Source organism: Notechis scutatus, chromosome Z (genome assembly GCF_049901735.1).
Source record: "Notechis scutatus isolate UNSWTSFEM ecotype Mainland chromosome Z, rNotScu1.2, whole genome shotgun sequence".
NCBI classification, from domain to species: domain Eukaryota; kingdom Metazoa; phylum Chordata; class Lepidosauria; order Squamata; family Elapidae; genus Notechis; species Notechis scutatus.
Genome location: NC_142025.1, coordinates 32,355,787 through 32,419,664, shown reverse-complemented (window position 1 = coordinate 32,419,664; position 63,878 = coordinate 32,355,787). Strand labels below are relative to the sequence as shown.

Genomic DNA, 63,878 nt, shown 5'->3' with positions numbered 1-63,878 from the left:
ACTGGTTTCATCTCTGATGGCTTCCAGAAATGTAAAGGTTAGACTCTCCCCTAGGCCTTATGAGAATGACTGTTTGTCATCTTCATTCAGACTTTGTTTATTTATTTATTTTTATTGTGTGACTTCTTTTGAATGTTAGTATTTGCTCTAAGGCATCTTGAAGATTCAGAGTTTGATCCATGTTCTTTACCATCACCACTATCACTAATAACAGTCAATTTGGCCAGTGAAATTTCATATCACATAGTTTCATTCACCTCTTTTTAATTTGTAGAAAAATGATAATGTTCTTCTTCTCTGATTTGCAGTCTAGATCTATGTAACTTCACAGAGATTTTGAGAGAGAGTAGATGTGGGTGAAGAATTTAAATAAAGGTTCTCTGGTGGCTGGCTTGCAAATAGGATCTCTTGACTCTCGCCCACTATTGAAAGAGACGGGAGCAATATGTGGAAATCACTTTTTCAATTTTTTTTGTCTTTTACAATTTACAGAAGTAATGATAGGATTATCCCAAGAGCATACCTCTGCATCTAGGGTTGGAAACCTGGATGAAGTTTTTCCCTGCTCTTAATCTAGACTGCTTTTCCGCACCTGCCAAATGAGAGTATCATGAAGATTTTGCATATAATATTTTTGTCAAAATCAATAATATAAAAGTTTTTGAATAAGAGCTATTAGAGAGGGGGAGGGGAGGGAGGAAGAGAATGCAAGGAAATGAGGCTGTCTGCCTGCCAATCGCAGCTATTAAATTCAAGGGCATTTTGCATTGATTTCTATCAGACATTGATGGGCAAATTGAAGTACTAGCACAAACATAATGCAGAGTCTCTTGGTTTGGGAGTTGTATAATGAGATTAGTCTGGAAGATTAACTTGAAAAGAGCCCCCTATTTGGGGAGAAAGTTCTTCAATATATTTCTGGTTCCTTTTTTTAAAATTAAGGTTTATCAAAGCAATGTTGTTTTTGCAACAATTATAAAGTAATATATCCATATCAATAGGTGTCAGTGCACTGTCCTTTTCTTATCAATGAAGGCAAAGAACACATAGAACACATGGATACTGGAGATTAATATCTCCAATTTCAATAGAATATAACTAGCCCTATGGAAAGCAAAGATACTAACTTCAAGACTCAGATGATTCACAGGTATCTATTTTTCAGGCTAAGCAGTTTACCAGCCACTTGCCCCCCAAAAACGCACTTTACTCTCTACAGCGCTGAAAGCTTGTAAAACTGGATTAAATAGCCAAACAAGGTGCTAATTCTATACAAGTGCTAAGTGAAGAAGGAAGGTTTTAGCCTGTTATTTTTAAAACATTTCTTTATTAATTTAAAGAATAAATAAGTACACTTAATTTACAAATCTACAATAGACAACTTGGAAAAAATAATAGCTCAGTATTTCCTGTTTTCATCTTTTTGGGGTTAGTATTTAACCATTAATGCAACTGATTTATTTTTCATCCACAAAGCAGATACAGCCAAAGTAACATTTTAAGCCACTTTCGTTCCTTTTCTGCCAATCCCCATATTTTTTTTTCTGTTTACACAGTACTATCATTTAAAAAGAAAAAAATGACATGCCATTTTATTTCGACTAATTAGTATTCTTGAAAATTCTCCGTTCTGGATTATAGAGTGAATAGGAAAACCTCGCTTTAATAGAAATCAAGAAAGAAGTAATAGGCTTAGAGACGCTGCTTAAAATTAGATGCGTTCGTGGATAAAGAAGAGGGGGAGAATTCTGTAGAGTAGGCACATCTTTATAGCTATACCGTTATAGTTTGGGATCTATAAATATTACTGTGATAACACAGCTAAGGAGGGGAAAATAGCAGCCTAGAGGAAAATTTGATCTTCCGGATTATTTTCGAGTCCAATTAGACGTTTCTGTTTTTTCTTTCCACCCATACCAAATTGATTCTGCTGAGCCCCAAAGGATAGCTAGTTACAAGAAGAAACGTGAGAAACCGATTTCGTTCCGTTAAATGAATGACTGTAAGGCGTCAGATAGTCGAGCGGTCTGCCTGTGTGAAAAACTTTATGCATGCACTCTTTAGAGGCAACGCGCCGATTAAGCGTTTAAGTATTACTTTGGGTGTCCCCCCGCTCCAGTTTCCTCACGCCGCTTTTTTTATTCCGCTTTCTCTAACACCCAATGCAATTTTCTTCTTTTCCCCTTACGAATATTTTCCAGCGCAAGAAGCGCGATGTGTTCTATTTTTTTTATATATTTTTTTTATGAATTGCCACTGCTTTGCCGAAATGTTCGTGTCGATTCAGGCAGTTTTCCACCATGGAAACAAGCCCGAAAGTAGTCAGACTTTGGTTAAATTAAATCCGGGCGTTAAAGATTTGGGCAAAGAGAGACTAAAGGCGGAGCTCTATTACCAACAGAGCTGTACGCGTCTCAGCTCCCAATTCCCTCACCTCTCTCGCTTTCCCACCCAAGCAAACGGAACAGCTGGGCTGAATTAAAAAAGCGTGGGATGGATCTCGCAAGCAACTTGGAAGCCCCGATTCCAATAGGCAGACCAACCTTCGTCGGCGGAGCCCAAGCTTTCCCATCGAAGTCCTGTATTTGAGATCAGGGAAAATAGGACTTGGGACAAATTCGGGTGCACATCAGCCCTAGACTAAGAAAAAATGAGATTTAAACCGAGGAAAACAGCTGCGGAGTATTAGACCACCGGAATGCTGGGCGGACTGGAGGGAGACAAGGGGAAAATTACAGAGGTGTTGTTGATTTAGTTGTACGACATATCCAAAACCCAGGTGTGTTTACCCATGTTTAGTCATGCATATATTCTTTACTTTTCTAAAATACATGCAGATTCTTTGGTTATGTTATTGTTGCGTGTATTTTTTTTTAAAGGAGCTATTATTATATAGATGAGTATTTATGTAAACAAAATCACCGCCCCCAAATATATATTTGGTTACTAACATAAATATTGGAAACCACCTGCGTGAGGCACCTTAGATCTGCCTCTGATTTTTTAAGTTTAGAAACCAGGGAATGCTCTTCTCAAATAAGCATGCAAAGAAACATATTTATCTGTTATTTGTTTATCATGCAGATAGGTGTTAGTTGTCTGGAGACTTTAAACATTACTAGACCATTAGAATAAACATAGCAATTAGATAATATCAAAAAATGCAAAGCACCAAGCTAAAATCTGATTATTTCTAGAAACTAATGTGCTATAATAAAAGTTAGTCCACCCTAAAACGTGATCCACCACTTGAAGGAGGCTAATAAATTCTCATTAAGAATGCATTTATGCAGTGATTAGCTGACCTCTGACCTCTGAAGAGTTGTTGCAATTAGCCACAACGTGCAGCACCTTCAAATGTTCGGTTTTTGTGGAATCCCACGGTCCCTTCCTCTAAGCTTCCGATCTCAAATTCACTGGTGCTTGCATATACATACACACTTGTCCTAAACTCAGTCAAGCCAATGCACTTTAAACACTAAAACATGAAAAACGAAGTATTTCATATTCACAAGGTTGCAGATACTGATAAAAATGTTAAATAAAAATGCTTTAAGGCAACTTCTTGCTAACATTAACAGGACTTTCTCTTCCCAAGCAAATAGTGTGCATTACAGTACTTATATTTTTAAAAAGATTTTGATGTAAAGAAAGGGTGCATATTTTTCTCCCTTATTTTGAAAACTGTCATGTATTTTGACTAACACTTAAGCCAAAGGAAGAATAAAGAGGAAAAAAGACAAAGAAAGTAGCAAGAAAGATGTTAGTTGAAGGGTTTTTTTGGTTGGTTTTAAAATAAAGGTACAGTAAAACTATTATCTTAATGAACAAGAGGTTGAAGGAAAAAAAACCCTTTGGAGGCACACCCCTGTATCTTTGTATGTATAAATAATTGTTGCCTTTAGCAGTGAGTGAGATAAACCGCTGGGACTCATTCTAAAGTGACCCATCACTGAATTCATTTCTGCTTGAACTTTCGGTGAACCTGAGATTAAACGGAGTGATCAGCAAAGCAGTTTGTTGTTTGCTGCTTTTTCAACAACCCTTTTCAGTAAATATTGATTGCTTTCAATCTGATTGCCCAGAGAAAAACATCTTTGTACAGCGTCTGAAACCAAATCTTAAGGATGACAATCAAAAATAAGCTTCAGGTTTTTATTTTAAGTATTCACCTTACCCAAAAGAAACCAAACCTAATTAATCCCAGTTGGATGAACAAAGACAATTTTTAAAGAATTACTGTTTTTTACTTATTTTTTGGCATGCCATAGAAAGGGTGGATCTACCCCCAAATTTTATCACCAATGAAGAAAAGAAATGTTAATCAATTTTATTTATTTATTTATTTGATTTATATTACTGCCTCTTCTCCCATGGCAATTTATGAGTATTGATCAATTAATAGTTGGGACTAGTCCATTAATTTACTATATTACATGAATTCAGTTATGTGGATTTGGGTAAGCAGCAATAGATACTGAAAGGACCATTGACAAAAATTACACAAGTTCTGTTTCAGGCAAAAACACCTCCTACTTTGGTCTAAAGGAAATTATTATCATTATTGTCCAGTGGATCAATTTTCTCCACAGTCATATTAATGATTAGTCAATTAAATTCCTACACATTTCCTTGGGAATAATATCTACCTGGTGTGTGTGTATGTGTGAGAGAGAGGGGGAGAGGGAGGGGGAGAGAGAGAGATATGTCAGATAGTCAATTTGATTGATGGACCTTTTGATCAAAATCTCTAGAACAAACTTTGAAGAAATCTGTGCCACCTCTTTGTGAAGGAAATTTCTTCTTCTTCTGCAGTTAATTGGCTTTCAGTCAGATACATTATAAGTTATTTGTTTCAGATTTATCACTTATTTTCTAAAAAATTATAGATCAGAGATTACTGAGAAATAAATGCCTTCAGGTATACCTAGGAATGAGTTATTTATTCTTTAAAGAAGGCTTCATATAAAGGTGGTGTTTTTTTCCAATAAGTATTCTTGCTATTAGCATCCTTCTATGAACCCCTCCTTCTTCCCACCCTGGCACCTCTGGAACTGCTAAAAGGAGTTTTAAGTCAGATGATACCAACCCCTTGATCTTCTCTTCCTTTTCTCCAGGTACTTCAAGAAAGGACTGGAAAGAATCAGATGGTCCCTGAATTTTGCTAGCCCCAGCCTCGAAAGATCTAAGTCACCCTCCCCACAGGCATGTAGATGCCACTTGAAAGCTTTTGGCCAATGCCATTTGTTTAGCTTTGAAGCCTTATCCTAATCAACAAAAGGAGAAAGTGGAAGGCAGGCAAGGGGGGCAAGAGGAGCTGGGGGGTGGGGGGGAGAAGGGGGAGAGAGAGAAGAGCCAAAGGTGAAAGGAACCTGGGTCTTTTGCCTGCTTTGAAGTTGCCCAAAGTGGTAGAAGCCCTGGAGAAAAGGGGGTTCAGCAATCCAGGGTTTTCCCCTTGCCCTGGCAATAGGCCTCAAGTGGCTGCAGATCAAGGCTTATTGATGCTGATTTGTGGCAGAAAGGCAACCATTGGTGTTTGGGCCAGCCAAAAATCTTTGGGATTTCCAACCTCTCCTGCTTTATCTCTGGGGCAGGAGTCGTAAAGGCCTCTTGAAGAAGCTTTTACAATTAAGTTCTAGTGAACCCGCATTCCTTCCATTATGATCACCCCACACATTTATGCTACTGGTGATAGAAATCACAAAGAAAGGAAGGAAGTCCTTACAGTCGGCTCTACGGGTTTTTAATAAAAGGCCTGGTTTCCCCCCAGCAAGTACTTGACATCTCCCCAACCAGTTTTTCCAATCTCCGATGGAGGAATTTAGTGGGGGGTTACAGGACCCCCTGACATGACACTCCAGGAAGAGTTTTGCTCTGGAAGAGGAGCCAGCTCTTCAGCAGGCTGTTTCTTGCCTGCTCTCAGCTTGCCTTCCAAAGTTTGTGCCTGGAAGATTGTTCTGGCAATTTAGAAGGAAGGAGGGGGAAAGCTGTCTTCTTGGGGTCCTCCGAGGCGAGGAAATATAAGTCTCTTTGCTAGTGGCTTGGGATGCGAGGCAAGACCAGCTGAAGACAGCTTCGGCTTTTGAAGAGGACTTAGTTTACACATAGGTCAATATGCAGTTTGGGGTGAAAAGGTTAGCACTTGACCCAGGAAGCTCCCACCAACAGTGTTTCCAAAAGATCTGGGATTTGGTTCATTGCCCTTCTTTTCCCTAGTAAAAGATCAACAAGTTATCTCTTAGGGTCTCCGCTGATCTTGCTGGATTTAATCTTGGGGGCCTGGAAGCCCAAGATGGCAAGAATTTGGCTTGCACCAAACTTGGGAGATTGGTTAGGCTTCTCTTCATAAGAAAGAACCAAAGCAAATAAGAGCCTACTATAGGAGTATATTTATTACAGAGATTTCTAGGACCCGTAAAATCCTGCTCTGGATTCCATTCTCTCTCTCTCCCACACACACAAACAGAATCTCAGAAGCTTGAATGATTGTACAGAAAATATCAGAAGTACTCAATCACAAAAGACAACTGATAAAACTCAGTGTTAACTTAGTACACCAAAACTTTGTGCCTTCATGCAAAGTTCTGTACACAAATCACATGAACTATACATTCAGTTTGGGCCAATTACCACATTCAGAAGTTCAGCTGAAAAACCTAAGGAAGGATAAATGGGAAATCGGGAGTAGGCCTGGTATCTCCATTTTCTGCATAAGTTTTGGGTCAAAATAATTCCATAGAGATTTTGGGAAACAAAATAGTGGGCAAACCTTAATAAGCAATGTTTCTTTTTTAAAAATCTAGTGCAATTTCAACATTCTTATCTAACTATTTTGAAGGAAGAATACTAGTTTCTTCTTATTATTATTTTTGAGGTATCTGATTGAGTTGAACACATCTTTGATCAGGACAACTTCACTTTTGCTATAAAATCGAATCAAGTTTTGAGAACGTAACCACCCTGTTTTGAATTTATAATCAATCTAAACATTTCTATAAAATCTGTAAAAAGATAAATCTCTTGAACAAAATATTTACAACGAACAACTCATACACACGAAAAAAAAAACAGGTACATTAAATTAAAGCATGAACATTTTAGAAGTCATGTAAACACTTTCAATAGTGCATCTCTTTTTGGAACTGCGAACCTCTTTGTCTCTGCCATGGAGGGAAGCCTACATAAATGTTCTTTGGCAACTTCATTCTGGTCTATCAATATTTATCATTGTGGTAATCACTTTTTTACTTTTCTCACAAATGGTCTAGAGATGGGAGACACCTAAATAAATTCTTGTACTTAGCACACTGAGGAGGAAAAAGCCTGATGCTGAATTAAAGACACTCTCAGTCTTGAAATAAAACTGTGATCCTGAATCTTTGGGGCCTATTCCAACCAAAATTATCTTTTTAGCTAAATCTGAGTGATATTATGCTACAAAGTCGCTTTCTATTATTTCTCCACGCCCTAATTCAGTAGTCTTGGATTATTATACCCCTCAATTTGGAAGAAGAAAACCAGTGAGATTTGCTTCCAACAAGTTTCAGTATGGGATGGCAGTTGTTTGAGGGATGGCAGTAAGAAAAGATTTGATCTGGAACCCAATATGGTAAGAGAAGGATGGGGTAGGGGGTCCCCTTCAGTCTTTACAAAAGTAGGGCTGGACACTATCAACTAACTACTCTAGGGCTGAATATAGGGGGCCAGGGAGTGTGGCAACTGTGGAGCTCAATTTGAGGTAGTCAGAGTATCTGAGGTAGAAGAAGTAGGAGAAGGAGTACATGGGGATGAACTGGACTTTTCAGACGAGTCCTCTGCCTTCTCTTCACTTCCGGTTGGAGTGGCTGGAGAGATGGGCAGCAAGCCCTCTTTCTCCCTCTTCTTCTGCTTCATCCTGCGGTTCTGGAACCAGATCTTGACTTGGGTTTCATTGAGTTGCAAAGAGGCTGCTATCTCCACCCTACGTGCTCTGGTAAGATATTTATTGAAGTGGAATTCTTTCTCCAGTTCTGTCAACTGTTTGGTGGTGAAATTGGTGCGAACTGTGTTGGGTTGACCCACATAGCCATACTCTCCAGCTTTTCCTGAAGAAGAAGAAGAAGAAGAAGAAGAAAAAAGCAACAGCAGCCATAAATCACCCAATCGTATCTTGCTGCATATAAGCATGGGTTCAAGGCCTTAATTGATAGATAGCATTTTATCAAGGCATGACTCCAGTGGTGGCTAGTGCTTTCTGAGCCACTTCTATGCATGGCTACTTCAAAGCATGGTTACTTCAGTAGGAACTAACTTCATCAGGCTTGGCTTCTGCATATCACCCTGCCAACTACCTTGCCTGATAAGAGCCATTTAGACAGGCCAGGCAAACCAGGTTGATTCAAAACCAATGCCGGGGCCACATTCCTTTAGCAGAGATGCTCGCATTTAACAATTTAACTTGGTGTGGTGGCAGACTCTAATGTCCACTCTAACCTGTTGCCTTTGGGACCCAAGTACTCATTTTTCCTAGTGATACCTAGGAAAGCCAGGCCGTTCTGCAAAAAAGGAGCTTTTCAAAGTCTCGAGTGCCTTAACCACCTAGCAAATGAAGACTAACCTGTTTTAGGAGGGTTTCTCTTCACTTTCATCCAGTCGAAAGTCTGGGCTGGTGGAGAAACTTCAGAAGAAGGAGAAGCGCAGCTTTCTGGATGGACGGAGTGGAGAGGAGACAAAGAGTGGGTGAAATTAGTGAGGGTTAAATTCTGCTGCTCCTCTCCAAAAGAGGGATGAATGTACTGAGTAGAACTGGTTGTGCCCCCACCATAACTCTGGGGATGCTGGACCATGGAGGAAGAGACATTTCCCGAGTAGAGAGTAGGAGCGCACGGGGAGTAGCCCCCGCTGATTTCCGCCTCTTGACTGAGTGGATAATGGCCATAGCCTCCTGCAGTGAAGTTTTGCGTGCCGTAGCCGGACCCGCAGCTGGGGTGCGAGAATGACATCCCCAAATTGGGGTGGTGTTGGTAGGCGGTACCAGCCTGGTGGTGGGGATGGGGGCTTATCTGAACTCCCCTGCCAACCAGAAAGCGATCGTCCCCGTTGCAGCTGTTGGCGCTGACGGCACACGACTGAAAAGTGGTTGTAATCCCATGGTCTGGGTGGTGGTGGTGGTGGTGGCGGTGATAGGCACGGGAGGCGCAAGTGGTGGGCTCGCCGTTGAGGATGGGCGGATAATCGAGGAAGGAATTCATCCTTGCCGTGTCCATCTATCACCGATTGACCGGCTCTTCGAAGTACTGGGTGACCGTGCCAACTTTCTCACTTCCTCCATGGGGGCCAGAAGAAAAATGATATGAATGTACAGTGAGGCGTTGACCACGTGAGGGCGGCAGCCAATCATTGCTGCGGCTGCCAAAGTTGCCCTGTTCCTTCCTGGTGATGGATCACCCTGGCTATGGCATTTAAATTCTGAGCGCCCCTTCATCAAGGTGACGCGCAGACACCGCCGCCGCCGCCGCTGCCTCCCTCCCTCTCACTCTCTTCTCAGCCAGCGTGTTGGGCTTGGAGAGCTGGGCCGGCGAGCCAGTGTGCGCCCAAGCGCTCAACCTGGAGCAGCCGCCGCGGGAACAACAGCAGTAAGAACAGAAAGCACTGAGCGGCCGCCGGAGGGGGCTGCCCCAGCGTGGATGGAAGGACACAGAGCCTGCAGGTAAGCAAAGGCGCTCGCCATCAAATCGGTTGCCGCTTCTTTGGCACCTTCTCCCAGGTGTAGAGCACCCGGGCTGGGGGAAGCCTAAAGGCCCGACTTTACAGGGATAAGGCGATCATCCGGGCAAGGGGGCAACCAGGACACGTCCCTCTTCGCTCGGGACGGTCCGAACCTGGGCGACCCAGCAAGAGTTAATGGCGCTTAGTCCAACCTCCCTCGGCTATTTGCATGGAAATAAGGCGCAACGCCATTGTTGTTGCCGCGGACGCGGGCTCTGAATTCCCAAGAAGGGCGGTGACTGTGGGAAGGAGGTGGCTGAATTAAAATCAAGGCTCTGGGCTTAGGCTGCGGGCTTCTGCTGATGCTTGACGCCGTTTGGTGCGGAAAGGAAACGCTTACAAAGGCTGCCATTGGCAGCGGTCTTCGCTTCTGCCCAGCTCAGCAGCTGAAGAAGCAGAGCGCCTGTGCAAACACTCGGCCTCCTCCCCCCCCCCTCATCTCTTTCCCGGTTTTCGACCCTACCTCCCTCTGCCAATCACGCGCAGTCTCGCCTGCCTCTTCCTTTCCTTCTTTCCCCCTCCCCATTGGCTGTACACCCGGTTTGAAAACACCAAACAGAGCAGGATGTTCTGTGAAATACCAGCGCTGAATGACCACGTCCCGTGATTAAAAGGAAAGGGACCGAGGAAAAGGGCTGAGAGGCGACAACGGCAGTCTGGGATTCATTTTCACCTAAGTTGATGTATATCTTTCGTCGTGGCAGAAGACGAGGGAAAGCAAAAAGTCCGCGCTCAAAATGATGGCCCTCTACTTCTGTTTTCCACCCAACCGCACAAGTTTCTTCTTGGAAGAGTGCCATTAAAGTCACCCATTTTTTTCCTGAGTTTAGAACTGGGTCGAAGAGCTTAGCTATTTACTAAATGCTTTGATAATACTTTCTTCTTTTTCTATCTTCCTTTTTTCCCCCACCCCTTTTTTTCCTTTCTTTTTCTTTCTGTTTTTTTAAGAAGGAAGTCCTTAAAAAACTTTATATTACACAAAAAGGTGATTTAGAAAAGAAAATTAAGTGATAAAACAAGCATGGAAAGGCCCTGGGAACGTTTGCTTCAAAGAGGCCTGCTGAAAGCATTAAGGTTTGTGCCAATTCTAAACAGTTGACTAGTTAGTTATTACTTCACTCACATACCAGATTTCGTTCTAGTCATTATCTAATTAGATTGCTATTTTCTTTCCTAAAAAACTACATCTCTAGGTTAGCTCTTCTGGTAACCTAGAGTAACCTAGGTAACCTAATGTTCTTATTTTGATAACTATGAAAGTTAGGACCTAGGAGAAGTTGATCAAAATGTGAAGCTTATTAGCTATGAAGACACGCTTAATATTTTTAGAAGGAGGTCTCTGGCATTTTTGTAAACAGCTAAATTCTACAGCCTATTTTTTTTTTAAACGCCTCTTTGGTTGGAAGTTTATTGTCTACACTTAGTTCTGTTTCTTTTAGGAACAGAATAAAGAAAATATCACTTGCCACTTTAGAGTTTAGCAAACCATTTTCATAATTCACATTCACAGATCCATCATCAAAAATAGGAAGCATATTCAGTGGATTCAGATAGAGCTGTTAACCAGATCAGTGAAGTTAGCATACAACGTTGCTTACATTGTAGGGTAGCTGAAAGGAAAGGACATAGATATACCGAGATTTTATGTTTCTTGCTAGAAAAACAGAACCTTTGTTTGTTGACTTTGAAAATAAAAATAATGTTTACTGTTTTCTGTTAGACCAAATAACTATTGGAACAGTTTTATTCTTTGCCCGATTTCTATCTATCCATCTGTTCTCTTCAGACATTCTCTCTCTCCCTCCCTCTCCCCGCCCCCACTCCCTCCCTCCTTTCCTTTCCTTTGCTTACTGCTGCTTCCTTCAATCCTCTGCCGTCTATTTCTCCCCCATTGTTCCAAAGAACTTTCCCCCTTTGTCAGGGTCTCTTCCCCCCCGAAAGCTTTGCATTCTGTGGCCAACACAACTGCCCCCGCCCCCACCCCGCTTGCTTGCCAGAGTGCAGAAGGGGGAGAATTTATAGTGGGGCGAGAAAGAGAAAGGAAACCGGCTTGTCTCTTGCAGCCATCAAGGTTTCTAACTTGACTCTCGAACGCGCGAGTTCCCTCCAAAACTTTCACCTCTCGGGACTTTTCCAAGACCCGATCCCTCGCCGCTTCGCCCCTACAGCCCCCTTTGTGGCGAGCCTGTCCTCGGTAATCTGAACCGAGCAACGCCGTTTGTTGCGTTTATCGGATAGTTTAAGGCACTCAAGAATTCCCCCGAAAACCTTCACATTCCGGAATCATTGTTTAGGATTTCTTTCCGCCCCCTCGCCCCCCTTTTTGTGTGAGAACTATATGTCTCAGCATAGTTCTGGTCTCAAGGGAAAATCTGCTTAGGGTCTGGAGGCAACTGATTTGTGTCGAAAGCTTCTTTGTCAGTAGCATAGGAGGCTCCCCAAACTAACAGACCTGCTGGTTTGCCTATAAACTAAAACGCCTATAAACGAAAACGTGCTTCTTTAAAGAAAATGAAAGAGCGACCTTCGATCTTCGTGCTAGGCGAAGAAGGAAGGGGGGAATGGGAAAAGAAAGGGGATTCCCTGCCGCACCTGAAGCTTAGCCAAACAGTTGTTTTAACAGAGCAATAAAAAATGAATTATGACTAGCCTCTTCCAAGCTTAATGGTTTTAGACGGGGATCCCCTACTCCAGCAAATACGTAAGAGGATTTTTATTTGTGCATGTGTTCCTGCAATTGATCTCTTTGATGACATTCTCATTCACAAAAAGCGTTTGATTTATGAGTTTAGGAAGAATTACATCCAGTCCTTCCAGCTATTACCCACGCGGTTTTGCGCCACCCCACATAGATGGGTTGCAAAGCAGGAAAGCAATCTGCCACCAAAATAAATGCAGCCTGAGCAGAAGTGCTAGCAAACTGGAAGCCTGAAAAGCCTGAATCATTTTCTCTCTCTCTCTCTCTCTCCATATACTAGTGTACCTACATAAACATACATACGCATTCTTACCAAGGGAAAGGGAGGAAAAAAAGGACAGTTTTTACACACACACACACACACACACACACACACACCAAGAAAAACAAACCCCATCTGTTAACAAAGGCTGCTATCTTGTAGGACACAAAATAACGCATATCAACCTGTATGAATGAGTTAAATTAACCTGCAGTAGAGGATGGACACACACACACACCACCACCACCACTTTCAATTAACAGCTCTTTTAGATCGGCCTCTTCAATTTTTATGTGCTTTTGGCAGGACAGGATAGCTAAAAGATCTTCTGAAATGTACACTTGTTAACCTAGTTCAAACTGAGCTGTGCTGAGAATGCCCGTTTCTCCAACTTCAGCCTGAGCTTTTGTCCTTTGAACCCAATTTCGAACCCATAGTTTATATGCCTTGAACAGTTAATAACTAGATTTTACCAAATGGCTTTTCTGATTTCCTCTCTCTTTTAGATTTCTTTTCTTGGGACCTTTGGAACACTGGGACGGAAATCCATCAGAAGCCTACCTTTCTTGGTTCTCCACACCAACATTTCTTTCCAAGACATGATTCGCAAAAAGAATAAACACAGTGACTAATATAAATATATACATTTTATCTGTCTACATAACTAATCCTCCTAAGGAGCCCCTGCTTTTTTCTTTTGCAGAATATTTTTCTTTCATATATATATGCGTGCAAGAGACAAACTCAGTGTTTTTAATAGCTTTTAATAGCACTAAAGCAGTATTTTCGTGTATTTTAATTCTAATATATGGTATGTATTAAACGGAGGAAATGCTTATTTTTAATAAGGATCAAAGATCTTCTCTAAGTTATGGGAAGAATTGTAACAATGCCATTTTGGGAGATGGGGGAGAAAGGGAGGGAAAAGATTTCAGTAGCTTTCTTCCAATAAATGTTTTTCTCAAGAAAAAAAAAAAGAATAGAGGTCTGTAACCAAATTTCTTGGCTTTATTTCAGACCAAAGGAGGGGGGGGGGCAACTCCTTGTGCTATACATGAAGAGAGAGAAAGAGATAAAAAGGTGCTTGTAGTAAACAAGAATTTATTCTACCAAAAATACTTATGACAACGCACCCTAATGTAATACAAAAATAAAAAGAAAGTGAAGATACAAATTTGATATGATCACTTTCTTACAGGCCATATATATTGCTTTAATAGAAGGACCTAGATTGTGACTAGGTTGAACTAAAATGCCATTGGGAAATGGCAAAGTAGTTCTCCAACATCACAGACAAAGAAAAAGAAATCAGATCAAAGGAGGAAGGGAAAATAAAAATTAAGGAGAGGAGGGAGAAAAAAAAAAGAAGGTATAACCCTTGGTGCATGAAGGTCTGTGCTTTCTCAGTAATTCAGGTGCTGCAAGTCAATTGTGGTGAGCGTATCTGAGAAAAAGTCAAAGCTGTCGGCTGAAATATCTACAGGGCTGTCGAGGGATCCTGGCAAACTGGGGGAGACAGCAGCAGAAAGCTGTAGGCAGGAATCTGCAGAGAAAACGCTGAAGTCCTGCAAAGAAGGGACTTCTAGGGCCTCCGGACTGCCATTGTTCAGGGCAGCTGCACAGTTCTGGCCCATTGTTGAGAGGCAATTGGGAACAGTGGGTGACTGGTGCTGAAAATGTTTGAGATTTTTCTCATTGCTGGTTAAAGGCGAAACTGGAAAAGTTTGGGACTCTCCATTGTGGAGGCTTGGAGGCGCCTGCGGCTGAGCCAGGGCATTCTGCTGAAAAGGGCAGCTTTCCCTGTCCAAAAGGGCACCCGAGATATTGTTGAGGGCTTGCTCAAAAAGAGACTTCTCCTCTTCTTCTTCCTCTTCCTCCTCTTCCTCCTCCTCTTCGGCTTTTTCGGGGTCCTCCAAGCCTTTACATTTCCCTTCGCTGTTCTGGTTCTCCTTGCATTGGGTCTGCCTCTTGTGCTTCATCCGCCTGTTTTGAAACCACACTTTGACTTGCCTCTCCGTCAGATCTAGGAGAGCTGCTATCTCCACTCTCCTGGGTCGACAGAGGTACTTGTTGAAATGAAATTCCTTCTCCAGCTCCAAAAGCTGTGTGTTAGTATACGCAGTTCTGAGCCTCCTAGAGCCCCCATTTCCATTTTCTGAGATCTCCAGAGATTCTGTTGACGGAAAAAAAATAGCCACAGTTAGAAGGATGCATGCCATGGAAGGGGTGAGAGGTGGAAAATTTGCCCCAGCTGGTCCTTTTGAGGACACTCGAGTCTGGAAAGAACAGAGTGGTGCTGGTGGTGGGGAATCTCTGCCTCTCGCTCTCCTTCTCTCCAGAGCGTAAAAACATCTCAACTGCAACAAAATGGCCGCCCGCGAATGCAATAAAGCCATTGTGTTGCCCCCTTGCACGCCCGCTCTCCGGGACCCCTTTTTCCCTCAGCTGGAGGAGCTCCATCTCCCAAACCTTCCCCTAGCCGAGCAAACTTTGATATTAGTCATACCACAAATTATAATTAATGCATCAGCTGCTTAGCTGAGCAAGAGTAATCTATCACTCTTCATTACTGTCAAGGATCCCACTCTAGGACAGCGAGACAAGAGGAGGTCACCTCCAACTCAAATAAATCATCCCACGCTAAACAAGTTAGGGGGAAAGAAACTTTGCTTGGGGTGGGGGCGAAGGAGGGATGGTGTCTCTGGTGCTTTTGCCTGTGGATCCCATCGCCAGCTTCCTTCCTCAGGGTTCAGCGCCTGAGTTAGGAAGGCAACGCTCCAACAGAGAAGGCGAAGGCAGTGGGGAGGGTGGGGGAGAACAAACAAATCGTGGGGAAGCCTTGGGAAGCGGAATGGTGCAGCAAAGTCTTTCAACTGACCTTTGTGGCTCAGGCAAGCTGGTCCAGGGGCGGAGGCCGAAGCAGGCGGCGGCAGGGCGGTTTTCTTGGACGCCTTTTTCTCTTTCATCCAGGGGTACTCCGGAGGCTGGAGGGCGCCGGGTGGCACTGGGCTGCCGCTGTTGCCATTGGGGCTGTGCTTGGGGCGGCTGCCGCTGCTGTGGCGAGGGTGGCTGCCCGGTTTCAGGCTGGGGATGGTCTGCTCAAAAGGAGGAGGAATCAGTGTCGAGTGTGAAAGCGCCGAGTTCTTGATTGATGAACTTTGAAATGTATCACCGACAGGGGGAAAAGATGTCAGGCACTCAGCGAGCGATGGCTGACTATTGATAAAGCCAATCTCTCGCTCAAATTCGAAATTCATGGCCTTCAACTCGCAGCCCCCTTGGAGAAAAAGTTCCCTCTTATTTAGCGCTTCTGGGAGGGGAGGGGGAGCAAGGCCCAGTAAGGGGAAGGGGGGGGACCGAGAGAGAAAGAGAAGAAGAGAAAGAAAGAAATAGGGGAGACAAGAAAGAAGGGAGGGAAAAAAAATCATAGAAGATCGCTCGTGGGGTGTTTTTTTTCTAATTCACTGATTACAGCCGTATGGGGACCGTGCTACTATTAAACTATTGAATTCATGGAGACAAGGTTGAAATTGGACCGAATTGGCTGTCACATGATTGCCTCTGCCCAATGACAATTTGGGCTTTAATCAAAAGAAGCCACTGTCTGTTTGATTGATCCAAAAAAGTCGAGAAGGAACGCCTCATTGGGGCCGGAGCGGCATTATTTACACTTTTTTTTTTTTTTAGGAGGAGGCTTATCTCCTCCGCTGCTCGCCCGCTCCCCTTTTGCCTCCTAATCTGAAATGATATCTGGGGTGAGTGACTGTGCTTGTGTGAAAGAGAGTGTGTGCCTGCGTCTCTTGCGGTCGCCGCTTGGCCGTTCGTTCTTGCCGCCGCCGCCGCTGCTCCTGTAGCCGCCGCGGCTCTGCTCGCCCTGTAGGGCTTCTGCCCCGCTTGTTCCCGTCCTGCGCCCTCCCCTCTCATTGTTTGGAACTGTCAGGCAAGCGCTTCGCACCTCGCAAATCATTTAAGCACCTCCAATCTGACGCCTTGAGTCATTAACAAAGTAATCCATTAATCTTCAAAGTTTTGACATTGCCGGCTCCTCATCTCAACCGCATCTGAAAGTTGCACCCGGCCTGGGTTGCCAAGCGTTGAGCCCTACTTTAGATTTGCATTTTATTTGTATTTCTCCCCTTCACCACCAGTCCTAAAGAAAGAAATAATTGCTTCCTAAAATTAAAACAAGCACCAGAACAAAGTGGGGTTTCCCACCCCCTCCTCAAGACCTGGCATCTCTCTGCATTTCTCCGAGGGTGGGCGGGGGTGGGTGGGTGGGTGCTCCACTTTTCTGAACGGTACAGTACCGAGAACAATTGGCGGCAGATTTTGGCATGTATCCATTGTAAAGAAGGAATTTTCTCCAGGAACTTCGCTTCCATAGGCAGAACAACAGAAGTCCAGCGGTGTCATGTACATATCTTGAGTTGGCTGGACAGAATTGGATAGTACAATCCTAAGCATTTCCACCAAACACCCAAATCATAGAAGTACCTTTCACAGAAATGCAGTCGGTTACAAATCAGAGTATTAACAAAAACGATATTGGATTCAGCTGGCTCTGACTCACTGTTTCCCCTTAATCACAACAAAAATGGGCCAGATAAGTCTTAATTTAGAAGAAATACACCAACATTCAATATCAGTTTTAAAAATTATTATCAATCATGTAGGAAAAAAACTATAAAACGGATCCCCTTTCCAAATAAGATTGTTCGACCTACACCATTTTTTTTGCTGGCTTTTCTTTCGATTTGGTCATTCAACAACGCTGGAGACTTCTGAAGACGTGGACACAACAGTACTTCTTCAATCGCCTCAAATAAAAATGAAAGGAGGGGGCGAAACATTGGAAGGAATCAGGGGGATTCAGTAACAAGGAACAGAAAAGGGCATTTCCTCTCCTCCACAGCAAAATATGCTATAGGGAAGAGAAGAGAAGAATGGTGGTATTCCTGTGCATTTCGAGGACTCCCTAAATGTAGCCCACTTTGAGATTCTGATTTAGTGCTGGGAATTGTTCAAGAGGGTTCAAATGATAAACTCGTTGCTTCATCTTCTGATGAAGCACATCTGAGCGAAAGGAAAAGGAACAGCAGGCCTCTTTCGTTTTTGAGTGAATCACTCCCCCTTCCAATATGGAAGGAAAGGTGGTGGGGGAGGGGTGATATATTGTAATAATCTTAACGCAAAAATTCAGATGGAAATTATTTAAGAATAGAGGGGGAGGAAAGAGGGTGCCTTACAAAGATATACGTTGTTGGAAGGTGGGTGGTTTTTTGGTTTTTTTTTTTAATTTCTTGCTTTACTTCAAACAAAGCTCTGCTGAAATCTAGGCGTGATCAATCTTCTCTCGGCCAAAATGCCTTGACAGCTTCTGGCCCTTAAGAACACATTTCGAGCTTCATGCTCTTTCCTAGATGAAATGTGACTGAGCAAAAAAGAAGAAAGGTTGTTTCCAGGGTGGGAGAGAGAAACTCTAGTAAATAAGCAAAAGAGATGCTGCTGCTTTGTTTTCCCAAATGGACCTCACCTTACTCTACCCTCTCAATGAATAATAGAAAGTTCAGCTTTTTAACTTGCCTGGAAGACAGCCACAGGCCTAAGGATTTTATTTCATTATTTATTTATGGAATATTGATGATAACAGCAAGACGTTGCTGGGGTGCATGGGTGTGTGTGTGTGTGTGCCTGCTTGCGCTTGTGTGTGCACCCCAGCTTCTGAATGTTATATCCCACAAGGAGGTAAGGCGAGCAAGGGAGGCGGCTGGGGCAATTTGGTTCACTGAGGCTTTGTGAGTTAAATTGGTGTGGGAAGGATATTGGGAAGATTTTTTGCTTTTGTTTTTTTGTGTAGGCTGGATTGTGGGTTCTTTTTCTTTTCCAGTGGACAATCTAATAGAAAAACTACCTGGAACAAAGAGCTTTTCTTCTTGGTTGGCTTTTTTAAAGTAGCATTTTTTTTTCTTTTCTTATTTCTGTATTTTCTGTAAGTATGCACATTTTCGTGCAGATAAACTGTATGCAGGACGAAGGGAAAGAATAAATACATGTCTTTTAAATCAAATTGGAATGTGGAGATGGAGGTGGTTACCCACTTCCTTTGTCTTATATACCTTCCTAAGGGTCAGTTTTTCTGTCCTCATACCAGTTTTCTCCCTCTTTTTCTCTTGCTCTCACCCTTTCGATGCCATAAATTCATGTAATGCATTTTTCTTCAATTAATTTTGAAGAGAGGGGAAGAAAAATAACGCCCACAATCCCATTCTACTTCATCTTTTTCCAAAAGATAGAAGTTTTAAAATGATTCCTCCACTCCAAAAATTATCTTTTAAATAGTTTTGCTTTTTCAATAGATTTTGTGATTTCCTATTCAGTCTGGAGCCACACAGCTGTTAAGTATAGAGGAAAATGGTTCAGCGAAGATAAAATAAAATACTGTAAGTATGGAATGCAAAATTAGAACGAGGAATTTAGTAGATTGCACAATCACACGGCCCCTGGAAGATTTTCAGATACGGAGGGGAGGAAAGAAGAAAAATACCAGAGAGATTTTATTTATCGGAAAAAAATAAAGACTGATATTTTAGAAAGGGAAACCAATATGATGGCAAATTTATTGAAATTAAACAACATAACCAAATCATACGGTGGCATATCCTCCATATACATATACATATACATACTGAGTGAGGTCTTCCTAAACAAATCCAAGACAGGAGACAAATCTCATGTTTTCTCTGTTTAGAAATAAAGGGGGGATGGATTCTCCATGTTTGTTAGCACAGATGTGTTTGAGGGACAGGAAAAGATCCGGTTGGGCTGCATGAAACACTTGTTTAGAAATTGTGTGTGTGCGTGTGTATTTATGAATGGAAGGGGTTCTATACATTCACCTATATATTATATAATTTTGTTCTATTCTCCCCCCTCCCTCAAGAAAGAATGAGAAAGATTGGGATGTGAAAGGAAATTAGATTAACAAGATGTGCGGAATGATAATAATTCCGCAATTGCTGTAGCCAGAGAGAAGTTGGTTAGTTGGTGGGGGAAATAGGAATAGCTCTTTTCAAAGCTGCCCACGTCGCCTGGCGAACAGATTTATTGTTGCGGAATCCGTTTCTTCATTACTGGGATGAAAAATTGTATCTGCGTGTAAACAAATGTGCTTTGAATCCATGCCATAGCAAATATGAGCCCACACACTCGTTTTAAGTCCACAGACTCTTATTCAGTTTCGTTCTCTTTAGGAAAACAACACGCTTGCCCATCGCCGTTTCTCGATTGTCCATTTTGTCCCGTGGGGCAAAGTGTGCGGGTAAAACAACCTCCGATCGCTTCCCCTCGCGCGGAGGCGAGAAAGGACTGAGAGCTTCTCCAGCCAACAGGAGAGAACAGCCTGCAGCCGGGCAGCCTGCGGCCTCCAGAGAAATGTTACAGCACCTGAGCTTCTTCGACCGAGGAAGAGGCTCCTCCAGAAACAGCCTTTGTTTCTCCCTCAGCTCGCTAGTCTTGGATCCGAGTCCACCACTTTGAAGAGACGAGGACAAGACGAGAAACTGAGACCACCTAGGACACACACACACACACACAAACACACACACACATCTGCAAAGAGAGATGCCGACAATCAGCCACGGTCACAAACCGGGATCTTTTCCAGTTTGGAGCAGTTTAGCGCCCTGAGTATGCGGCTCTTCTTTGGGGAGGTCGCCAGGCAAGCGCTGACTCAGGAAAATTACTCGCTGAATGTGTCTCTAAGTCTGGAGTCAAACGCGAACGACGGGAACGTTTGTTCGACCAGCCTTGGGGGTGCTGGAAGAGGCTTTGTTCGATTTTAAGGCAACAGACCAGCGCCCGTACCTTCTGGAAATACTTAAATTTTGGAAGCTTTAAAAGTCCAGTCAGAAGAAAGGGTTGTTTTTTTTAAAAAAAAGGTTGGCTTTGCATTTAAAACTTAGGGGGCTCAATCGTTCCCGACGTTCTTTTCCTCGTTCCTTTTGTCTTTGGATTCAGACTGGAGGATGGCAATCAAATGATCTATCATAAATTTCTATTATTCAGAATAAAAGCTGTTATTTAGTAAGTTAGTTTTAAGAATATAAGTGTATCCTTTTGAAAACAAAATTATGATTCTTTGTTGTCAAATCCCGGTTTACCCGTTTTCTACTTAGATTATTTATAGATATTCATTACTTTCCTACTTTGATGTGTTGTTTTCCAGATTTTATTGCATTATTTTTTAAATAAAATAAAATAAAATAATTCTGGTTCCTTTTTCAAATGATACTTTCTTTCTATGCCATTAAACATACAGCCAGTCAATATTTCCTGAATATTCAGGGTAAAGAAGTTTATTTTTAATATCTTCATATATATAAATATGAACAGATGGGGATAAATAAAAAATTTAAACACTTAGATTATTCAGAAAAATATAAATAAATCTGAAAGTTCACCAGCATACACACGATTAAAGACGTACACGTATTAATCATTTTGCTCAGGAGCCCCTATTCAAGCGCCCTTTTTTCTTGTTATCTAAAAGAAGTGCAATTAAAATAAAAAATGTTTCCCAGATGGGACTGATTCTGTACGAACAAATTCACATTTAAGAACTGTCTGTATAGAAAATTTGTTCATAATACCCTGTTTTGATAAAAGAGTCAAAGTTAAAGAGTATAAAGCCTATGTATACTCTCAAAGCAAGATCACAAGGCAAGAGTTCAAGAAGATAAATATCCACTATTGAAACTAGAGAGCAATTCAAGCAACAAATATTGCTACGTCACATAAACTTGAAAACGCATTTTACCAAAAGGAAAAACACATCAGAATAAAAACCAGAAGCAAATAAAACTGTTTGTATTGGATAGGGGATGGGAAAGAGAATTTAAAAGTTGGGGGGGTCCCCCTCCATTTCTTAAAAAAAAGAAAAGAAAAACCTGGGAAGCTTTTAAGACTCATTATATAACCAATGATATATTACAGATGGGTCAGTTTGGGTGCTTCCTGAATTCTTCCCTGAGAAGGATGGTGAGAAGTAAGATCTGTGTATGTTGGGTGTGGATCACAAGGTCCATGGTGATGGTTGTTGGCCATTGCCCCACTATAGTCCATATTGGCAGAGGGTGGGTGAGGGAGATGAGTTAGACCAAAGATAGATGGTCCCGAATTTCCCATGGTATCCACATAATTGCCCCCAACATAGACGGGGCTTCCCTGTATATGTGGATTGCCATAACCATTGCCTTGAAGAGGGTGAGGTTCGTATTCTGGTGTCACTGCTGCAGTTCCGGTGTACCTCTTTTGAGGAGGAGGGCAGTTATTGATAGGAGTCGGATATGATGTAGTGATGCTGTAGGTATTCAGATGAGTCTTGCTGAAAGATGGTGGTGACTGGGGCTCATATGGAACACTGTTGACGAGGGAATGCATAGAATTCAGGAAACCTCCAGCAGTTGGAGGGACAGGACTTCTGCTGGGGGATTGTCCTCCAGAAGAGGTCATCATGCCTTTGCCCTTCTGATCCTTTTTGTATTTCATCCTGCGATTCTGAAACCATATTTTGATTTGTCTTTCAGTGAGATTTAGGAGGTTAGCCATCTCTACCCTTCTTGGCCTGCAAAGGTATCTATTGAAGTGGAACTCCTTTTCCAGTTCTACCAGCTGGGCACTGGTGTAAGCTGTGCGAGCTCTTTTAGAAGAAGCTTGCCCTGGGGGGCTTTTATCACCAGCACAACTCTCACCTATACAAATCATACAAAGAACAAAATAAGTAGGATGATACCTAGCACACTATGACCAGAAATAATAATAAACTACTTACTTGCTAAATTTGCAAGTACACTGTGAGATCTGTTAGAATGGCTCACTCTGCCCAAACTAATAGCAAATGTATTTAAAATGGAAGGAAGACTGATCAAAGGCCATTTCTGCCTGAGTCAAAGTGGTGTTCTTCCATTCAACCATCCTGTGTTGAATCAATCATGATGAATGGTTGGGTCCCTCATCCTGAAACTAGCAAGCTTTCATAAGAGTGCTGAGGCAACATTACCGATTCCTTCCAAACCTAGCACCCTCCAACTATATTTGACTTCTTAGTCTCTTATCCCCAGAATAGCTATGCAGAGTGAAGATTATAAGAATTGAAAACCACCAGGCTAAGTAATATTCTAGTCTTTCCCATCCCATTTTAATTCTCTGATCTAGTAATAATTGCCTGAGGCAACCATTTCTAGAAAAGAAACAATGCAGTCTTCAAAAACTGCTAGAAATAACAGCTCCTCAGAAATGTAATTTTTACAAGAAAGGTAAACAAGGCAACTAATGGTTGTCAGACTGCTCTTCTTCAGCGCCAAACCACAGAAATTCCTTGTTACTTGAGTTGGATTATTGTCAACAATATGGATGTCTTACATCAGTAAAATCAAAATATAATCCTGATAGCAAACATCCATTCTCCCTTCACTTCCTTCTCAGGGTAACTTTGGACAGACCTGAAGCAAAATATTACTTGGTTTAAAGCCAGCTTCAGCCCATTGAAAAGAATAGAATGAAATAAGAGATACAAAGCCAAATCTGTGATTGAGTTTAAAGGGATATATTGTTTGATGCCTCAGAAGAGGCTTTGCATTGCAAAATCCAATTATCTTAAGCAATGTAGTGGTATTATGGGAAATGTAGTCCAAACCAACTAGAGGACACTTCCTTCCCTACTCTTAAAGTGTAAAAATAGTCTGCCTTGATAACAATTTTGAAATACATGTAAGGGTAGACTGTTTATTATTTATTTACTTAATTGTCCTGTGTCTACAGGGAGAGAGAGAGAAAAATACGTTTTCAAAAATGCCCTTCTCTTTTCTTCACATTAGTGAAGAAACCACTGCTGAAGCTACTTTGATTCTTAGAGGATAGTCTTTTGGAAGTATGTAAGTTGTTCTTTCAAGTTTTATATGCTTAAGCTTAATTTATGTATTTAAGCTTCTGGCTACTGAACTTAATGATGAGATAAGGCTGTAGTTTAAAGCATATCTATCTGAAAAGTTTAGTAGCTGTTATTTCCAAATACAAGCATTTAGCATCTACTCTTAGTATTCTGATTGACAAGATATATAGATTCTGGTTTGGTAAACTAAGATATACATATATATATATATATAGAAGAGAGAGAGAGAGAGAGAGAGAGAGAGAGAGAAATATAGAACATAGAGCACTGAATATGTTAAATAATAAAGCCTGCCTATGATTATTTTACTCTATGATAGCATTAGAAATGCATTGAGGAAAACATTTGCAAAAATGTTTAGAATCTACTTTCTCGGTCCAAGATAAATTGCAGAAGTAAATGATAAGTAGAAGCCAAATGCCTGGGGAAAAGGACGCTAATACTTTTCTCATCGATTTGGGTTTACTTATGCAATAACACTGTAGATAAACACTGTAATCCACCCATAATGTATTTATGGACCTGCCTTCAGAGTGCTAAAGAAACCTAAGCTTTGTTCCCATTCCTATAAGGCTGCCAGTCTGTGAGCTAAAATCAAAGGAGGTTATGAATATCAAACAAAGCATTGATCTTGACTGAAGATCATGATGAGCTATTTTATTCTCATTACGCTTCAGCAGGAATAGGTCGCTGGCTTATTGCTGGAATAGAATCAAGCAAAAAAAAAAAGTGCTAACATTGGTGGAAGACATGCCAGGGGCTTGTACATATCTGGCTCTAGTTTAATAGCTGCCAAGGGGGGGTGGGGTGGGGGGAGGGAGAGGCTGCAGTATGGAATGTTGAAGATGATTCTAACAGGCATCCAAGCTTGAAAAGAGAGAAGCAAAGGGAACTTCACATTCTTTTTCAGAGTTGAACAGAGGTCACCATCAAGCAAACTGAAGCCTCTCTCATCACCCGACTCTCTGGAGATGGGCTTGTGTGTGTATGCACAAATGAAATAAAATAATGCTTGTGATTTTCAAGAGATTTGTACAGGTTCAATTTCCCAGCAAAAATAGTGGGTACGTTTCATCTCTCTTTTCTGACACCACGAAATACTTGGCAGGCAGGGCTCCCAAGAAGTTTAGCAGGACTTTGGAGGGTGGTGGATCAGCTGCTTGGGCTAGTAAGTACTGAACCCTCCTGCTTTCTCCAGTTAACCCTCCCCTATTCCATTACCTGAACTGGAGCTGCTGTTTTTCTGCTTGGTGTTTTGCCGAGATTCTTTCATCCAGGGAAAGATTTGTTTGGACATGGTAGGTGAATTCAGGATGGAGCTCTTTGTGGCATTGGCAGGGGTGCTGTTGGCAGTAGCATTTTGAGGTGGTGACACGGAGGGGAGGAGGAGGAGGAGGGGGCAGTAGTGGTGCCTGCTGGGTCGGAGGAGGCTGTTGCTCGGACTGTTCTGATAGGATTGGGGGCTGGAGAGACTGGCTGGGGATGGTCCTCATACAACTCTCGCTGATTTCATTGGCCTTGTGATGGGACACAGTGCTGTTGGCGCTGGCGGGGGACTGCAAAGAACATGCAGGTCGATGGTACTCGGTTTCCACCAGCGCTGAAGCAGAAGGCGGAGAATATTGCTGCTGACTAGCATTGTAAGCGAAACCATTTGCTCCTTGGTAGGGATAGCCTCCATAGATCGCAGAGCTGTCGTAGTAGGTCGCTTTTTGCATTTCGTTGTTTCCCAATATTTATTTCATAAACTGACAGGGTCTTGACACCCTTAAAGAATAACATTGGCACCACTCTGTCACATGACGTCTCTCCTCCAATGGGCTCTCCTTGTAGACCTAGGGTGTAGGGAAAGCACAGGAGAGTGGAGAAATAGTACAAATCCATCTTACTTTCAATAGCTAAGTGACATGAAAGCCATAACAGAAAAAGTGGTCAGCAATATTTAGTAGCATGACTTGGCCTGAAGGCGAAGAGAATTTCGGTAAGAGGAGGGGGAGGGAGAAATAGAAAGAGATATGCAGAGATTTACTGGCAGCCCAGATTGTGTGGTTTACAGATCCAAGAGAAAGTAGAATTGGGTGATTTCTAATCACGCACACACTCACATCCACATGCAGGCTAAGAATTGTTTTATCTTTTTTCCCATAAAAAGGGCTCTGATCGATCACTGCAATAAATGGCCTCCAGATAAGAAAGAGGTTGGAACAGATTGTTTTCCATAACTGATTTAAGACTATGAAGCGCTTCAAAGCACCACTTACGATTTCCTTTTGCTTTCCTTTCGAGCAATATCATATTGTTTCCCTTATTTATCGAAAGAAAAAGAAAATCTTGCTGTACTTTACTTAAAGGGTTGGATACAATGCCTTTTAAAGAAAAATCAATACATGCATCTTCAAGGCTCACCACGAAGAGTGACTCAACAATCCAGCGCTGGAGGGGTTCGAACTCATGAAATGTTGGCTAGGAAACCAAAAGATTTGATAAATGGAACCCATAATGACCCTCGTGTGATGAAACTGCACAGTGGCTGGGGATATCCTGAGCTTTCTCTGCTTAATAATCAGCCAACTTCCTGCGCATAAATTAGCTTTAACTGCTGCCAGTTTAGACAGGGACACAAATCTGGCCTCTATCATCCAATAGTCTCCACATGTAGCAAACGGGTAACAGTCAGAAATTATCTTCCAGTTAGAGCTCCTTTGTGGGAAGTTTCAGGCCTGTCCCTTTGGTTGCTTGTATCCTTGCAGGATCCCGGTCTAATTATTTGAGGGGTGTATCAAACATGACATTATTACTATTATGGTTGGTTGCACAGTCGGTCAGATGTTTTGAATTATTATTTCCCCCTTTCCCTCCTTCATGAATATATTCACAAATATCTGGAAAAAGGCACACCCGCTAGTGTCCATCTCCATGACCACAGCTTGAACCTTCCTCCTAACTCAACCATAATAGGTTCTGTCGCTGAGATTGCAGTGTCATTTGATGTATGGAGGTCATTTGGATGCAGACAGAGGAATGGGTGCACAAAACCACAAACACTCTTACAAACCAGGCAAATATTTTTTGTTCACTCAACAATGTTTACCTGTCTGAGCAGAATCAGCTAGAGAAGAGGTTGAGTGGGATTTCAGAAGACTCCTTATCTGCAATTGAAGAACTTTTTACAGATCATCCGAACCACCGGTTAAAAACCTATCACTTCCATGCCTTCTTTCAAAAGTCCTCATATTCACACAAACATTCCCAACTCAAGTTCCATTCAAAACAGTGGGCTGCCAGGTTATCTTGCTGGAGGGATATATTACACACTATCACCTCACAAGCACACTCAAATTAATTGCAGGAGTTTGAATTTCAGTTCACCCAAGTTTTTTTTTTTCCTTCAAAACAAGGCACACATGAGAGACAGACTGGTTTAGTAAACCTCTTGCAGATGGCAGCTTCCTTCAATAGAGGGTGAGGCTATCTTCTTTTATTGTTTGCTTGGTTTTAAAAACAACAATCAAGTCTTTCAAAAGTTATAATAAACAACCTGTATTGAAAAATATAGAAGATGAATTTCAGCTGCAGTTTGGATTGGGTGGGAACTGACATTATCTGATTTGGGAGTAAATTTACTTTAAACTCCAGAACTTTACTTTGAATTTGACTTGGGAGCCTGAGTGTTACTATCTGTTTTCTAATAGCCATTCTTAATTTCAGACTTTTAACATTTTGCCCTTTTGTTGGGAGTGGGGGATAGGGTGGAAATGTTAGTTCACTTCTTGAATTAAGAAACAATAAGATGGTGCTGATTCCTTTCTGTCCTTTGCAGAAAGAACTCTTACAAGAGGTCTCCAAAGTCTCTTTTGCTTGTAAATAGGGAAAAAATATGCAAAAGTGACTTTGGGGTGAGACAGTCAGGCAGCCCCCTTCCTGTTTGTGGATAGTCAGTGCAAAAAAAAAGAAGTTGACAACAATGCCCGTAACAGAGGAAATAGCTTTTGTTTAGAGGCAGAAAAAAATTAATACACAGGCTCATATTATATACAGAATTGTTTCACTAAAAGTAAATGTTTGTTTCAAGAAAACACAAAAACAGCCAGTGAGGGGAACTTGTATAAGCACTATTCCATCACCAAAAAGTCTGTTTGCAAACCCAATGACTTCAAAGTATGACTTCAAACTTGTACTTTCTAGTAATAGTAGATTATATTGCCAACCTGCAAGTTGATGCCTGCTTTTTTTCATAGTATCTATTTGACACAGGTTTATTCCAAAAACGTCTCCCCTTTGATTAAAAGGAACATACTTCTTGTACCCATGGTCAGGATTGCAACCTTACAGCTCAGTCCGATTCCTGTTCATCTTAGGAGGAAGACACATTATAACAAGTGGAAAGACTGCATTGGATGGTACATTTGGTTCAGGAATATTGGGGCGGGTGGGGGGGAGTGCGGGGTAAGGAAAAAACGAGATCCGCACTTGATGGAGGGGTGTTCTCCTAAAATTTCTGAAACAAAGCAAAGTTTTCTTGGAAACTTTGGCCACACAAAGAATCCACCTTTCCTATATTGGCCCGATCCACAATTCAAGAAAAGCAACCGTGCATGCACAGGAGTCTTTTGCAGAAACTACCGGGTTGAATCCAAAATCACCAGTGTTCTCTTGACCTGGCTGGCAGACCAGACTATAGGTTTTGAGCCCCTTTTCTCTGCTCTTGTCTGGTTTACCCTTCTACCCACCCCTCCTGTAAATCGTGGTCCACGCGGGGGACCCCCGTTTACATTCCCCACCCACTTCCCCACCGCTGGCCTCCTCTCGGACGGCTGAAGATTTCCTGCCAGATAAAGAAAAGTTGAAGGGAGAGGGGCACCCGGCCTGAACTCGACGTGAAATGGTCTATCCGTCACTGCCTGGAAGGAAGCTCCAGCCTGTGAACTCTTCTTGAACCGAGATTTAAGTCTCTGGTCATAAATCAACCAGGACATAAACTCCGGCATTCACCACTGATAGCCACGTATTTGGGGCTTGCTTACCTTAATTCTGATGACTGAGGCGGAAGCCAGTATTGGTCTTTGGAGGTTAGGCGACAGTCGTTCCCTGCCAGCCCGGGGATCAGGCTGTCCCCCGTTCCCTTTAACCCCTCCCGCCCTGGCAACTAAGTGCCTTCTGCTCCTCCGGGATGGGGACCAGTTCAAATCACTTCTGCCAGGACGAGCCCAAGAATCAGAACCGTAGGCTCCCTGGCTCCACCAGGAAAGGGACACCCAAGAAAGTCTTTCTTCAGCTTGCCTCTGGTGGAGTGTCCCCCCGCTTGCCCTGTCCTTACCTCATTCCGGCCCCAACCTCCACTCCCTCCACCTCACCCCTGGGGCCGAGTGAGAGTCGTGCCTCGCTACCCCCGGACAAGCTCTCTCCTAGACCGGATCGCTGGGAAAAGGCAGAGGGCTGCCTGTGCAACCTCGCACGCCCAAGGGGGCGTTTGTTGGGAAAAAGGAGGCAGTTGCCTCGGAAAGTCCGGGGCAGGCAGGAGAGAGGGGGGGGTTGGGGATGGAATGGATGGAGTGAGTGAGAAGAAAGAGGCAATGAAAGAGTGAAGGGCCAGAGAGGCACTAGAGGCTAGGAAAATTATGCTAATCAAGACAAAGGATGTTCACAAAAAGGTCGTCGCTCCCCCCCAGATCTTTGTGTGTGTGTGTGTGTGTGTGTGTGTGTGTGTGTGTGTGTGTAAAACACACACAAACATAAATTTCACACAACAGTATGGCAATAGCTTGATGAATAATAGAAAATTCTGGATGGGATGGGAGAGTTGAAAGGCATAGTTTAAAATCTGGAAGTTATACCACATATGGATAAACATTGCCCCACCTCCATCACACACAATAGTAAGTAGACTTCTGGTCTGTCCCACAATCCAGGGCAATCTCTATAGCACTTTTAACGGGGAGGATTAAAACTATGTAGGGGACCCTCATCCTATGCCCACTTCCCCTCTTCTCAGGTTGCCCTTCCCTTAGGCAAACATTCATATACACATCATCGAGGAAACAGAACATCCATCCATTTACAAAAGGAGCAGTTAATATTTAGTATAGAAAAGAATCTGGCTCCAAGTTGAAATGAGAAATAATGCCTGGATGGATAGCCAGTGAAATAAACTTGCCCGCCTCCTTCCATGGCAGAGAGGCTAAATAATTATCAAGGTTCTAATTCCAAGTAACTGTAACTAAACGCTAAGTAACTAAAGCAACCACTGATGAAGACTTGGGTGTAATTGTGAGGCTATACCCTCAGGGATATTTTGGAGAGTCGAATATTTATTTGAAAAGGAAAGGCATAATTTCTTAGCTGAAAGGTATCAAGACTTTCTAAAGCACAGTCAGAGTTAAGGACTTAGTCTGAAGCTTATTGCCTCCCAGTGTCTCAATTCGCATTATTTAACAAATACTCATGGCCATATGTGTGCATGCTGATCAGCGCTGCTGTTTTGGTAACTTTGGTTTTCCCTATTCTTCTTTTTCTTTCTCCTCCTCTCTTCTCTCTCTCTCTCTCTTTCTTTTCACCTTTCTTTATCCCCCTTCTCCTTTCCCCCTCCTCCTTCCTTTTCTGCACTTTCCGGCCATTCTCTTGCTCAAGTAGTCTGATGTTTAAAACAACATCAGTAAGTAGAATAGTTTTCATAATTCCCATTCTCGCGGAAGGGGGTATAGAGAGACCAAAACAGACAAAACAAAACAACAACAAAAAGCCCATCACATTAGACCCGGAGGGCGAGGTTTTAAACTGCCTCAGAAAATCAGCCAGTTGGCGCTGGAATAAAAGCTAAGTGCGATTTTGACAGGCCTTACCAAAGGTGTGGAAAATACAAAGAAGTTTCTTTAAATTGCACTGTCACCTCAAACCCCAAACAAAGTAGAACAGGGGAAAGAAGAGATTTATACACGCACGCACAAACATACACACGTACTTTCAGTTCAGGGTGGCCTCTTATGCATACCAATGGTTTTTGTCATTTATGGCGAGGCAAGATTTATAGCTGCTTGCGCCAAGCTGTAAACAGAGCTATCCAGCAGAAAACACTTGCTTCTCAGAGCATATTGCGAGGACTCCACATGAAAGACAGAAAGCTGAGCTGCTGCGTAGGAAGTGGGGACGACACCAGAATTCACCGGTCAGCCGTTTTGCTATATCCTCCGCTTGGCAGTGGCGATGCAAGAGAACGCCGCTTTTGTCAACGACCAGCCCTATAGTTTTCTTCTGAAAAATGCTGATATGGTCTCTTTCTGTCTCTTCCCCACCCACCTTTTGCCATCCCTCCACAAAAAAAGAAAAGAAAGCCATTTTTTTTTTTTTTTTTTGGTGGAGCTGGCAAAGAAAATTCTCTCCGGAGAGAATTTAAGGAGAAAACTGGGATGTTCAACCCACCACCTTCTTCCCCTGAAGTTAAAAAAAAAAAGGCAGGCAACAGCCAGCTGGGCATTTTGTTCACCTTGCTCGATTCTGAGTATATTTCATTCGGAAGGTGCCTGAAGCAGCAAATATTAAAATTCCTCCCCTGGAAGTCAAATAAAGGTTCAAATAGAAAGGATAATTTTCCAACATTCTAATAAAAGTACCCAATTAATAAGTGGCACTGTTCTTTTCTTCTCCCATTTATTAGTTTTATGGTTGGTAAAACCTATCCCGTCCTTCGTCTCTTTCTTTAGCTCTTCTGGAGCTTCAGAATGTTGGTTCTTGTTCGGGTTATTGAGTTTCTCCCTCCTTTCTACTCTATTATACAAGTACCTTTGCATTAATGTAACATCCCCTCTCTTGTTGCCATCTAAAGAGCCAGACTCCATTTAGATTCATGCTGGACCAACTGGACCTAAAGAAATATAAATCCAAACGGTTCAAGAACCTCTCATTCTGAAGCAAGGTAAGAATGAGGGTTATTCTTCAAAAAACAAAAGCTTGAATTTTTAAAGCAAAGTTTGGAAATGAATGTTTTCTCTCTAGGGGGAAAAATATGAGCAAGTTTCCTTACCAGCTCAGTAAATAGGAAAGATCTCAGCACACCTTTTAGAAAAGTGCATGTGTAAGAAATAAAATAAACCAAAGCTCTGTAAGTGGGAGAAAATACTGGAAAGAGAAATACGATTCTATATGTTTAAACTTCAGGGCAGTTAACATTCCAAATCTACCAAATCTTTCCCTGGAAGGTATTATCATTAATTTTATGGAAACTTGTTTCCTGATATGGACAGCATTTAAAATCTTTTTCTACCTAGAAAGTAGAGTTTATCATATCAGCATCATTGATACCTGGATCTCTATTTACTCAACTGTTCACTTTTTAACTCCTGAACACAAACACCACGGTCTCAGGATTGGATTTCATTATTTATGACTGTTTTAACTGGGTCAAAATTTTCCAGAACTGGGCCATAAATCATACAAAATGATGACAAAATAATTGAGCCAAAATGAAGGCTCTCCCCTCCCGCCCCCAGCTGGGTCTGGCCCATGTGAAATCTAATTTTCTTTCCCTTGTCTGAAAAAGCTACTTTTAAATACTCTGAATTGCCAAACAATTCTGTTTAATTACACACTAACAGACAAATACACAGAGAGAAATAGCAAAGAGTTATGATAGGTGGTTAGTTTTGCAGATATACTGGAGACCTGCTTGCTTGGCAGATAAGAAAAGGAGAGTTAATTTATACTCATTACATATGTGTATGCATGTATGTTTCTCTCATATATGTGCATATACAGAAAGATATACACTCACACATATTCTGCTATTAAATATAAAATAACCATGTTGGTTAAAAAAAAGTTTTATTTTGATACGTTTATTTTTGATACTTTAAATCTTTATGCATCTAAAATGAGCCCTAAGTTGAATAATTGCAACTGCCAATAAAAGGGTGAGGAAAGCATAGAAGAGTGAAGGCGAGCACGCTGCCCCCAGCCCACTGGCAACATAAATCAACAGTCAGCACTCTGACCTTTAGCAATCTTGGGACTCAGTAGTGGATGCAATTTTATATAACATTTGTCCCCTTGTATAAAGCAAGGAGGGCATTCATGCCCTTCCCTGTTCCATTTAGGGGACAGTTCCTCGCATAATATGGGATAAATAAGTGGTTAGGATTTGGTGATAGCGAATGAAAACCTTAGGAAAGACAGAGGAAGACATGCGTCTGCTTTTGCTGATTTCGAGAGTCCTGTTCAAGCAAATATGGCCCTGCAAAGAATCTCATTGATTATTATGGTGCGTGGATGGATGGGTGCTTTTCTTCCATTCTCAGCGAGAAGAATGAAGATGCAAGTGGAATGGGGGAGGGAACATCTTACTTCCATACTGGATTGATAAAGGTTTTACTGGCACAGGCTAGGTGGGATACTGGTAAAAATAATATCACCATGCATCACAAATAAAATGGCAGCTGAATTGCATATACATCCTATTGAAGTCCCCCACCCCACCGCCCAAAAAAGAAAGACAGACAGAAGAAAGAAAGAAAGAAAGAAAGAAAGAAAGAAAGAAAGAAAGAAAGAAAGAAAGAAAGAGAAACCACTTAGTTTCTGGCTGTAATCACAGTCTCCTGACATTGCTCAAAACGCTCATGGAACAATAATAATAATAAATATTATTAATAATAATAATCACTAAGAAACAAGCAACATCAAAATAAGCATCTGTTCTTCCTCCATATTTTGACTTTTAAAAGGAACCTCTATATCATTTAGCCCCCACCCCACCCCCCAAAATACCCAATATGGAACAATTCACAGGAATCTTAACCTTTTGAGTAGGGACCGGAGACGGGGTGGGGACAGTTCTCTGCTCGTTGCAAAGCTCCCTTTCCCAACCTCACAAGCCCAGCGAAACAAAGAGGAAGGCGAAGTGAACTGCTGCTGTCCATAGCCCTCTTAAGCCTTTTCCCCGGACTTTTTGCTTAGCCCCGCTGGAAGCCGCGCGCGCGTCAGGAACAATCAACGGAAATACCTTAAAATAAAATCCATCCTCTCTGTCTCCCTGATTTTTGTTTTTGTTTTTTTGTTTTAACGAAGCATTTCGCCCTAACAGCCGGGCAATAATAACCTTTCCATCAGGATCGAGTGCGGTAGCCCAAACGGAGACTTCCCGAGGGTGATCGTAGCGTTCGGGGGACGGGGGTGGGGGAGGACCGGCGATGGATAACAGAAAGAAGTCCTTGCTCTGAACAGATTCTGGGGAAAGGTAATCGCAGACGAAGCCAGTCCGGGTCTCCACTCCAAATGGCACAATAATGCGCTGTATTATGTGCTCACGTGGTCATACGTCAACTTAAATCCTTTTATTTGAAATCGAGAATCGCTGAAGGAATCAGGGGTGGAAGCGCGAGCCTCTGGTGTATGTGTGTACGCGCGCGCATGTGTGAGTGTGTGTGCGCGAGACAGCGTGTGTTTGCTTTCCCTTCTTTCCTCTTAAGCCTTAAGCAAGAGCATTTCAGAAGAGGGAGGGGAAAACCACGAGCTGGAGACGTTTATTATTATCCTCCCAACCCACACATTAAGATTTTTTTTTCCCTGTAAGTTTTAGAGGGAAGGTAAGAATTATTTTCATCAAAGGCTAATTAGTTGGCCTGTAGAATGAAACCTCTCTGGTGACCTTTCAGAGGTGGGAGGGAGGAAGGGCACTGGGCACAAAACAGATGAACTTAATCTGGATTTTCTGCAGGGAAGCCTTCAGACCATCACCCTCTTCTGTAAGTCTATTGAGTGGCGCTTGCTCAACACCCACGTGGAACACCAGAGTTGTTGTGGAGAGTCCAAAGACTTTAAATTACCTGACAAAGGATCTTCTGATAGAAACTACTGGATAGTTGTCCTTGTACTGTTAATGGCCCAGGAGGAGGAGGTAGAGGACAGCATCTGCCTGCTGGAGGGTAGATCTAAATTTTACCAAAACTTTGGTACCTTCATTTCCTATGCAAGTACTTGAGTGATGTGCAAAATTACAAGGCTTTAGAACAATGAAATGTTTAAGGGAAAATAATAATAATATAACTGTCTAGGGACCCAGAACTTTGAAAACAAAGAGGAAGGGTAATAAAAGGGCTTTTAAAATGAGCATGAGAAATTATTTTCAGGGTTGTTGTTTTTTTGCTTCTGGATAATTCATTTCTATAGTGTCTTCTAACCTAGGAGGTGTTGAATACTTTTAATAATGAAGGAACAAGCTACTTCTTCTATCAGGCCCACTTTGATAGTTCTAATGGAGAATTTCTACTTACCAAGGCATTTCCTCTCAACGGGACCGTGAGAATAGAATCAGTTCTTTTGCCTTCTGCTTCTTTCAACACTCTGTCAAGCTGTTTCTCCCTCTTTACATTCCCTCTCATTATTATGAATTTAAAATGTGTGAGAAAGTGAAATTTACAGTCTCCACCAACTTATGGTTCAATTATGAGTAGCCCCATAAATTTTTAACTTTAAATTCATTTTAAGGGTGCTTAAGAGATTGCTGGATTATGGTTACATAAAAAAAAAAAAACCATCTTCAGCAACAATGTGAAAGCACATGGATTCAATTTTTTTTTTTTTAAATTTGTCAGAGAATTCCCTAGTCTAAGACTGGGTATTCAGCTTCTCGGACTTTTAGGAAAGATATTTTCAAACTAGCAATTGGAACTAATAACAAAAGCTGCCTTAAAAGGATAGCAAAAGTCTTGCTAAAATGCTGCAATTCTATGCATGTTTATTTGGGAATCAGTTGCATTTACTATTGTGAAATCTGATTTCAGCAAATCGCAAAAACAAATTGAATGAAGTCAATAAATAAAATACTCCTAAAACACACTTTCCTTTTCATGACTTTATTTTCAGCTAAGTATGCTTAGAATTAAAGCCACCCAAAAGCAGAATTCAGTCCTTTGACTGTTGCCTAAGTCTGCCATAGATTATAGTGTATTTGTACAACCCTAAAAGCTAGCATTTGCTTTTCTACAGCACAACCACTGTTCAGAATTCTGCTGGCAAATGCTAATCTGAAACCAAGAGCAACTTTCTGCTCAGAAGGGTTTCATGGGTTATTTAAGGCAATATTTCAACCCAGTCAAGAGACCCTCAGAATCTCTTGGACAACAAGAAGCTGTAATTAATGGTTAATGAGAAGAGGTTCAGGAAAAAAAGTAAACCTTTAGTAATAAGCAAACAGTTTTCCATGCAATCAAAAATGAAAAGAAATCACCAAAGCAATAATTATCCAAAATTTAAGGGCAACTTCAACTTATAGGCCTACCTAGAAAATCTTCCTTTGCTTTTCAAAGATCTAATTTCTCCGAAGTTGTTTCTTGGTGCTTGTTAATGTGAAAACTACTGTTGAACTATTAACTCCAGTATTCATTGAAGATGTATGTGACTATTTAAAAAAAAAAAAAAACCTTCCTGGCATCTAAGTTTTTGTCTTGCTGGTAGAAAATCACCATCATATTTTCCTACCACCTCAAAGAGCTGGAAATTTAAACACTTTAGGAGACCTGAAAAAGTTACTTTTATTTGGGGAATTAGATGGAGGGAAGATAAACTTGTTCATGTAGCCACAGAATCCAGGCTGGAGAAACACGAAACAGATCTGAGCTGGGATCTCAAACAAACTTTTTTGGAAGAAAAAGAAGAGTACTAATGGCCTTGGTTGCTGCTTTCCAAATAAATGGATAAGATTTTGGATCCAAGCATAATCAGATCCTAACCTCGACTTGAGCTAAAGCTACCAAGAGTGATCACATTCATATCTATTATAAGTCCTACTGATTTCAGTGGGACTTTCTGTCAAATAAACATCCACAATACCTAAGCCTTGGAGTGTGTGTGTGTGTGTGTGAATGTATGTGTGGATATTTTCTAAGGCTAAGTTAGAACAATGGAAGTTGGGTCTGGAATGATGATGTATTAAATCTCAAGTACTTAAGTAATAAACATCTTTAATTTCCCTTTCTAAATATTTTTATATTGAAATACAATGTTTTATTTTGGAACAGCCAAGACCCAAGATTCTAGGGCTTCTTTAAAAGGAAGAACCCGAACAAGCTATTATATCAACATAACAAACCCTCGTAACATTATAATTTATGGCTACCTTTAAACATGTACTAACCGAATTCTGCTTCAATTTTGAGTAATTTTAGCAGACAATTCAAATAACCATCCACATACATTAGCCTGAAATCCTGATAGAACAATCTTTTTAACAATGACAGAAATTTGAATGAAATGAGAACTTTAACATCAAAAGTAAGAGTACAACAAAGTTTTCAGTTAATCCATTTTCATTGCATTCAGAGGCTTTCCAAGAATATTTTAAAAGTAAAAGTGATCTTCCACATTCCTAGAAGTTTTCTCAACACTCATTGATAATATTCCCACATTTAAAGAAAATTAAAACTCTATTTTTTCCTCTCCTGTATTAATGCAAAACATTCTAAAATTAGGAGACACTTTGGGAATCATGAAAGAAAAACACTATCAATAGTCCATTAATGTAAACCTTTTAATTATCAACTTGGTCTTATATCTTGACACTCACACACACACACACACCTGCCCCCCAATGCATATCCAATAATACCCTTTTACTCCTTTGGCTCTTTCCAGCCGGTGTGCAAAGCTGCCTGATTTGAATGGAACTCAGAGAACTGCTCTTACTTAAGCTCTGTGTATTTCTTTGTTTAACAAGACGGGCATTCACTGACCAAGAAAGATGAATAGAGCACAGTGAAGAAAATTCCAACCGATTTAGCTATTTATCAATCCCCAACACTGTAGTTACCTCTCTAACAAGTACTGGCAAACCAAGTCCTCTTCTCTGAAACATGAAACTATTTTAAACTATTGTACAAGAGGTTTAATTTCCTCCCACCACCTCAAACACGGTTCTTACCTCCTCGTCCTTCCAGCCACAGCACAGAATTGTTTCCAGGTTATATACTTTAAGTCATATTTTTCCGTGACCTGGAATGCTGTAAACAAAGAACAGGCAACAGATAAACTAACAATTAAACTGTATTGAAGTTATAGATATTAATTTTAAGGGAAGGGAAGAGGACTGTTTAGCAACTTTAAAAGATATATTAGTAAAATCAACTTTTTATTTTGCTTATAGAACAGTAAAAACATTAGTAAAAGGAAATTTATAATATTAATACCAATAATGATGCTGTTTGCAACATATGGATGAAATTGAAAGTTAGTTTTGCAATTAGTGACCTACATTTTCTTTTAATATAATTCTTATCAGAAACATGTATTTTTATATATCTGGAAAATCATTGCTTAGCATCATTTAGTCAAATAACATCTATGTTATAATAACATCTATGTGATAACAGCTATGAGATACTATCAACACTGAACAATAATTTTAAAAAGAGTGGGAAGTTGGAAGCAGGAGAGTTAAAATAGTTGTGTGTCTGTCTTCTGTGGATTCCTTAGTAAAAATAGGGCATCTGGATAAGCTTGTTGACCTCAAAGGGAAGTTTTCTTCAACCATATTTAATAAGTGTCTTTGTCCATCTTTTACTCCACTGTTTCTATCAGTGCCAGGTTTTAGAAGAAGTATGCATGATCCTTCTTCATGTGGCTAGTAAAAGGGAATGGTCCAGTATTGATCCATCTTTCTTTTGGAGGCTCATTGCTGCAAATGTTTTTTAAAAGGCCCTGTTCCATTTGGGGGAAACATTGCCCTACAGAATTTGGATTTCGGTAATTGGTTCCTTTGGTAGCGGTAGGATTTGGTAGGAAGAAGCAAAATTTCAATTTTTGGGCTAAACTACTGAGAAAGAGAAAAGCAGCCATAATAATTTATGAGGGGGGGGGTTAATTTTTTTCCCCTAAACAAGAGTCTTGCTTTCTAGCCCGTGGATTGAATCAGATATCTACTGCTAAACTGAGAATATTTACGCGGGTCCGGATTCACGGCTACTACAATATTTCTGGTACTTCCCCATTGTCTCCTTTAAATAAAAAAAAAAGAAAGCATCCCTTTGTAAAACCATCACATCAGTTGCCTTGTTTGAGTTGAAACTTTTTTCTCTTTGGACATTTGTTACTAAATATGCATTCCTACCCTCAGAAATTTAGGGTGTATTGGAGAGCGATTAAATGGCACATCGTGGGATTTTATACTGCCAGGAAGGTTGGAAGGGGTCGTCTTTCCATCTCAAAAGTTGTGAAGTAGCCTCGGAGCTCTTACCGGAAGATGGGAACTTCTTGTTATCCCCAAATCGACCCTAAATAGCAATATTTTCATTCCGTAGTAAATCGCTCGGCTTAACTAAGAGTTAAGAAGTATGTCTGCCTTCAGTGTGCATTGCCACCCACCCGCATCTCCATTCCCCTTTCTCACGATGCTTGCTGGTCTCCCGTTTCTTGTTTGGCCCTAATGGAGAAGCTGGTAATTTATGAAGCCCTGGAAAATTTAGAACCAGCCACCAAAACCCTCCCTCCCTCGCTGGGGCAGGCAACCTTCCCCAGGGAGAAATGAGGAGAGACCAGAAGCGAGTCGATTTCGCCTCGGAGAAGGATGAATCGCCCGGAGGGCAGAACTGGCCGCCAAGCCGTTTATCAGCGAGATTTCAACCTTTGGTAAAAACTGCCCCCCCCCGCCCCCGCCCCCGATGCAAGCCAGCTTGAAACAATGAATCTCAATCCAGGAGCAAGGCTGGTCCTTACGTACTTACCAAACCTCTTCATTCCCCCCTTTATTGTTGCTTAAGAGGCTTAAAGACTCTTGCAAAGATACATCAGAAAGGCTGTAGGGTGGGAATGGCTTTGTTTTTTAACGAAAAGATTGGGGTGGGTGGGGAAGTTGGGGGTAAGAAAGAGGAAGCTGCCCTTCAATTCGGAAAGAATCACTTCGACGAGTGAGAACTGACCGCCAACGATTCATTGCTAGAGACCGGTATTAATTATTTAACCTGTCACGTGGTGTCCCTCTTTCCCCCCCCCCACCCCAGTCCCCCTTTCCAGATTAAAATTTCAATACTCCCAGAACAGAGGCAACACCTTTATCTATCCCAGCAGAAGCTTTTCAGTCGCTTATTAAACCCTTCTCTCTGCTTTCTGACAGTTTTTCAGTTTTCGAAGAGGTCGTTTGGGCATCAATAATGCACAGGGTGGGTGGGGGGCAGTGTCAAACTAGGGGAGAGGCAAACATGTTTTCTATCCTCCCCCCACATCAGTCATTGGGATTCGAATTTGTATTGTCAACTGCAGGTAGGGACATAACTGGATTTTTGTTCCAGCCATGACGCTGGCAGAAGTGTTTGTGATGGGAGTGCCAGATAGGTAGGCCCTTCCAAGAAAGGCTATCAAATGCTTCATAATTCCCTGTCTATGGCATTTCTTTGAATGATATGGAAGATGACGAAATCTGGATTAATTGTGCAGCTTGCAGGAATATTATCACTCTTCTAGGAAGGGAAATGCTTCAGCTTTTTATCATATCCATAGAGAACACTTGGAAGGCCAACATTCTACTGAAATGTGGTATGAAAAGTACGAAACATTTTGGCCAGCAGGTAACAACAACCCAAACTACAACTAAGCTTCACTGGGCTGGAGATGGACTAAGTTTCAGCAGTCATTTATTTTATTTTCATGTATTTGTATCCCAGCTTTATTTTTACAAATAATTAAAGTCAGTGAACATATCCAAACACAACTTCCTCCTTCTATTTTTCCCCACAACAACCCTGTGAGATAGGTTGAGCTAGCAAGATTGGTTTACCGAGGAATCAAGTCAAGCTCCTCTAACTTCAGGCCTATTCTGCAGAAATATATACTAGCATATAGGATTATGGTCATAGACCATTTCAAAAGTATTCACTAGAATAGTATCATTAATGAGAATAGACTTTCTATCATTACAGCATAGCTGGATGATTCTAGAAGAAGCTAAAATCAGTAGAGTGAAATTAGCTTTAGCTGCTCTTAGGTCTGATTGAAGTTAATGAGACAAGTCAATCAATGTCTCCCTCATGTAATTTGAAACTAAATATAACTAATTTAGTGGGGAAACATCCCACTGAATTCAGATGGATTTCAGCATGTTCTGGCTTATTTTGTACTAAAACCATACCAGGAAATAGACAAGTCCTGTTGGTGGCCAGCAGGTTCAGCTGTGAACCAACCATATCCATTGTTGAAGGCTACTTGTGGAATGGGGAGAGCATTAGATCAAAACAAATCTGCAAAATACACAGTGCTCAAAAACAGTATCAGCTTCCCTGTCCATCCCTGGTTAACCCATTTGCCATTGTAAGGATAGCCAGATTTTCTCAAAAGTTGTATTTGCTGAAATCTAGAAAAAAAACTTCCCATAGCTTTTAACATGAGCTCGAGAAAGTCTGGAAGACATTAGGCTAGAAAGGCTAAGCTATAACTTCCCTATCAAGTGTTCTTTCTCTACTGCTCTCTCTTGCAATGCAAAAGCCATGCAGTGCAGCCCCTTTACCAATATCAACCATATTCTTCTGTGCCTGTCACAAATCACCAGAGGAAACTGCTCCCTTTCTTGTTTATTGGTTTTTCAGTTGGTTCACACTAAGGTTGCTTCATGTAATGGTGTCACTATGATATTGATCTTTTTGTATATTTCTGGGGCACTAGCTAAGCAAACAAAAAAGCACTTTTCTTTAATTTTTATTTAGGGGGAGAATTGGGGGGGGACCCCTCCTCAAGTTAGCTCTGCAATTTTGGTGGACAATATAAGTCAAGGGCAGGAGAAGTTTGAGTGAGAATCAGTCCCAGAATTGATATAAGGTCAAATGAAAGCAAACAAGATGGCAGGAGTAGAAAGCCAGAAAAGAAATAGCCACACTTCTATCAACCTAATCTTTATTCCTGCTTGAAAAATAGAGACGCTGGCAACAGGAAAACATCCTCAGCCTTCTTTTCCTGTTCCCATCCTTGCCCCCAACACAACCACACCATGTACTGTAATTTCTTGTGGCTGCTGGCTACAATGGCAGACCATCGTTCTGGAGCCTGCATAGTTAGGGATTCTTAAGGGTTTGAATGAATTCCACAAGCGCTGATTAAAAAAACAAAAATAAACAAATCTTTGTGTCATCCCACAAATGGAATGGAGAGAAGAAATAGCCTCTTTTGCCCTGCTCTGCCTCGTGTGGGAGAACCAGGCTTACATTGGACTGATTTGGGGAATGGAGATTTCTTTCTCTTTTCTTTTTTCCCCCTGTGTGCAGCATCAAAGAAACACTTGATTTTAGAATCATCTTCCTTTAAAACAGGGCAAAGATATTTGCATATATCTATGTATTTATGTGAGAGACAGAGATGGAGGGGTGGAGATCAAAAAAGAGAAGCACATTTAAGCCCAAGAATCCGTTTAAGAATGAATACTGCCTTTAAAGGTCAAGGGTTTGATGGGTCAGTCTGCTTCTTTAAAAAAACAATTAATGGGACAGAAAATGTGTCCTTTCAGTGAACTCTCCTCATTGCCCTGGTACAATGACAGGACAATAGTAGGGTTTAAACTCCTACCCTGTAGTTTTGGGAACAATTGTAACATTAATTAGGCCAGCTAAGGTAGAAACCCAGGGCACTACCATACAACAACACAACCTTTCCTGCTCCCCCACGCCTATCTCGATTCCCAAGTGCAACTACACATATAAGTGACAGTATGGGAAAAGATCCATAGAATAATTTTTTAAAATTACCTTGAATTGTGACAATCTGCCATATGTATTTTCCTGCCAGGTCCAGATACTCCACCCTGAAAACATACACCTTCAGGGTGCAGCCAAGCAACTGTGTCTTTTATACATGAACACATTTTCCCCAAGAAAATCCTTCGGTGTCTTCGCAGACCTTTTCCAAGAGAATGCCTTTCAGAATCGCTGTTGAATTACAAAGAAGTATTTATTGTAGGAGGTGATTAATGATTCCCAGTAAAATTGCTATTTTCAGCATGATTTCATTTAGCTTTTTTTTTTTTAAACAGAGGGGAAGGGGGGCACACAGCAAAAAACCTGGCAAGTAAAAGAGTATCCATAATCTTTTACTTATATAGCTGATTAAACACCTTGAAGATTCCTCTTAATTTGTAAGTTTATGTAAATTAGCAGAAGAAAAATCTTCTTCCAAACAGAGTTTAGACAAAGACACTCAGCATAAAGGAGGAGGGAATCCTCCAAGTTTTCTGTGCCATTCTCTTCTATTTAAGAATTCAGGCCAAGCGTATCTTTCAAGTTTTAAGGGAGACCCAGTTTGGGCTGTTCTGTTTGGCCTGAATTTTATTTTCATAACAATATAACATTTTAATACTGTCAATATTGTGACCCTCCCCAGCTCAGAGGAATTTTCATATATTTGAGTTAAATTTTGCCACTTTTTCTCTGATAATTCTGGAAAGGCCTCTCTACCAGAGAAAAATAACTAGAAGAGAATTAAGCTTCATTGCAGCATATTATACATTTGCCGCCCACCAGCAAACTCTGTGATGGATGGCAATTAAGGCCTGAAGGTGTTTTGTGCTACTTAGAATAAGATCTCAATCTATCTTTAAGTTTAAGATTTTTTTTTATATGTGCACATTGTACATATTATTCAAAATATCAGCTGTAAAACTGTTATATCAAGACATCATCCTGATGTGATAGTCGCAGCCTGCCTCCCCCCACCTCTTTCTTCCTCTCCCTCCCTCTCTCTTTCTCTCTCTACATTATTTAGCATGAAGATACCAATTTATTATAATCCAAGAAATGCTGTGTTATTAAAACCAAAAGAAAAGTTGCCACCATTAACAAATAAACAAAAGAAAGACACAGTTACAATGTGGTGAAAAGTAAGGCTAGTGTGACAAGGATAATATTAATCAGTCCCTCCAGTGTACTAAAACAATCTCTATTTCTGATTGCATAGAAGTAGCGATACATTAATACACACAAAAGACAAAGCTTCTGAACAGGAATGGAAAAAGATTGGATTGTTTTTGCAGGATGGGTGGATTTCCATAGGTATTAGTTAAACTCAGTTGCCTACTTAAGAAGATGAGTGTTACAAGTTGGGTACTTAAAAACACCCTATTTAACCCATTATCTCCACTCTAGTAATTTATTTCAATAGGACTTGCTCCCACCTCCTTGTACTGGGGTACAAGACTTGTATTCAGGTACTAAGACTCAGGTACTGTATAGAAATCAGTGCTCTGGAAATCAGCATGACTTATTCCACCTAATATGCTTTATGTTGATTCTGAATGATACTATTGGCTATACTAAGATTCAGCCTTTACCAGCTAATGGCAAACTCAATCAATACATCTACTTGTATTGGCTACAGAGTATCAAAAAAAGCCCAGTCTTTGGAATTGCATGGTTTTGCCAGTGTGTCTAGTGCTTTTAATTTTATTTGTTTACAGAATATTCTTTATTAAATGCACTGGTCATTATATTTATATTTGTATATATTTATATATACACTGATATACATACACACACAAAACACACTTTCACAAATGGGTACATATAGAATTCACACCTTGCTCATAGATGTGGACTGTGATAAGACATGAGTATAGGCTGAGCTTTTAGAGCAACATTGGTTCATTTTTCTTAAAAAATAATAATAAATGCAACATTAGGGAGACTACTATCACAACTGGAGCAAGAACTACACTTAAAAAAACCTCTTGGTATATGGAAAACACTTTTTTCAGCCAGTTGGGGATGAGAGTGTATGATTGCTCTTATAAGTGTCTCCCCCTGTCCCTAATTTCCAAATTTAAACTTTAGTGAGGTTAGACCACTTTACTTCTGCAGTCTTCCAAGAGTGCAGGAACAAACATTCAACAGAACAACACAAATCTAGGATTTACACACAAGGTCACTTATCAATAATACTATGTTGCCTCAAAACATCTATACAAAGAGTGGTTTTTAAACATTTGGTCCATCCACAACTCCCATAAATTAAAAAGAAAAGGGCGGAAAAACCAGGGCATATTTACTGTCCATAGCTTATTTACTTTTTGGTTTGAACACGCATGTGTTTTTTTGTCAGCACAGATTTTTATTTTACCCCTCAGTACAATAGCTTGGTCCCCAGGCCAAAAGGAAAAAGAGGCAAGAATCGGAGAAATGTTAGGGGTAGCTTGGCGTGTCTCTCCCCCCCCCTCCCCAAGTGAGGCTGGCTACCATAGGGAGGCTGAGTTTAAAGGGGCTCTGGTTCTGGGGGTCGAGGTGGGTGATGCTGGGCTGGAGCTTTGGCTGGCTGATGGAGACCAGAATTGTTGGAAGAGCGCATCTTGGTGTTGGGCAATTTGTGATCCTTCTTCCACTTCATCCGCCTGTTTTGAAACCAGATCTTGACCTGCCGCTCAGACAGGCAGAGTGTGTGCGCGATCTCAATGCGTCTCCTCCTGGTCAGGTAGCGGTTAAAATGGAACTCCTTCTCCAGCTCCAGGACTTGTTGTCTTGTATAGGCAGTCCGAGATCTTTTGGGCTCTCCTCCATTGTAGCTGGGGCTGACTGAGCGTCCACACGTACAGGTACACGCGCACACACCCAGATGCACAAAAGAAGAAGGCAAGGGAAGGTTATCATTATTGTGCCATAAATACAATGCCGCCAGCGGGCTTCTTTTTAAAATAGGAAGAAAAGGTTTCACAGGCTCTTGACAAGAGGGGGACAATTAAGGATCAGTAAAAATGGTGAGGGGCATTTGGACCCAAGGAGAGCTCAAAGACCTACCGCCCAGAGCCACTGCCAGAGCTATTAAATTTATGGGAGCCATAATTACTGCCTTAGCAGCTAGGCATAGTAAATCTCTTGCTCAAGGGCCCCACTTACAAAAGGGGTCCTCGCTGCTCCTTTCTTTTTGGGTTTCGATTTAAAACTGGGAAATGCGCCCTCTTTTATCCAGTGCACCCCCAGTCCGAGTCCAGCCCTAGCCCAGCCTCCGGGGACCTCGCCGCGTTCAGTCCCTGATCCCTCTGGAGGAGGCCAAACTCACCCGTGCTCACGTGGATCTTCTTCATCCAGGGGTACACCACCGGCGCCTCCCTCGCTTTGAGGCCGGGCGTGCTTTTTTCGGGCAAAAGGGGGCAGCCGGGACTACCCCGGGTAGCTGTTCCCAGAGCTGCTTCATAAGGACGCTGCTGGGGCTGAGGCTGTGGGCCGTGGCCCTGGAGCAAGGGTGGGGAGGCCACTTGATGGCCCTTCGGAGTAGGAGCTGAGGAAGCCGGCGGCAGCGGCGCTGAGGGGGGTGACGAGGCTCCGGGACCTGGGTGCTCCTGTCCTGGAGGGGCGCTGAGGCTGTTGTACTCGTAGGGTGACTCGGGGTAGTGGGGGGCTGAGTGAGGTACCGCGCCTCGGGGGTCTGCGGCGGCTGGTATCCCGGCTCTCTGCTCGGCCGCTGGTAGAAATCGGGAAGAGGCTGGCGCAGGTGCAGCTGCTGTAGTTTTGGCTGCTGCTGGGGATGATGGGGATGGGGGTGTTGGTGGGAGTGTGGAGGGTGGTAGTTGTTCCCACCGCCGCTGCCGCTGCCGCCGCCGAGCTGTGAGTATTCTTCGCAAGGAGGGAACTTGGGTTCGATGTAGTTGGAGTTTATCAAAAACGAACTCATGGTCATTAATTTGTGAAGTGCAAAAATACTAATTTTTCTCGCGCTGTCGTTTTTCTGGGCTCGAGGAGGCCCCTCCCTCCTGCCCCTTCCTCCTTCCTTCCTTCCCTCCCTCCCTGCCTCCTCCTCTCTCCCCTCCCGCCCTGTTGTCAAGCGCCTCCCGCCAAAGTTTGGGGCTCCACTCACTCCGCCCGCTCCTCCTTCTGGAATTCCCACCCCAAAAACTCAAAGTACGCGCGTGAGCTCGGATACACACAGACGCGCGCTCAAACACACATATAAACACACACAGCCGTACGTACATACAAAGAGATACATACCACTGCCACCCCCACCACCTGACCGGCAGGGCCAATTGCTATGCGGTTGGCAGAGCCCGGATCAGGAAATAGCAGGAAGATTCGTTGTGCGGTGATCCTACGTGCGTTTTCCCCGCTCAGGGAAGAAGGGGTGCAATTCGATTTTATCTGGTAAAATGAGCAACGCAGGACGGGTGGAAGGAAGGTCTCCAAAAACCGTTTTTTTAAAGTTTTAAAAGGCTATAGAATGAGGTGACCCTAAGGCGGTCCTGCAAATGCAAGTTGGCAGAGGTTTGTGGGTTCTGAAATCCTAATTTATTGGTTTAGGAACCTTTTTTAAATCCAAGTTCACTTAATCGCAAAACGGCTGGCTTTCTGGGATGTGGAAATTCAAGTAATAATCTGTAGAAGACCCCCTTACCGTTTCTGTAATTTTTAGAGAGAAAATTCAGCAATTAAGAGCTTGGCTGGAGATTCTAAATCTGTATCCCATCAAGAGAAGGAAACAAAGGTGATCTATATTCTAGATTTATCGTTCTTCAATACAAGCTATGGTGTGAGTATGTGAACACAAACACACACACATACACGGAGGAATTTTGGCTATTGCAAAATTCGTTCTGCAGAAGTTGCCCCCCCCCCCCTCCAGGCACAATTGTGCAAGCAAATCTTTGTACATCTGGTTTTTTCCTGCATCTATTCTTCTCCTATTCCGTTTTTTGAAAGGATAATTAAACCAGCTAAAAATGGGAATGAACAACATGAGGTATTCAGTGAATTTTGGAATATTAATAAAGGATAAGGAATGGTAGTAGAGTAATCAATGAACTTATTAAATAGTAAGAAAGGCCAAGTAATTGCAAAGAGCTATTTGTTTCCTTCTGATTCTTCTCCACGGCTTTCAGAAATGGTGTTTTTACTGTAATTTACTTACTCTAAATACCCAACTCCCCTTGCCAAATCTAAAATGGCAGATCGTTTTTTAGAGATGCAGATATGAAATGATAGACAAAATCAAACAGAAGTCCAATTAAGTGTAAGAGAAGTTAAGAAATATTAAGTCATTCCTGCAAGTATTAATACGGAAGCATAGAAATTCAAGAAGTTACCAGAAACCCACTTTTCCTTGAAGCCCAGGTGACTTTTTGGATGAACAAACCTAGTTATTTATTTTTTTAAAAAAGCCTTTCACCAATATGAAAACTATTGCCTTCATGTGAGAGAAATATGTTCTATCACTGCTGAAAGTTTTTTTTTTAATCTCTGCCATCTCTGTTGAAAACAAGAGGAGTAAGGAAGCCAATGCATAAATTGTGATGTCCTAAATCTGTTTAACCAACACGTAAGCATAGCGAGAGACCCTCTTCCTTTATCGTTACAATAGGGGAGGGAGCCTATTTCCTTGAGAATAAATCATAGTGAATCCATGGGAGTTTCTAATGAATGGGCAGGTATAATATACCACAAAAACTATGCTGCTAAGATAACATTTTAAAGCATTATCCCACAGGTAAACTTGTGTTCTACCCTTTGCTTTAGTTTCTAATTTGTCTCTGTTTTTATCAGATTTCTTAATCCGCAGACACGGGACAGTTGCCCCATTATTTCACTGCAAATGTAGATTTCTGTGATTATATTTACCTTCCATGAGCTATGGTGGATAAATATAATGATCGCTTCCAAATTAAAATCCTCTAACCAAATCTTTTGAAGTGGAATGGAGGCTAATGGAGGCTAATAATGTCCCAGCATTATTCTTTCATTAAGAGGATTTTATTACTAAAATTATCATATCTTTGTTGCATTTCCTCCTTCCAACCTCATTTCCCTGTTGCCTCTTTTCTTTAACACCTGTGACCTATAAAATCAAAGATTAGGTTTTCGGCTAATACCAGAAATATGTCTTCTCTGCAATTTCACTTTTAATCATCTCCAATCAACTTTTTGTAAAGCATTTTTTTTCTGGCATGCTTTACCTGCGGAAAGGAGTCAGGTGTCATTTCTTTGGAATAGGCCATAAAACACTTGGAGGCAATGGAGACGACCCTACCAAAGGGAAGCATTTTTTCCCTCCCTGTTTTTTCTGAACGTCTGTTTTACGGTTTAAATGGGAGTGAGAGTGGAAGTGTGGATGTTCCCATCCAGGTTGGGTATAGGGAGGGTTAGGGTTGGGGTTATTCTAAACCGTTAAGGCCCTAACCCTGTGTAGGGGTCAAATTGGAACCGAAGTAAGTCTGCAGCTGCAATAAGCAACTCTGAACAGGGGAGTGTTTTCTTCAAATAAAAGCCCCCTCCCCAGGACCTGAGGGTGACTAGAACTATTGAAAAACTATGACTCCATTTAATAATAATAATAATAATAATAATAATAATAATAATAATAATAATAATAATAATAATAATAATAATAATAATAATAATAATAATGATGCATGGAAAGCAGGTACCTTTTTTCTGTCTGCTGAGGATGATCTGGAGAGAATGTCCCAAGGGCTGCTTAAGATTAGTGCTCCTGACTGTCTTCCTTTCACTGCCTTCCACTGGATGCCTTCTTTTGCTCAACTCCATAGAAATAAAAATGGTTTTATTCTGCGAGGGCCCCCCCCCCAAATCTCCAAGGTGACCAACACTGATCAGCTCAGCCACTGCATGGTTCTCAATTCCCCCCCACACTCCAGAGATGGGCCTGTTCCTTGTCTTGATGGTTTCGCTATCATATCATAAACAAGAGCCGGGCCAAGACCACCAAAGATTATCTCTCCAGCAGCAGTTTGCACATCCCCCACCCCTATGTCACCAGAGATTTATGCCCTGTTCCACAGACACACATATTGGATCCAGAAACCTGGCCTAGCCAGTATTAAGCACCATTCTCCTCAGTATCACACCCGCAGCAGTCTTTTGGGGAGATAAAGATGATTCCACCAACAAGGGAGCTCCCCTCACCCCCAGATCAAAAGTTCTAGCAGCAGTTGGTTTGAGCTAGGCTGGACTGAGGGATAATCTAACTGAAATTGAAGAAGAGAGGAATAAAAGCTATAGGGATCTTTTGCAAGAGCTGATATTGGAGGAGCAAAATGGCAATTTTATCTTCCTTTGATGATCACTGACTAGAGAAGAGCAGTGTGTATCTGGAGCAAGCAAAAACATCTACACACACACACACACACACACACACACACACACACACACACACACGGGTTTTGTCTTGCCACACGTGCCTGGAAGAGAATACGAAAGGAAAAGATGGCTGATCAACAAACCCAGCACCCTGCCTTACCACTGATTTGATACATTTTGAGTATATTTAACCCAGCTTTCCTTGTTCAATGCATCCCTGCCACAAGTCTCAAAGTAACCGAAAAGTGACACTGGGCACATTTTGTTTCTTATTAATCTTCCACATTGACAGTCTTTGTTAAATAACAAGGCGTGCCCTTTACCAAGGGACATTTTCATATTTGTTAGACAAGTTGACCTGAAGTTCACCTCGGCCTTGGACTTAGTTTTTTTTTCTTTCCAGGAGATCTTTGAGGGTGTCTCTTTTAAAAAGTGGGGAGGGGGAGGCTTTGGTTAAATCTTTTATTCCTAAATGGGAAAGATCCTGAAATTCTTCTAGGAGAAAAATGTAATATTTGTGAAATGTAGGGACTATATTTGCCTTTCATTTTCTAGAATTTTTTTAAAAAAAGCTCATTAAAAGGAATTTCTTTGAAGCTCAGCATTTGACAGTTGGGTTTTGACACTGGAAAAAAATGCTAGTTGAACATATACATTTATCTGTAAGAATTTTCATCATAAGACTTGACTGTTTCTAGTCTTTGTATTCTTTTGACAGTTATTCTTAAAAAAGAACCTGAGTGTTGGAGATACATACTGAGCCAGAGCCAGTGTAGTCTAGTGATTAAGGCAGCAAGCTAGAAACTGGAGACTGTAAGTTCTAGCCCCACTTTAAGCATGAAAGCCAGTTGGGTGACTTTGGGCTAGTCATTCTTAGCCCAATTCACCTTACAGGGCTGTTGTTGAGTGGAAAATAGAAGGAGTATTATGTAGGTTCACTGCTTTGAGTTATTTATAAAAATAATAAAGACATTATTAAAAAGAAAAGAAAGGGGCAGTAAAATTGTTCTTTGCAACCAGAAAACATTGAGAATTAAGTTATCTTAATTGTGCTGAACTCCAGGGCTGGGGGTTGGTGTTATATGCATTATTCACATAAACATACAATCTGTCTTTTGTTCTAAATTTATCCAAAGTAGGAAAAAAAAGCTTTTAAAATTGTTTTTCCCCCCAAAACAATTTGAAAAAAGAATGCTGATTGCCCTCAAATTCCACCTTAAGGCAAAAGTAATGAAGAAAGGAGAAAGGCAGGTTTCTGTTTGCCACTTTTTACAAAGCTCTGATTCATTAAACTAACAGTTATTTTAAATAAACAATCCAAAGACATCTACCATGTTCTGTGGGTAGAGAAATTATATTCAGGCCCTATTCTGCCTTCCAGATTTTATGCTATATGCAGTTATCTGGAGGTAAGGCCATTGAATTCAAAAGCACTAGCAAATCCAGGAATCCTCCTTAATTTTACACTCGCTTGTTTTTAACAGAATTTTAACAATGTTTTCTTATTATTATCTTTCCCTAAATTCAAGATATGGAGGAAAGAGAGAGAGAGATTGGTATTTTAGAATAATTTCCAAGAAAAATACACCAAGAAACACACCAAGAAAAAAAATCAAAACAGATTGTCAAACTTCTACAAACTCAACACCTGTGCAACCACTGCCTTATAACCAGAATAGTTTGTTCTTACAGAGTAAACTTTCTAATGTATTTGTATAGTGAAAACATGGATATTATTTTGTTAAAAAAACTATTTTCTTCTTCTAAAAAGGTCTTTTTATTATCTTTCCGTAATTGCGTCCATACAGAACAACTTTTTCCAGTTCCAGACCAAACCACCATATAATGTTCAGCTCTGCTCCCTTGCTCAGAAGATGCACTGAATTCAAAAAAGCCGCTCCTTGGTCAATATGTGTAGATAGTACTTTGCTCAATCTTGCAGGGAAATGTTTTATATTCCAGTGGTTACTCATCTATTTGTGTCAACATATATAAAGCAGAAAATCCTTTGCAAAAATCTGCAAATCAATAAATTTAGGCTGTGGTTTTTTGTTTTTTTTAAAAAAAAACATTTTAGCAGATTAAATAAACCACCCTTTTCTGCTTTTTGGAAGAAGAAGAAAAGTATTGTCTAAATCTAATACTAAATAAAAGTGTTTCACCAAAGGAATATATGCATATAAATATATGTACACATTACATACATATATAAAGTAATGCAAATATATTTTCTGACTTACTAAAAATAGAATTATAAATTTGTTGCTTCAAGAGCAAACATCACACATTATTTTAGATGTTTCACTTCCAAAATCAAAATATTATTTAAAAACCCACTTATAACTGAACTGAGAAAGTTGTGTACAGTTTGCTATGTATGAAACATAAAAAGTGCATTGCAATCTATACATTGCTAAACCTTTTTACACATTTATATGCATCATTCTTCCTTGCTCCAAAAGGGACATTTTGACAACCTACAAGTTTTTAAAGATAAATATGTATTAGTCCAGCAAAAATCTCAGATAAAAGCAACTTTCTCTAATGTGACATCCTCAAAATGCATTTGGACATTTTTTCCGATAGTAATTCAAAATTTCTGGAGGACACAAAACTAGGAAAAGCTGTAACCTAGCACAAGAATACAAAGGATAAAAGGAATTTTCATAGACTGTAGTTCTCTTCATGAAAGGTGCAACTCTGGATCACTAAAATAAATGAAAATTCTCCTGAATGAATTGGTTAGTATTTATTTGTACAGCTGTCAAAAAGATATTTATATTGGTGTATACAGCTTACATGCGTTTGTGCAGAAGAATGGAGCTATGTGTCTTAGCATCACGTTCACCTGATTCAGGGAAACTCTGTGCTTGATAATTCAAGATGAAATACAATGTGTATTCTTCTCTGAAAAGAGGAATTTGCTATCCTTCCCTGGGTAATTGAGGTCATTCGACCAACCATCAGGGTTCACCTGGAGTCCATACTACGAGCCCCGCACTTAACTCAAAGCTGTTTTATCTTTTGTGTTGATAGTCAAGATCTTGGCTATAACATTGACATCAAACTCTGTCTAGGCTGCTCATGACTAAGAGCAGTGCAAGAGGTAAACTTTTGACCCTCAACTTTTTGACCTGGAGTAGTTACGCCCTAATCACAAAGATATACAAAAGCAATGCAGCTTCTATCTCCTTAAAGAAGGATTAAGGTCCAACAGTCTTCCTTGTCCCATTAAGCTTTCCTAAAGGATCTAGAGGGATGTGGTGTTCTTAAAAAGATAAAAAAGAAAAAGGAGAGGTCCTTTAAAAAAAAGTATATCATTGTAAGCAAAACCTAAGATCACTTTCCAAAGACATTTCACCACCGCTGAAAAAAAGCACTGAATAGAGCTAGCAGCCTCTGTGACAGGTGGGTAAAATCCGGCTCTGAAATAGGCTTGCTCAATGTATAATATTAAGATACTGGCCATTTTACCAAGTCTTTTTAATAGCAATGATAACAAAAACAACACACTGAAGAACTGATCCAGTGGATTTGTGAAGCCTTGCCTAAGGAAAAAGCGGAATGACGATGAACTTGGTCTAAAGCGGGCTCTGCTGGCGAGTTCCAGAGGGTGCAGATTTATCTTCCTTTCTGCATTTACTTAACCTGGCAATGAACTGCAAGAGCTGTCATTTATTATTCAGGGACAGACTTCACCTCGAGCAAGGACTGTTTCACAAAACTGCAATAATTACCCAATAACCTTCATAACAAATATTATTATTGAAAAGCCATTGTGGAAGATCGGGAACAGGATGAGAGGAGCAGATTCCAGGGATTCTGAAGAGAAACACTTTTGCAAAACACAGTATGATATACTTTTATTTGTAATTATATTGCATTGACTGCATCTGTCTAAGCAAGAAAGATGTAGTTCTTTTCTCCCAGGGAAAACCTGCTTTGTAAGAAATACTGGCTACTTGGATTTTACAGAATCCAAAAAGGTCTACAATGTACTGTATATGGCCAGAATTAATAGAAAACTGCAAAGCTGAATTATATCCCTCAAAACAGTCTTGTTCTTTCAAGGGAAAGGGAAGTTAGAAGTAAGGAAGAAGACAAGTAAGAAAATCTGATGCAGGAGCTGTGATTGCTAATCTCAGTATTAAACTGTTCAATAGAAACAGTAGAAAATAGCAGTATTTCTTTCACTTGCGTAATGGAGCTTATAATTTTGCCAGAAGGCTTTGAACAGAAGTTGCATGCTAATCCAATATCATGTGAATTTCAAAAGTTATCTTTGTACTTTCAGCACAGGGAAGCACCATAGTTACCTTGCTGAAGTCAAAAAACACTGATTTGAGCTGATAAAATTGAACTTTCTAACATCCATAAGGAACTGAAGGAAAATAAAGTATTATTCTTACCATAAGAAAATAAAAAGTAATGGTGTTATCATCATTTATGCAAATACGCTTTTTAATTTTAAAACTTTGGTTTACAGCATTCTATTTTGGAGCAATGAGTGTTTTTGAGCAGGTGAGTACATTTTGGCCTATTTATTCAACTTGCTGCTCTGGTATGAAATGATAGAAAGATAGACTAAAATAAAATCATTTTGAGGGGAAAATGTTTTCTGTTCCCGCAAATGTTGTGATCCTCCCCTTAGAGTTAGATGGCTAGTATAATTTTATTTTATTTATTGTGATCTGGATGCTAGTTTGCACAATAACATGGAAGTAAATCTCATTAAATTCAGGAGTATGTACTGTTAAGTAGAAATGCATAGGGTCACTTATTTATAGAGAACTTTGATAGAATTATATGTCTTTCCCTCCTCTGTCTGTGAAATCAATCTGTTAATTCAGCCATCTTTCCACTGAGCACTGGCTGAGTGGTTGTTAGTTCAGGAGATAACTAGTTATACAAAAAGGAGCATTAATAAGAAAGAACATAAACAGCATTTAGCCTCTAAATCACAGAATTATGTTCCTTAATTGTAAATAATCTTAAGGATAACTACTACATTTGGTTCTAAAGATCTCACTGTAGAAGGATTTCCTTCCTCGCCTGTGGCGAGAGTAAACATAGCAATTAGAAAAAAACAAACCAAGGTTAAAAAAATCGGGCTACTCTCCCCTGGCCACAGCTGGCTTAAACATCATTTCTTCCATGTATTTAAAAACAGGGAACCTCAGCAAAACTTTAACACAGCACATTTAAGCTGAAGTAAATAATGCATTATGGCTTAAAAGCACAAAGGTAAATCTTGCTAAAGATTGTTGAAAATTCAGCACATCTTAACTACGCTAACTATGGCGGAGAAAAAATCCCTGCATAACATGGAATGAGAAGGGAGAGACAAATGTCAATACATTTTATGCCACTAATTCTAGTTCATATAAGTGTAAAGAGAGATCACATACATGCACGCACAATGTAAATGACTCTGAATGCGTATATTCATAATGAGAGTCAACTTAAAAATCATAGAAATTTCCAGATCTTCAAATATTTATTCGTGCCTCCACAAAATTTGTCTCTTTCTAAATAGCAACCAGAACAGGGTAACATTCAATTATATTGCCAGATACCACTGAGATTTTAAGACGGATGCAAATGGCATTTAATTCTGTATAATGTGCAGAAAGAAATTAAGACATAGAGAAGTAAAGCCTCATTTGACATTTAATTGAAATAAACTTTAATAGTCTAGTGTGACATATACATTGACCAACAGTTGAATTATTATTAGCAAGAGTTTAGGAAAGGAACATCAGGTAATTCTTAGGCTGAAACCCTCTGATTCATAAGGTAGATATCCTCTAGCTTCTTCTCTTTAAATCCACTAAATTCTTTTTCACTTGCAAAACCATTCATTTTATTTTGTATATAAAATTGCTACTGTGTCCCCAGCAGTTGCTTTCCTAAAGTTTTAGGAGTAACAATATGTTAGGTTCTGATTGAATGGTACTGCAGAAAGCAGGCAGGCAGGCAGGCACGGGAAAGTTTAAAAAAAAAAAACAATGTTATTTCGTGCTTTCTTTCAACCCTGGAAATTTAAAGATTTAGATCTAAATCCGGCCATAAACTTTATTGCTGAATAATCACACTCTAGTGAGAAGTGTCTGCTTAAATAAAAAAGGATGTTGAAATAAACAGGCAGCTGGGGGCCTACCCCAACAATTGCCAGCCAGTAAAATAAAGAGAACAGAAGAAAGGAGAAAGGTAGCTAGCTACATAAATGGGCTTGTTTATTATGTCCTATAAACTTAGACAGTCTCCAGTAATTTCCAGGGATATAATGGTATGCAGAATCTAAAGTTGTGATGGATTTCCTCACATTGGAAAGAAGAACAGGAGGAGCAGGAGGAAGGTTAAAAAAAAAAAAAGAATGCATGTTTGGAGTGACAATATATAACATGTGCTGTGTATACAGTGTACAAATATTAAGATCACATATAATACAACAACTTCGGTACAGCATACAGGGTGCAAGTGTGATTAATTCTGGAAGGCAGAAAAGACCCAAAGAATCCAATATTTAAAATCAACTAGAACACCTTTATTGTTATATGTAAATATTTCATCTAGATGAAAATATTCCAGACATTCCAATAACAATGGGGTTGTTGACCCTTCCAACAAGTTTATAGCCAAAACCATCACCCCCAACCCCCAATTCTTCCTCTTTTAAATTGGCCTGCGGACTCTCCTTCCCATAAATAAAACTGATAAACAAACAAAAACCCTTCATGGAGCAAAGGGAAGTCATTATCATTTGCTTTAGCCAACATAAGTTGGGCCTCAAAATCCATCTCTGCCAAAGACTCTTAATCTGCTTTTTTTCCTCCCGCTTTAAGACTCTAATGTTTGATTCTGGATTATGACAATAAAATTTGTTGTTCTTATATGTATCAGCTCAACTGCAGAAAAATTCAAATTATATAGGATTTGGGGCAGACTGGACAAATCACCTTGTCTTTAAAGCAGCACCTTGAAGAGGTTATTGGACTATTTCAAAATATGGTGAGGAATGAAAACAAGGAGTAAGGCAAAACTATAGCCAAGTCCTCTACTGGAAAAACAAATTTAAGCAACTTGCGCACAAAACTTACCTTAAGCGCTTTTTTTTCATTGAGTATTTGAGAACTTGGGGGAGATACTTCTGTCCCTAAACCCTGACAATTTGAATGACCAGGAGGCACACGTAGCCTGTAAGAGAGTCAAATGAAGTCCAGCATCAGTGTGATTATATGTTATGTGGTATATAATGTTGGATGACAACTCCCCAGGACCATAAAACTTACTTTAATGGCACCACGTGACTTTTTATAGCCAGTGAGCCTATCTGTCTGTAACTATAGATGATTTTACGATCTAATTCATAGACAAAACCCTATTCATTTGGCATCCAAATGTCATATAGCTGGAACTTGGGCTTATAAAGTTTACTGCTTTATAACTTTTAAGGGAAGATACCAATGTACTTCGCCTGTAAATCTACAGATCTTTAGTTACTCTTAGGAACTCAGAAGCATTACCCATTCAAGTCCTGGGTTGGGTAAGTAGTGTTATATTTCTAGCAAAATTAATTAGCAAAGCTAAACAAAGCAATACATATTTATTTGATTTGATCTAAAACAGTCTTTCCCCAATATCTGTTAAAATTGTAGGAGGAGAAGTGTGATTCATGGCAGATTGTGTGGAAGAGTCTCTGGAAGATATCTATAACTGTCCACCAGTTAGTTTTCCTTAGTTCCCTCTAGAAAGCTAAAGAAATGAAGCTCTTAGAAATGAAGTTGAGGAAAGCAAATGCTTGTTTATATGTTTCTTTCTTTCTTTCTTTCTTTCTTTCTTTCTTTCTTTCTTTCTTTCTTTCTTTCTTTCTTTCTTTCTCTTTCTTTCTTTCTTTCTTTCTTTCTTTCTTTCTTTCTTTCTTTCTTTCTTTCTTTCTTTCTTTCTTTCTACCTTTCTTTCGGAGAAAGAGAAAACTGTGTGGTATCTTCCTTCCCCCTAAAAAATGACAAATAGTTTTGTGTTTCTTATACCACATTCAACCCAGAAAGCAATCTTTGCTCCAGTTTACAGTTTTGTCTCCAATTTTAATCTCCTGACTAAATGTGGAACAAGGTATGAGTCTCTGTAGGGTACAGACCAGCTCCCCCTCAAAAGGCAAAAGACAGAATAGAAAGAAAAGGGGGAGAAGATCCTTATAAAAGAAAGTTTATTTTTCCAGTCAGTTAAAAAAAATCCACATTTCTTAAAAAAAAATCACATTTTTGTTCAAACAGCCAAACTTTGACTCTATTTGTAACTTTGTCCACAAACAAAACAAAAACAACAGCTCCCCCCCCCCAAACCCTATACTTTTCCGAAGCTGCCCTTAATAAAAGCCATTTTTAAGAGTTCGTGCAAAAAGTCATATACAAAGGCACAGCAAGGACATACTGTCTGGAATCACAGTTTTCGTCACAGATTCACTATTCACTACACGTTTGGACAAGTTCAGCTTGTTTTTCATTATTTCACCTCTACAACAGCCATTAATGACACAGGAATTAGGTAGTATTTTTTCTGATTGGAAATCTTGGCCACAGCTTGGAGTTATACATACAGTGACACGTTCAAACACACATGCATAGTTAAGCACAGCAACAGCAACAACACAGAGAAAAACACTGGGTTTAAACCAGACTGAAGAGGGAGAAAGGAAGGGAAGGGAAGGAAAGCCTTTCTCCTTTCCTTTTTTAAGTGTTTGCGTAGGACTATTTTTTCCTGTTATTACAGTTACTTCAAGTAACGCCACTTGCTTCATATAAATAAGTTAAAACATCTACTTTTTTTAAAAAAAAAGACAAAGCTATTCAAGACAAAGAAATGCACAGGGAAGCCGATCTACACACACCGCGCACTAGGTAGGTTCAATTAAACAGGCTCATAATTATTAAGATACATCAGCAGAGGGTTGATTCGCCCTTCTAGGGACGTTAAGCAAAGAGAATACTGACGCGCCTACACAGGGTCAGCATTTATATAATACTATTGAATTGTTGTGGTGTTTTTGTACTTGTATTGTTTTTCCCGCTCCGGGATGGGGGCTGGGGAGGGGAGAAACAGGGCTGGCATATCTCTCTTAAGGGCGAAAGGCTCCTCCTGCAGCTGCCATGCTCATGCTCTTCAGCTTGTTATCCTTTTTCCATTTCATACGCCTGTTTTGGAACCAGATCTTGATTTGTCTCTCTGAGAGGCAAAGAGCATGTGCTATTTCAATCCTCCTCCTGCGGGTCAGGTACCTATTGAAGTGAAACTCTTTCTCCAGCTCCAAGGTCTGGTAGCGGGTGTAAGCAGTCCGAGCCCTTTTCCCTTCGGGCCCCCCTATGTTGTCTGCAACAGGGGAAAAGAAAATAATAAGGGAACCGGTTTAGACTGTGGCAAAAGGGACATATCCTCCCCCTTCATTTTGGCTCCTTGCGTTTCCTCTCCCTCAAATTTCTTTCTCTTGTTAGTACGTTGATTTGAAGGAAAGGCTCAACAAGTTCCTCCTTCTCTCCTCCTCCTCCGCTTCCCTCCCCCCCTGTGTCCTCCCCCACAACCCTTTCCTCAAGTAATTCATGCCTGGTAAAGTTTAAACAACCTCCCCTTTGACTCTCCTAATGAAGGGCTGGTCAATTCAATCCCAGCCCGGAAGCTGGAAAGCACGCAGTTCGCCTGGAACTGTTCTTCAGCCGGGTCTCTACTTGTGCGTAAGTTTTCTAAAGAACTTACTTCCCGATTATCTGCTTATCAGATAGAAGAAAAACTAACACACTCCCTCAGCCTGGTCCCAGACCCAGTTCACTTTTCATTTCAAACACACTTGATTTGTCAGTCAAGTCCTCTGGCTGGAGTAGGAATTATTTCCATACCGAGGCTGAAGGACTGCAGAACTAGCGTCCCTGAGACCCTTCCCTCTAGCCTCTCCTAAGTTTCCCCTACTTTTCTCACCCTCCTGCCTCTTACCCAAACACTCACAGGCACGCACACACACTATTTCCTCAACTTCTTTTTGGATATAATTAGTAACGGTGTTTTCACTGGACAGTCTTCGCCATAAATTACCGAAGCTGACACGCACTATTCAAGCTGGTTCGCTCGCTCACTCCCACCATTTCCATTCAACCGCCCAGTCCTGGAGTCCTGGGGAAAGAGTCTTTAGGAGAGATTGCCTCACATTACCCCGGTTTCCGTCCTCCACCGGCCTTCAGCTGCGCTGTCCTTTCCAAAGGGGGGTGAGGGTGGGAAGAGCTTGTGGCTTCCTCAAGAGAGAGATAGACCACCTGAACATGGGGCGCCCGTGCGAGAGACAGATGTGGAAGGAGAAGAAGTTTTCTTGCCCCCCTAGCTTCCCTTTGGCCAGCCTTGTGTCCCACGGCTCCCTGGCCCCCTCCCCTGCCTCAAGACCTTCTGCATTAGGTTACATATAAAGAAAACCGGGCATGCTTTTACCATGGCTTATGTGCAGTTTTCTCATCCAAGGGTAGATCTGGGGCTGGGGACCCTGTTGCGCTGCGTTTTGGTCGTTCTGCTGGGAGGTCGCCTGCTCGCTGTTGGCGGGAGGATCCTCCTGGGCGACCGGCGACGTGCTAAGCCCTTCTCTGCCCAGGTGGCTGGTGCTGCCACTGCCGTTGCTGCTAGTGCTGGCGCTGCCGCCGGCGCTGGCGGTGCCGCTGGACGTGGACGAAGTGCTGGTGGTCGAGTTAACGGTGGAGGTTTTCCCCCCACCGTGATGAGTGTCGCCGCTGACAGGCGAGGCAGCCACGGCGGCGCAAGGCAACGACTCAGGCGGAGGCGAGTGAGCGGCCGCTGCCCGGTTGGCGTACCTGGCGTCGGGGGTGGCGGCGCTGGCGTTGGTGCTGGCGCTGGAGGGGTAACTGCCGCCGCGAGCTCTCTCTGTGGCCCCCCCTGGCGCAAAGTGGCTGGAAGCAGAGCGGGCGACGCTGAGATCCATACCATTGTAGCCGTAGCCGCCGTACCTGCCGGAATGCATGCTGGCCGATTCCCTGAATTGCTCGCTCACGGCATTCGTATCTCCATAATTATGTAACGGGTACTCCGGGCCATTTGGATAGCGACCGCAAAATGAGTTTACAAAATAGGAGCTCATTTGTTGTTGTTGTTGGGGCTTGTTAGGGGTTTTTTGTTGTTGTTGTTGGCTTTTTTTTTTTTTAATCGGGGGGCCTTGATTTGTGGCTCTTTGCTTCGTTTTTTGGTGCGTCTATAGCACCCTTGCACAATTTATGATGAATTATGGAAATGACTGGGACAAGTACTTGGTTCCCTCCTACGTAGGCACCCAAATATGGGGTACGACTTCATATCACGTGCTTTTGTTGTCCAGTCGTAAATCCTGCCTGATGACCTCTAGAGGTAAACTCGCGTACTAAATGGGGGAGTTGGGTGGATGCTGGAGGGCTGGGGCGCGTGCCTGGAGCGCGAGCCCGTTGCCAGCTCCTGACTGTCAGCCGGCCTCGTGCGCCACCCTCTGGAGACTTGCTAGAGTTTCACTTTTCTCAGCCCGGAGCTGCTGCAAGACTGAGGTCGAATTGGGGTTACAGCCCATTATAGCAAAATTATGACATCTTCTCGGAGTCCCATTAGTAGGTATCAATTGTTAGGGACTATGGGTTTTAGATTTAAACCCCCCCCCCCCAGCAAAAATGGGTGTTGGGAGAAATCTCCCAACACCCCATTTTTGCTGGGGGGGTTTATATTATTTTAAATATTATATTATATATAATATGATAAACTAATTCAGCATAGATTTCTCTGGAACTTAGGGACCCAAATTAACAATTAAAAACCTGATTCAGTACATATAAGAAATAATGAATCTCTGTAATAATAGTAATTGAGCAGCAACTTCAAAAGGAAGGAGAGATTGAGATATTTTTAAAGTCAGTGCCAGTTTTAAATTTATGTTCAATTTAAATCTCTTGCAGTATTTTTTTTTAAATAGACTTCTTTCATGGGCTTTTAAGAGACACATTGAAAGAGAAAATTCAGGAACATTTTAAGGGCTTGCAAATTTTCTCCACCTTGTAAATATAAACATAGTAGTGTTGTTTAATTAGGAGAATGTGAATTACTCATTTTGTTATCATTACTACAACTCAGATTCACAGTCCAAGTGCTATGCTTTTCACATTATTTAAATATAATATGCATGCTTCCATATGTACATAGTGGCACCAATGCACTTTAATATAATTTCATGCTACTATTAAATAAAGCCTTCACCTACACTTACTAGCACACAAAGAATATGAAATAGCTGTATTCTTATTTAAATTTGGGGCATCTTCTCTAAATATTGCTTTCTTTAAAATATTAAAAAATGGAAAAAGAACACACCCACAACACCAGGATAAAGAAATTTAAAGCTAAGTCAATAGAAGAAGAAAATGAAAATACTTGATCAATTATATTAAATAATTACATGGATTCTAGTAATCTGCCCATCAACAAAAGTCTTGTCCTCCTTTTTTCCACCCAGTTTACAGTATTTTTACCCTTTTAGAAATGCTAATTATTTTTTGAAAAGGCTATACTCCTATATTTTAGAAAAATAAAAATATACAGCAGATAATCAGCAAGGCATTGAATTATATTTCCCATCCCACCTATTATCTTTGAAAATCCTAATTATGTATTGGGAATTTTGCATACATGTTAACATTTCCTTCTTTTTTCTTTAAACTGCATGAGGATGCCATGTACAATATCATTCAAATAAAGTCCCAGTGAAATCATTATTACCAAACAAATGGGTTCAAGTCTGAGATGAAAAGGAGTAGAACAAAGCGCAACTATTTGTTTAAGTGGGTTAGCAGAAAAAAAAAATATGCAGAAGAAGCTCCCTATCCTTCTAGGATCCCTCTCTGGATCCAGGTCTGAACCTTTTTTAATGCAGAGAAAACTGGAACATCAAATGGTAGTTTTATACAAACACTTAATTTTTTTTTTTAAAGGAAATAAAGGCATTACTCTTGTCAGAAGCATTCAAGCATCTAATCTACAGAGCGGAAACCTGACTATCACTAAGCTTTTCTACTGTCAGTAATTCTACTGATACAGAAATTCACAGTTTACTAAAAACCTACATAAATATGTTCATATTTTAATTAAGCCTTTGGAAATATCTGCCTAACAACAACAACAAAAGAATAATAACCCAATAAATTTGTAGCGCTCTGTGTGTGTGTGTGTGTGTGTGTGTGTGTGTGAACTGAGAGGCATGGTGATGAAGGAAAAAGCTACTAATAGATGGTTTATTCTCTTAAACATAATTTTACTCCCCTGATTTTTCCTCTGTTTCTTCTTCGCCAGGCTGGGTGGAATTGATCAATTTGCTTTCCTTTTTCCATTTCATTCGCCTGTTTTGAAACCAGATTTTAATCTGTCGTTCAGTAAGGCAAAGAGCGTTTGCAATCTCAATCCGACGCCTTCTGGTTAAATATCTGTTATAATGGAATTCTTTTTCTAACTCTAGCGTTTGGAACCTGGTGTAGGTTTGCCTGCCTCGTCTCCCATGCGTTCCATACACTGTACCTAGGGAAGCAAACATATATAACCGCGAATAAGCAGGCGCCCGCCTTTCAGTTAACAAAGAAATCTGGGTGAAATCCTTGGAGCTACACTCCTTGTTTAGTCATGCTTTCTAACTTAAGGGACAAGCTCACATTCTGGTGCTCACAGAATCGGGTATTTTGAAGTTATCTTTTAATTTTATTTAAATTTTGGGATTTGAGGGGAGTAGAAGCATTCCTTTTTAATAACAGGGAGATCGTTTTCAACGTAGCCATTCCCCTTGGATAATACATGAATAGGCCCTGGTATAACAGGAGAGTTGCTTTGATATTATGTTTTATGTCCAGACCTGCAAGAGGATTTTGACTTGGTGCAACTGAATTGGAATAATTTTTAGTCACACTGATTTCGAAAGGAAGGAATTAGCAATCCTATTTGTTAATTCTTTCCCATTTTAAGTACATGAAATTTGAAGGTTTAATATTCTTCTTGGCTTAGCATTCTCCCGTTAAGTTCAGTCAACTGACACCAGCACCTAAATAGATTTATTTCCAAGTCCCAATAAATTTGATAAAATCTATTTTGAAGCAAGTGGTTTCTTTTTCTTTTTTTTAAGAAAGTAGAATATAAATAGAATATAGAGGT

The 63,878-nt window shown here is 40.9% G+C and overlaps 6 protein-coding genes and 1 long non-coding RNA gene across 7 annotated transcripts in view; 1 reads left to right on the top strand and 6 right to left on the bottom strand.

Annotated features, from left to right (window-relative positions):
• Window positions 1-7,344: 7,344 nt before the first annotated feature.
• HOXA1 (homeobox A1) lies at window positions 7,345-9,305 on the bottom strand. The gene is made up of 2 exons (XM_026673554.2): window positions 8,597-9,305; window positions 7,345-8,084 (listed from the first exon to the last, which is right to left on the bottom strand). Exons 1-2 carry the CDS (start codon window positions 9,243-9,245, stop codon window positions 7,729-7,731), a joined length of 1,005 nt encoding a protein of 334 aa, XP_026529339.1. The 5' UTR covers window positions 9,246-9,305; the 3' UTR covers window positions 7,345-7,728.
• Window positions 9,306-9,402: 97 nt separating this feature from the next.
• LOC148128811 (uncharacterized) lies at window positions 9,403-20,956 on the top strand. The gene is made up of 3 exons (XR_015746048.1): window positions 9,403-9,688; window positions 13,214-13,518; window positions 19,958-20,956. It is a non-coding gene; the product is annotated as an uncharacterized LOC148128811 (long non-coding RNA).
• HOXA2 (homeobox A2) lies at window positions 13,338-15,964 on the bottom strand. The gene is made up of 2 exons (XM_026673553.2): window positions 15,586-15,964; window positions 13,338-14,880 (listed from the first exon to the last, which is right to left on the bottom strand). Exons 1-2 carry the CDS (start codon window positions 15,962-15,964, stop codon window positions 14,111-14,113), a joined length of 1,149 nt encoding a protein of 382 aa, XP_026529338.1. The 3' UTR covers window positions 13,338-14,110.
• A 78-nt stretch (window positions 20,957-21,034) lies between the features above and the next one.
• HOXA3 (homeobox A3) lies at window positions 21,035-29,155 on the bottom strand. Its single transcript, XM_026673550.2, is given in 4 exon segments — window positions 21,035-22,456; window positions 24,877-25,034; window positions 25,036-25,490; window positions 28,680-29,155. Coding segments are annotated over 3 exon segments (1,260 nt in total). The 5' UTR covers window positions 25,374-25,490; window positions 28,680-29,155; the 3' UTR covers window positions 21,035-21,692.
• A 15,564-nt stretch (window positions 29,156-44,719) lies between these two features.
• Window positions 44,720-46,357, bottom strand: HOXA4 (homeobox A4). The gene is given in 3 exon segments (XM_026673549.2): window positions 44,720-45,170; window positions 45,655-45,993; window positions 45,996-46,357. Coding segments are annotated over 3 exon segments (933 nt in total). The 5' UTR covers window positions 46,273-46,357; the 3' UTR covers window positions 44,720-44,853.
• Window positions 46,358-57,877: 11,520 nt separating this feature from the next.
• HOXA5 (homeobox A5) lies at window positions 57,878-61,115 on the bottom strand. The gene is made up of 2 exons (XM_087947966.1): window positions 60,153-61,115; window positions 57,878-59,051 (listed from the first exon to the last, which is right to left on the bottom strand). The coding sequence occupies exons 1-2, from the start codon at window positions 60,808-60,810 to the stop codon at window positions 58,801-58,803; spliced, it is 909 nt and encodes a 302-aa protein (XP_087804092.1). The 5' UTR covers window positions 60,811-61,115; the 3' UTR covers window positions 57,878-58,800.
• Window positions 61,116-62,638: 1,523 nt separating this feature from the next.
• Window positions 62,639-63,878, bottom strand: part of HOXA6 (homeobox A6) — a 2,600-nt gene continuing 1,360 nt past the window's right edge. Inside the window, 1 exon segment of the mRNA XM_026673546.2 lies at window positions 62,639-63,254. Within this exon segment, the coding sequence (XP_026529331.2) occupies window positions 62,995-63,254 (260 nt within the window). The 3' untranslated portion in view covers window positions 62,639-62,994.

What these genes read in the sequence shown, in the direction of transcription:
- HOXA2 (XM_026673553.2), bottom strand. Translation starts at nt 15,964, where the DNA reads ATGAATTTCGAATTTGAGCGAGAGATTGGCTTTATCAATAGTCAGCCA. An exon ending in AGCTTGCCTGAGCCACAAAG is followed by an intron (nt 14,881 to 15,585) that starts GTCAGTTGAAAG and finishes TTCCGTCAACAG; the next exon opens with AATCTCTGGAGATCTCAGAA.
- HOXA1 (XM_026673554.2), bottom strand. Translation starts at nt 9,245, where the DNA reads ATGGACACGGCAAGGATGAATTCCTTCCTCGATTATCCGCCCATCCTC. An exon ending in GAGAAACCCTCCTAAAACAG is followed by an intron (nt 8,085 to 8,596) that starts GTTAGTCTTCAT and finishes CTTCTTCTTCAG; the next exon opens with GAAAAGCTGGAGAGTATGGC.
- HOXA5 (XM_087947966.1), bottom strand. Translation starts at nt 60,810, where the DNA reads ATGAGCTCCTATTTTGTAAACTCATTTTGCGGTCGCTATCCAAATGGC. An exon ending in AAAACTGCACATAAGCCATG is followed by an intron (nt 59,052 to 60,152) that starts GTAAAAGCATGC and finishes CCCCTGTTGCAG; the next exon opens with ACAACATAGGGGGGCCCGAA.